Source organism: Sciurus carolinensis, chromosome 9 (assembly GCF_902686445.1).
Source record: "Sciurus carolinensis chromosome 9, mSciCar1.2, whole genome shotgun sequence".
In the NCBI taxonomy this organism is placed as follows: Eukaryota; Metazoa; Chordata; class Mammalia; order Rodentia; family Sciuridae; genus Sciurus; species Sciurus carolinensis.
This window is the reverse complement of record NC_062221.1, coordinates 66746413-66807360: the sequence shown is the minus strand read 5'-3', so window position 1 is coordinate 66807360 and position 60948 is coordinate 66746413. Positions and strand designations below refer to the sequence as shown.

The 60948-nt window shown below is 37.4% G+C and overlaps 2 protein-coding genes across 2 annotated transcripts; both read right to left on the bottom strand.

The window, feature by feature from the left end:
• Positions 1 to 18003: 18003 nt before the first annotated feature.
• Positions 18004 to 45274, bottom strand: Rnf168 (ring finger protein 168). Its single transcript, XM_047565145.1, is given in 8 exon segments — positions 18004 to 22150; positions 22153 to 22855; positions 25608 to 25689; positions 30618 to 30739; positions 35152 to 35331; positions 38384 to 38460; positions 44302 to 44638; positions 44969 to 45274. Coding segments are annotated over 7 exon segments (1710 nt in total). The 5' UTR covers positions 44603 to 44638; positions 44969 to 45274; the 3' UTR covers positions 18004 to 21905.
• Positions 45275 to 48587: 3313 nt separating this feature from the next.
• Positions 48588 to 53147, bottom strand: Smco1 (single-pass membrane protein with coiled-coil domains 1). Its single transcript, XM_047564849.1, has 3 exons — positions 52967 to 53147; positions 49978 to 50127; positions 48588 to 49540 (listed from the first exon to the last, which is right to left on the bottom strand). Exons 1-3 carry the CDS (start codon positions 53014 to 53016, stop codon positions 49096 to 49098), a joined length of 645 nt encoding a protein of 214 aa, XP_047420805.1. The 5' UTR covers positions 53017 to 53147; the 3' UTR covers positions 48588 to 49095.
• Positions 53148 to 60948: the final 7801 nt, after the last annotated feature.

Genomic DNA, 60948 nt, shown 5'->3' with positions numbered 1-60948 from the left:
TATCATTTACATTGGGTGCTGTGTTAATATTGGTCTTCCCCTTAAAGATGAGGTACTGGAAGCCTTCAGGGACACTAAAAGACGACAGAGTAGAATCTGTACTGCCTTAGCTCCATACTGCTAGATAAGAAGACACACAAACAACATGAAAAAACAAGGGAACAAAGTGCCTCAAGCAAACCAAGATGTTCCAACAATAGAATCCATAGACAACACAGGAGAAGAAATGTCAGAGATGGAGTTTAGAAAATACAAAGTTAGATTGATCTTTGAAATAAAGGATGGTATTGAAGAAAAAATACAGGAAGTGAAAGATCACTTCAATAAAGAGAAAAATTATGAAAAGGAATCAAGCAGAAATCCTAAAAATGAAGGAAACAATAAACCAAATTGAAAATTCATTGGAAAGTATCACCAACAGACTACACCTCTGGGAAGAAAGAATCTCAGAAAATGAGATAAAATATATACTCTTGAAAATAAAGTTGACATCACAGAGAAGATGGTAAGAAACCATGAACACAACTTCCAAGAAATATGGGACAACATGAAAATACCAAATTTAAGATTTATCAGAATGGATGAAGGCTTGGAGATACAAACTGAAGGAATGCACAACCTTTTCAATTGCATAATATCAGAAAACTTCCCAGATCTTAAGAATGAAATGAAACATCAAGTACAAGAGACTTACAAGACCCCAACTGTACAGAATCACAGCAGATCCACAACAAGGCTAACATACAGAATAAGGATAGAGTTTTAAAGATCGTGAGAGAAAAAAATCAAATTACATATAGGGGAAAACAAATTCGGATCTCAGCTGATTTCTTAGCCCAGATCCTCAATGCCAAGAGGTTCTGGAAGAACATATATCAAGCCCTGAAAGAAAATGAATGCCAACTGAGAATTTTATATCCAGCAAAATTAAACTTCAGATTTGAAGATGAAATAAAAACCTTCCATGATAAGCGAAAGTTAAAAGAATTCACAACTAGAAAACCTGCACAATAGAACATTCTCAGCAAAATATTCCATGAGAAGGAAATGAGGAAAAAACAAAACAAAATCAGCAAAGGGAGGAACTACAGAAAAGGAAAGGTCAATCAAAGGAGAAACTAAGTCAAGTTAAAAAACAAACAAAATAAAACAAAACAAAAACAAACAACAACAACAAAAATACTAAATCAAAACAGCCAGGAACACAAATCATATCTCAATAATTACCCCAGATGTTAATGGCCTAAACTCATCAATCAAAAGACATAGACTAGCAGATTTGATTTTTTAAAAAGTCCCAACAATATGCTGTCTTCAAGAGACTCATCTCCTAGGAAAAGACACCCACAGACTGAAGGGGAGAGGTTGGGAAAAATCATGTCACTCACATGGACTGTGTAAACAAGCAGGGGTTTCCATCCTCATATTAGACAAAGTGAACTTCAAACCAAAATTATTCAGAGGGGATAAAGAAGGACATTTCATACTGCTTAAGGGAATCATACACCAACAAGACTTAACAATTGTAAATATAGATATGCCCCAAACAATGGAGCATTTAATACATCAAACAAATTCTTCTCAATTTCAAGAATCAAATTGACCACAACATATTAATACTGGGTGACTTTAACACACTTCTCTCATCACTGAATAGATCTTCTAAACAAAAACTAAACAAAGAAACTATAGAATTAAATGATACAATCAATGATTTAGACTTAACACACATATATAGAGTATTTCATCCATCATTGAGTGAATACACTTTCTTCTCAGCACACATGGATCTTTCTGTAAAATAGACCATATGTTATGCCACAAAGCAACTCTCAGAAAATACAAAAAAATTGAAATACTAACCCTGCATTATATCAGATCAAAATGGAATGAAACTAGAAATCAATGATAAAATAAAAAATTGAAGAAACTCCAACACCTGGAGACTAAATAGCATGCTATTGAATGATGAATGAATAAAAGAAGAAATCAAGCAGGAAATAAAAAAATACTTAGAGTTCAATGAGAACACTGATACAACATATTAAAATCTCTGGGATGCTATGAAGGGACTGCTAAGAGGAAAGTTCATTGCATTGAACTCATACATTAAAAGAATAGTGTCAACAAATAAATGACCTAACATTACATCTCAGAGCCCCAGAAAAAGAAGAACAAATCAACACCAAACGCAGCAGAAGACAGAAAATAATTAAAATCAGAGCTGAAATCAATGAAATTGAAACAAAAGAAACAATTGAAAAATTGACAAAACAAAAAGTTGGTTCTTTGAAAAAATAAATAAAATTGATAAACTCTTAGCCACACTAACAAAGAGAGAGAAAAATTACTAAAATTTGTGATGAAAAAGGAAATATCACAACAGATACTACTGAAATAGAGAAGATAATTAGAAACTGTTTTGGAAATTTATTCTCAAATAAAATAGAAAATATTGAAGACTGACAAATTTCTAGAGACATATGATCTACCCGAACTGATGCAGGAGGACATACACAACTTAAACAGATCGATTTCAAGCAAAGAAATAGAAGATACCATCAAAAGCCTACCAACCAAGAAAAACCCAGAACCAGACAGATTCTCAGTCGAGTTCTACTGTGACCTTCAAAGAATGATTAACGCCAATACTCCTCAAATTTTCCATGAAATAGAAAAGGAGGGAACTTTTCCAAACTCATTCTATGAGGCTAGTATCACCCTTATGCCAAAACTAGACAAAGACACATCAAGGAAAGAAAATTTCAGACGAATATCCCTGATGAACATAGATGCAAAAATTCTCATTAAGATTCTGGCAAATCACATACAAATATATAATAAAAAGATGGTGCACCATGATCAAGTGGGGTTCATCCCGGAGATGCAAGGTTGGTTCAACATACAGAAATCAATAAACGTACTACATCACATCAACAGACTTAAAGACCAGAATCATTTGATTATTTCAATAGACACAGAGAAAGCATTTGTCAAAATACAGCACCTCTTCATGTTCAAAGCACTAGAAAAACTAGGGATACTAGGACCATACCTCAACATTGTAAAAGCTATCTATGCTAAGCCCATGGACAACATCTTTCCAAATGGAGAAAAACTGAAAGCATTCCCTTAAAAAATTGGAACAAGACAGGAATGCCCTCTTTCACCACTTCTATTCAGCATCGTCCTTGAAACCCTAATGAGAGCAATCATGCAGACAAATTAAAGGGCTACAAATAGGAAAAGAAGAACTCAAACTATCACTATTTGCCAACAACATAAATCTATATTTAGAAGATCCAAAAAATTCCATCAGAAAACTCTAGAACTCATAAATGAATTCAGCAAAGTAGCAGGATATAAAATCAATACCCATAAATCAAATGCATTTTTTTTTTTTATGGTGCTGGGGATTGAACCCAGGGCTTTGTGCTTGCAAGGCAAGCACTCTACCAACTGAGCTATCTCCCCAGCCCTCAAATGCATTTCTATACATAAGCAATGAATCCACTGCAAGAGAAATTAGGAAAACTAACTCATTTACCATAGCCTCAATAAAAATAAAATACTTAGGAGTCAATCTAACAAAAGAAGTGAAAGACTTCTACAAAGAAAACTAAAGAACATTAAAGAAAGATATTAAAGAAGACCTTAGAAGATAGAAACATTTCACATACTCTTGGATAGGCAGAATTAATATTGTCAAAATGACCTAAAAATGTTATACAAATTCAATGAAATTCCTATTTAAATCCCAATGACATTCTTCATAGAAATTGAAAAAGTAATTATGAAATTCATTTAGAAAAACAAGAGACCCAGAATAGCCAAGACAATCCTTAGCAAGAAGAATGAAGCAGGAGGCATCATACTACCAGACCTTCAACTATACTACAGAGCAATAGTAACAAAAACAGCATGGTATTGGCACCAAAATAGACATGTAGAACAATGGTACAAAATAGAAGACAGAAAGACAAACCCACATAAATACAGTTATCTTATACTAGACAAGGGTGCCAAAAATATACATTCAAAAAAAGATAACCTATACAACAAATGGTTCTGGGAAAACTGGAAATCCATATTAACAAAATGAAATTAAACCTCTACCTCTCACCCTGCACAAAAATCAACTCAAAGTGGATCAAAGATTTAGACACTAGAACAGAGAAGAATAGAAGAAAAAGGAGGCCCAAATCTTCTCATGTTGGCTTAGGACCTGATTTCCTTAACAAGACTCCTAAAGCACAAGGAGTAAAATTATGAACCAATAAATGGGATGGATTAAAACTAAAAAAGCTTCTTCTCAGCAAAGGAAACAATCAACAATTTGAAGAGAAAACCTACAGAATGGTAAAATATCACCTCAAATACAGCACCTCAAATACAGCACTAATGTCCAAGACATATAAAGAACTCAAAAAACTTAACACAAAAAAACAAATAACCCACTCAATAAGGAACTGAACAGACACTTCACAGAAGAAGAAATACAATCAATCAACAAACATATGAAAAAATGTTCATCATCTCTTGCAATTAGAGAAATGCAAATCAAAACTGCTCATCTCACTCCAGTCAGAATGGCAATTATCAAGAATACAAGCAATAATAAGTGTTGGTCAGGATATGGGGGAAAAGGTACACTCATACAGGTGGGACTGCAGATTGGTGCAACCACTTTGGAAAGCAGTATGGAGATTCCTAAGAAAACTTGGAATGGAACCACCATTTGACCCAGTTATCCCATTCCTCAGTTTATACCCAAAGGACTTAAAATCATAGAATTCCAGTGATGCAGCCGCATCAATGTTTCTAGCAGCTCAATTCACAATAGTGAAACTATGGAACCAACTTAGATGCCCTTCAGCAGATGAATGGATAAAGAAAATGTGGTACATATACACAATGGAATAATACTCAACCTTAAAGGAGAATGAAATTATGGCGTTTGCAGGAAATGGGTGGAACTGGAGACTATCACGGTAAGTGAAATAAGCCTATCCTAAAAAACAAAAGTCAAATGCTTTCTCTGATGAGTGGATGCTGAACCATACTTGGAGGGTGGGTAGGGAAGAATGAAGGAACTTTGGATTGTACAGAGGGGAGGGAGAGGAGGGGTGGGGCAGGTGGGGATGGGAAGGGTGGTAGATTGAGACAGATATTATTATCTTATATACATGTATGAAAAGAATTTTTTAAAAAAATTTATCACTGTCAAAAATGTTAATAAAAATAAATAAAAGTTTAAAAGATTATGGCTGGCCTGGAAGAATTTAAAAAAAAAAGTTTAAAAGAAAAGAAGCAGCAAAATTAAAAGGAAATCTCAAGGCTGTAAGCCTGGGAGGAGAAAATGGTGATTTCTAGTAAAAGATCAAGAAGAAAGTAAGTTTTCTGGTGCTGGAAGTGTAGCTCAGTGTCAGAGTGATCACCTATCACATATGAGGTACTGGGTTTGATCCCTAGCATCACAAAATAAAAAAGAAAAGTGAACTTCCAGAGAATGCCTGTGAGTATTGTTTAGGATAATAGTAAGACATCAAAGGGCAAGAAAGGAATGACATTTTCAGTCAGTGAGAGTTTCTGTATAATGTAAGTATAAATTTTACCTCACAAACTGAAGTGTGGAGATATCATTCATGAGGATCCAAGATGGCAGACTAGAGGGAGGCTGCGTTTCTTGTCACTCTGTGACTTGGGTTTCAAGCAGAAAATATGTTTCTCGGTGAGGTAGTCTTTGCTGCTTATTGATCCCCTGCTGTTTACCCCATTTGTCTACTGCAATCACCTGCACTCTGCCAGCATATGGACTACTTTTTGAGTGCAGATTGCTCATTGTCTGGTGCCTATCATCCGCCATTTGCCTGCCTCTTGCCTGCCCATCACCTGCCTTTCACCTATCCATCACCCACCGCCTGAAGTCCACCTGCTGATTGTCCACCGGTAGCCACCAGACCAATCACAGGACTGCCAGTGGATTGCCAGCTGCCTGCTGTTGCCTGGAAGTTCACTGTCACAGTACCTGCAGGTTTGGTTACATGTGGTTGCCGCCATCTTGAGACAATGACCAGGACCTATAGGATCCCCAGCCAGACTGACAGAGCCCTGTCTCCAAGAACCCTCACCCTGACCAACAACATCCTGTCTCCAGGATCCTCGTACAGACTGACCGTGCCCCACCTCCAGGATTCCTACCCAACCAACTGCACCCCGCCTCTAGGACCCCCAGCCGACCATGCCCAACTCCAAGCTACAGCTCCCCATTTGCCAACACATTTGGAAGCCAGAGTGGCCATCTTGGATTATCCTGGAAGCTGAAGCTCCCATCTTTAGGTGGGGCAAATCCCATCCTGAGGCGCCTGCTGGAGACTGGAAGCTCATTGTCAGGTACCTCTTATGTATCAGGCTACTGAAGACTGGGAGGTTTGAATACTATAAGACTGTTATAGTGTAGTTTTTTTTCTTTTTCTCCTTTTTGAAAAATTTTAATTTTTTCTTTACTTTTCATACTCTTTGTACTTTACTTTTGTTTGCCTGTTTCCTCAGAGTCTCTCCCTTTTCTCATGCTAACAACCAACTTCTTTTCATTAAACTTTCACTCTTTCCACAATCTAGAACTTTTATATACTTTTTTTCTTATCCCATTAAGATTTACATTCTACACCCCTCCCCATTCTCTTTGTCCTCCATTAGAAACCTTATTGCAAATCTATTTGTTATACTGTAGATCATAATTGAACTCATTCTGTTTATTATGACAATATAGTTAATATCCTCATAGGGGCTATTTGGTTTAGGGCTGCATATTGTCTGTACTGGGTGCTACTAATATTGATCTCCCCCTTAAAGAAGAGGTTTTTGGAACCTATAGGGTCACTATAAACCTATAGGGGGGAAACTGCCATACCTCAGATCTGCACGGCTAGAGGGAAAGGTATGTGAACAACATGAAAAAACAAGGGAAGAAAATGATCCAAACAAACCTAGATTCTATATTAATAGAATTCAGTGACAGTATGGTAGAAGACATGTCAGAAAAGGACTTCAGATTATACATAATTAAGATCATTTGTGAAGCAAAGGATGATATAAGAGAGCAAATGCAGGCATTGAATGATCATATAAATTTAGAATTGAATTAGTGACAGCATTTCAAGTTTATAGAAATAAAAGCAAGAATCAATAAATGGGATAGATTCAAACTAAAAAGCTTTTTCTCAGCAAAAGAAACAATCAATAATGTGAAAAGAGAGCCTACAGAGTGGGAGAAAATCTTTTGCACACACATTTCAGACAGAGCACTAATCTCCAAAGTTTATAAAGAACTTAAAAAACTTTACACCCAAAATACAAAGAACCCAATCAAATGGGCTAAGGAACTGGGCAGACACTTCACAGAAGAACATATACAGATGATCAACAAATATATGAAAAAGTGCTCATCATCCCTAGTAATTAGAGAAATGCAAATTAAAACCACCCTAAGATTTCATCTAACTCCAATTAGAATGGCTGTTATCAAGAACACAAGCAATAATAAGTGTTGGCGTGGATGTGGGGGAAAAGGCACACTCTTACTTTGCTGGTGGAGTTGCAAATTGGTGCAGCCACTCTGGAAAGCAGTATGGAGATTCCTCAGAAAACTTGCGATGGACCCACCATTTGACCCAGCTATCCCATTCCTTGGTTTATACCCAAAGGACTTAAAATCAGCATACTACAGTGATATAGCCATAGCAGCTAGATTGTGGAACCAACCGAGATGCCCTTCAGCTGATGAATGGATAAAGAAACTGTGGTATATATACACAATGGAATATTACTCAGCAATAAAGAAGAATAAAATTATGGCATTTGCTAGTAAGTGGATGAAGTTGGAAAATATCACAGTAAATGAAATAGGCCAACCCCAAAAAACCAAAGACCTAATGTTTTCTCTGATAAGTGGATAGTGATATATAACGAGGGGGAGGTGAGGGGTGAAGAGAAAAATGAAGAAACTTTGAATGATGTAGAGGAAATGATGTAGAAGGGGTTGGGGGTTGGGGAAGGAAAGATAGTAGAATGAGACAGTATTACCCTATGTATATTTATGATTACCTGAATGGTGTGAATCTACATTGTGTACAACCATAGACATGTAAAGTTGTACCCCATTTGTGTACAATGACTCAAAAATGTAGTCTGTAAAAATAAAAAAAGTAATTAAAAAAAAAGTGTAATTTTATTTTTCCATAACTCAGTTTAATTTTTATTATCCAGACTGTATTATTTTTGTGAAACCTAGGCATGGGATAGCCTAAATACTATTCATCAATTATTACTTTTATTACAACCATTTGTAAGAAGGAGTTCCTGTCCTCTAGAATCTCATCTGGGACAAATCCCAGGTCCCATCATCACAAAGGGACCTAATCTGTTGTCCATATCCCAAGTTTTTGTTTTTGTTTTTCCACCCTGAAGCCTTGGATTTTGAAATTACAAATCTAAGAATGGACCCTTTTTCTTGTCCCCTGCTTTCTACTATGTTGATGGAAATAGGCATAATTTTGGCTGTAAATAATAGAAAACTTGGCTACCTGTGGCTAGTAATAGAGGGTCACTTCTATTATGTATCAAGATGTCCAGAGATAGGTAGGCTAGTAGTTTTTCAGTGAAGTCTGGGCTGATAACTCTCATCCTTTTGCTCATGTTTGCAAGATAATTTTTGTAACTCCAACTGCAAAAATTTATCTCATGTTTTAAGTGTTTAAGGCAGAAAGAAGAGGAAAGCAGCCAAGCAAAATCTTTCCCAGAAACTCACAGCAGAGTTCCATATTTTTCTCATTGGTTATGACTGTGTTATAGGGCGTAATTTTATAGAATGATTATTTATAATCATTCTATTTCTAATTCTTATCCAAAAGTCTTACCCTTTGTAATTAGGGGACCTGGGCTTTTGTCCCAGGTTAGATTCCACAACACAGGGACTCCTCTTATAACGCAGTTCAGGCCTGTGTTAGTGATACTACCAAGAGTTGTTTTAAAATATCATCTACAATTTTTTTTACCTCCCTTCCTTCAAAAAAGGGTACCTATTCCTCTCCTCTTTAGAGGGGGCCAGATTTAGTGACTTGCTTCTAATAAAAATAATATGTCAGAAGAGGGAGACTTCCAAGATTATGTCATAAAAGGAATTGCAGCTTCCACTTTGTTCCTTCTTGCTTTAATTATTCAGGGGAAAACTGCCATATTATGAGGCTACTCAAGAAGTTCTGTGGAGAAACCTATGTGTCAAGGAGCCAGGCTTTCTGCCAACAGGCAGCACTGACTGACTTTCCGTCACCAGTCATTCATTCAGAAACCACAGCCAATTGACATCTTAACCTGATGGGATATCCTGATGGGAACCTCATTCGGAACCTCTTAGCTAAGCCATTCCAGAATTCCTGGCCCACAGAAACTTCGTATGATAATAAGTGTTCATTATCATTTTATGTCTTCAAGTTTTGGAATGATTTGTTTGTTACACAGCAGTAAATAACTGGGCTCCTCAGATTCCCAGGTAAGCATGGATCCAGGGCAGTGTGTTCAAACAGCAGTAAATAACTGGGCTCCTCAGATTCCCAGGTAAGCATGGATCCAGGGCAGTGTGTTCACCTGCTTCCGCATTGATGAGTAATTTTGTTTTTCCCTATAAAGTCTATACATCTGCTGTAATACAGGACCCATTGCCTCCACTCCTCCGGGATTAGGACTTTTACAGTACTTGGTGAATCTTCTCATGGGCCTTATACACCTGGAAGGGCAGAGCCACTGATTCAGCTTAAAAATAATAGGAGCCTGCGGCTGGGGGTAGCTCAGTGGTAGTACACTTGCCTAGCACATGTGAGGCACTGAGTTTGAGACTCAGCACCACCTAAAAATAAATAAATAAAATAAAGGTATTGTGTCCATATATAAGTAAAAAAATATTTTAAAAAATAATAACAGGAGCTTAATGTCCTGCCATGTCATCTGCCATCTTCCTTCTCAGATAATAGGGTTTTTTTTTTGTTTTTGTTTTTTTTGCAGTGCTGGGTATCGAACCCTAGGATCTGTGCTTGCAAGGCGAGCACTTTAGTGACTGAGCTATCTCCCCAGCCCCCTTCTCAGATAATATAGACCAGTATCAGGACCAAAGAGATAAAATTGGTGCCAGCCAAAATGAGCTCTTGTAGACTCTCAGACTCGTTTCTGACTCAGAGATGGTATCCTTCCCAAAGCCATAACTTGATGTGTATGTTAATATTCATGGGTTCTTGCCCAGCATGGTAACATGCGTTGGTAGTCTCAGCTACTTAGGAGACTGAAGCAGGAAGATCACTTGAACCCAGAAGTTCAAGAGACCAGCCAGGGCAACATAGCTAGACCTTGTGTCAAAAAAACAAAAACTAAGGGCTGGGGATATAGCTCAGGTGGTAGAGTGTTTGTCTCACAAGCACAAGGCCCTGGGTTCAAATTCCCAGCACCACACACACACACAAAAAAAAAACAACTAAAAGGTTGTGAGTTCTCTTTGTGGATTGGTCCATTTTCACTACAAAGTACGACAGTCTCACCTTACCTGCAGTTTCATTTTTCCATAGTTTCAGTTTCCTGCAGTCAACTGCAGTCTGACACCCAAAGACTGATATCATCATGGCTCAATGATCTAGGATCAGCTGAAGCAGATGAGACTCCTAACATCTTATCTGAAGATCAACAGTATTCTGATGCTATTCTGTTCACTTAATCTCATCACCTCAGCATTATATTCTCACTTTAGCACAAGAGTGAGTATAGTAAAATAAGATATTTTAAAAGAAAAAGAGACCACATTCACATGACTTTTATTACAGGATATTATTTATAATCATTCTATTTCATTAGTTATTAAACTATGTGCCTAATTTATAAATTAAACTTTATCATAGGTAAGAGGTATAGGAAAAAACACAGCATGTACTGTGTTCAGTACTATCTGAAGTTTCAGACATCCACAGGGGGTCTTGGAAAGTATTCCCTGTGCATAAAGGAGGACTACTATAAAAGAGAGATGTTTATCCTTTCCTAAACTTTTTTTTTTCTTTGCAGTGTTGGGATTTTTTTTCTTTTTCTTCTAGGTAAATCCATTTCTGAAGGAACCTGCCCAGTATCCCAACTAGATAATACAGGAAGGAAAAGTAATGCAAGAACAGAATAAAATATTGGTTAAATATTTCAAAAACCTATTCTATCATACTTATGATTTAACCATTTAAGAAACATTCAGATAGGCTGGGGCTATATAACTAGAAGCAGAATTTAAATGTTTAACTGAATCTAGAACCCTGTTCTTATCATCTTATCATATACTACCTCTAAGTCTTTGAACGTATAACCTGAATATTCCAGACCTTATGCAAATGAGATCACAATATTTCTTTTCCAAAATTTTGCTGGCAGGTCACCCTTACCTGCTCACACAGGACCTCAGTTTCCTTCAAAATGTCTCCCAAGAAGACCAACAGAGTAAAGGAAGGGGATCAAGAGAGAAGGAGGAGAGGAGGGGATGCAAAGTACTAGGGAATGAAACCTACAAAATTATGTTATGTTCATTTATGAATATGGCATAACAAATCCCAACTATTACATATAGTTATAATGCACACACACACACAAAAGAATGGCACTGGGCCCAGTGGTGCATGCCTGTAAATCCAGTGGCTCAGGAGGCTGAGGCAGGAGGATCACAAGTTCAAACCAGCCTCAGCAACTTAGGGAGGCACTAAGCAACTCTGTGAGATCCTGTCCCTAAATAAAATATAAAAATGGGCTGGAAATGTGGCTCAGTGCTTAAGCTCCCCCACCCTGGGTTCTGTCTCTGGTAACAAAAAAAAAAAAAAAAAAAAGGTAACTCTCATTTCTTGCTCATGGGAATGCAAAATGGTATAACCACTGGGAACACAGTTCAGCAATTTCTTGAAAAATTAAGCACATTCTTAGTATATAATTCAGAAGTTGTGCTATTTACCCAAAGTAGTTGAAAATTATTTTTTAAGTTTCCCAAGAAGCTTTTCATAGATGTTCAAGAACAAAGTCACAAACTTACCACAAAAAACCCAGATAACCCAGTCAATTAAATGGGCGAGTGAATTAACAGACACTTCTCAAAGGAAGAAATACAAATGACCAACATATATTTAAAAAATGTTCAACATCTTTAGCAATAAGGGCAATGCAAACCAAAACTACACTGAGAATTCATCTTGCTTCAGTGAATGGCAGTCATCAAAATACAATTAATAATAAATGCTGAAGAGGATGTGGGACCGTAAAAGATCACACTTCCCTCCCTATACCAGATTAAATAACAAATGACTTAAACATTGAAATATGGGAAAAAAACTGCACATATTGGTGGGAGAGGGTGAAAATTGTATATGTAGTGAAAAATGCTTTAAATAAAAATTCAAATTTCATTTTTAAAAAGATTGAAAAAATATCAAAATTAGAAACTTCAACATGGCAAACATAAGAAACAAAAAGTCTCATAATCTAGGTAAAATGACAAACGTGTAAAATTGAGACCACCGCTCATCTTACCCCCAAATATGAGTTTATTACTTAAGTCACAGGCATAGTCACATTGCACAAAGCAAACTGTCAATCTCATTGATGTCATAGGATTTTTAGAAGTATAATGATTTGGGTTGTTTTGGCTATAGAGGCAGGAGTGGGTTGGAATCAGCTTTAGAGGTGTGTTTCCTGGATTTGAGACCACCAATGATGAGCTGACTTTCAAAACACAAGACTGTCACTGATTGGTTTCCAGAAGTGTGTTCAATGAACCAAATTGTCATTGATTAGACAAGTGTATAACCTATTCCGATGGCTGCTTGTTACTATGAATACAGAACAATCTTTTCCCAGGAATGTGGAGACTCTTAGGAGGGAATTTTTTTGGTAACTCAATACATAGAAAGGGTCAGTTTCTTTAATTTGTTTCTTTTTGTTTTTTTTTTTTTTTTTTTTTTTTAGGTTGGGGGGGTGCTGGGTATTGAACCCAAAGGCACTTAACCACTGAGCCACATCCCAGTCCCTTTTATTTTTTATTCTGAGACAGGGTCTTGCTAAGTTGCTTAGGGCCTCCCTAAATTGCTGAGGCTGGTCTACAACTTGTGATCCTCCTGCTTAGCCTCCAGAGTCCCTGGAATCACAGGTGTGCACCACCATGCCCAGTGGATCACTTTCTAATACATAAAGAGCCCCTAGAAATTAAAAAGAAAAGACAAATAGCCCAATAGAAAAATAAAGGAAAAAACCCAAATAGAAAAATAAATATTGAGAACCTTGTGAGAGAGAAAAAAATTGGACAGGGATTGTGGCTCAGTGGTAGCGTGCTCACCTAGCATGCGTGAGACCCTGGGTTTGATCCTCAGCACCACATAAAAATCAAATAAAGATATTGTGTCCACCTATAACTAAAAAAATAATAATAATTTTTTTTTTTTTTTTAAATCTTGGGTTGGTGTATAGATCAGTGGTAGAGAGAATGCTTAGCATGTTTGAGGTCCTGGCTTTAATCCCTAGCGCCAAAACAAACAAGCAAACAAAAATATCTCAACCTCGTTCATAATAAATGTTTTCTCTAGTAACTGCTCTCAAGCTCCTGTAGCAAAAACGCAAACCACATTCTGTAAAATTAAGGTAGAATATCAAAAGACATTTAATGCAAAAGTCACCAAATTTAAAGTAAACATTTTTAGAATATTACATGATACATAAATGACTTTTTTAAGCCAAAGAAAAGAGGAGCGATCAATTGGGGACATCTGGGGTTGCCTTAGAAATGAGGGCTTTTGCTACTATACATTAAAATTAGCCACTTCTCCCCATTAAATACCTAAGTCTTAATTGTCTTTCATCTACTTTTTAGCAGGTGGCTTATTCTTCTTATCAGCACCAAAGAAAATTTTGTTTTTGAGTTTAAGACTCTGCTTTAAAAATTACTATTGGTTTAAAAAGTTAAATTCTTCTAAAAATAAATCAGCTAAATTCATATACTCTTTGTGTTTATTGATTTCTTTCTTTTTGCTTCTCTCTTTTTTTTTTTCCCCTAGACTGATGACTCACTATGTTGTGCAGGTAGACCTTGAACCTCCTCCATGATTCCTGACTCTAAATTCATATATTTTTTAGCGTTATATAAAAAAAGATTTAAATTAAGTTTTCCACATGCTTGCTGATAGAAGGAATCAAGTTTTCTTTGTTTACTTATTCATGTATTTATTTTGGTACTAGGGATTGGGTGGAGCAGGAGGGCTCTACCAGCTCTCTCTCTCTCTCTCTCTCTCTCTCTCTCTCTCTCTCTTTATCTTGAGACCGGGTCTCACTAAGTTACCCACGCTGGCCTTGAACTTGAGATCCTCTTGCCTTAGTCTCCTGATTTGCTGAGATTACAAGGCATGCACCACGGTGCCTGGATTTTTTTCCTTGTTTATAATGTGCTTTTCCAGTCATTCTTGAAATCCTGAGATTTTTAACACTGTTTCAATTCAATAAACTTAGAATTGAATTAGTGACAGCATTTCAAGTTTGTAGAAGTAGAATCTCTTGCACATTAAAACCAAGTTGATTTAGTGCCAGTGTCTCTTGGTAGAATTGTTACATGTCCTCTATCCTGATCTTTTGTAATCTAGGTTTACTCTGGAGAATTACTTCATTATGTTCTAGTTCCAATTACTTAAATGCCCTCCTTTTAATAGAGAAATTGAATTGTATCCTGGTGTTCTATTATTTCTGGGGTGTATCCTACTAGGAGCTCTGGGAATTCAGTGATGATGTCTAGAGACTTGACTTTTTTTTTTTTTTTTTTTTTTTTTTTTTTTTTACAGATTACTATCATAATGAATATATGTGAATGTCTGTTTTATTTCCCTCTGGATACTAATGAGAAATTTCGTCTATATTATTCAGTTTTATATATGAGCTGAAATGCTTTGCTTAATTTTTTTTTTATATTTTAGTTGTCAGTGGATCTTTATTTTATTTCCTTATGTGTGGTGCTGAGAATCAAACCCAGTGCCTAACACATGCTAGGCAAGTGCTCTATCACTGAGCCACAATCCCAGTCCTAGAGGCTTGATTTTATATGGAGAAAATAGGAAAAAGATGTTCTAGGCATCTCTGTAGGTGAGGAATTGCAGGAATTTGTAGGGTTTGTAGGGACTCAGAAAATAGGACAATGATAATGGTAGCTTCAAGTTACTGCCAGTTGTGTAGGGGTGAGGTGCACACAACCTTGTTCTGGTCATAATCAGGGCAAGAGAAACTAAACACTTGGGTTTTCTTCAGGTCCTTGAAGGTTCCCCAGTTTTCTTCCATTGATCCTTAATGAGGTTTGACCACTCCTGGGAATTCATGGATAAGCATCTTTTTTTAAAATTAGAGCTTTGCAGTTATACATTGTAATTGGGTTCATCCTGACAAACGTAAATGTGCATGGAAATCAATTTCAGTTCGTGATCCCCTGCTTGGATAAGCATCATTTCCTCACATGTAATACTACTCCATCTTGTCAAGATAGAAGCTTACAGGCTTTTGCCTTAGAAACTTCCAGACATCTTAGTCTCAAATTTGTTAAAGGAAAACATCTTTGGTGTGTTTTCCTACCCACTTGTCTCATTTCCAAACATGCCATTCTAAATTCTATGTTAAAAAAAAAATTCCCAGAGTCCTTTACCAGCTGACTGCCTACTAAATTTTATTAATGAGTTGGGGTTTTTTTCCCCTCTCTATTCCTGCCAGTGTAGTTCAGTGGTAGTTGACTTCAATCTCCAAATTTCTTCCTTTTCTAGATTAGAGTTAATTGGGCCATTTCAAAAGTAACAACAGCAACTGGGAGTATTTCCTTCTCAGATTTCTACATACCTAGTCTTCAGGGTCCAACCTACCCCATACTCTAAGCTCCTACATTCTTTAAAAAAAAAAAATGTTTTGTAGTTACAGATGGACAAAATACCTTTGTTTATTTTTAATGTGGTGCTAAGGATTGACTCCAGTGCCTCACACGTGCTGGGCAAGCACACTGCCACTGAGCTACAGGCCCAGCCCCACTAAGCTCCTACATTCTAATAACCAAAAATAAAAATGACCTTTTCTCAGCTTTGAGGGTCCACTTTCTGCAGTTGTCATCTTTATTTCAGTGTTCTCTTTTGTTCTATCATCTATATAAATAATTCCCTATGTTGAATGCCTACTGTTGAAATACTGTGGGTTTTAATTTCTTAACTGGATCAATACATCCAGTATAACCTATCTTTGTCTAGTGTATAACTGAATAGGAGCAGACCTCCCTTCATGACCCTGGATCTCAGAAAAATTCATAGTTTAACCTTAAACAAAAGAGACAACCAAGACTTTTTTTTTTTTTTTTTTTTTTGGTACTGGGGATTGAACCCAGCGGTGCTGTACCACTGAGTTACATCCCCAGCCCTTTTTATTTTTTTCTTTTTAGACAGGGTCTCACTAAGTTGCTTAGGGCCTCAATAATTTGCTGAGGCTGGTCTTGAACTTTATCCTCCTGCCTTAGCCTCCTAAATTGCTGGGATTACAGGCGTGTGCCACCATGCCTGACCCTTTTATGGTTCTTAATAGAAATGATACAAATAATGGATAGACAGATTCAATTTATCATCCCTGAGAGTGAGCCTTCTTAGTTGAAATCTCAGGGATGAATCCGAATTGTAGTAGCCTGGGATCACAAAAGTCAAGTTGAAGAGAAATGTGAAAGGAGAAGAATCTGGATTCTTTAATTCCCACCTGTTGAACTCAGGGTCTATGTTTCTCCAAGTCCTTTTAAGACAAGGGAAAATATTCTGGGGAAAAAAAATCATACTCAAGTTTTATTTTTGCAGTGTTGGGGGTTGAACCCACATCTTGTTTCTGCTAGTCAAGAGTGCTATCACTGAGCTATACCCCCAGCCACAGCCTTAAAATTTTAAATTGTGATTATGATCTTTACACAGGAAGAAATAGGTAAACATGTAGTAGTGGCTTGACTCCCCAATCCTCTTCCATTTTTTTGTTTTGCTTTGCTTGTTCTCAAAGCTAGGACGTCATGCACTAAATTACGCTCCCAGCTGAGGATGGTTTTGAACTTGTGATCCTCCTATCTTATCCCCTGAAGCTGCTGGGAATATAGACATGTGCCACTGTGCCTGGCCCCAATCTTTTTTTTTTTTCTTTTTTTTGTGATGCTGGGGATTGAACCCAGGGTCTTGTGCTTGCAAGGCAAGTACTCTACCAACTGAGCTATCTCCCCAGCTCCCAATCTTTTTAATACAAAAATTTTTAGTGTATATTTTGCACAGCATTATCTATACCACATATTTGGAACCAATATAAAAACTTGAGCAAGTCACATATTTGTGAGAGTTGGTTTCTTTTGGAGCCATGTCTGCAATTTACTGGATGCTGTATCTGGGGACTTATGGGAGCATGAAATACTGATGACTCCAAGAAGTGACTTTCAAAAGTGGACTGATGGACTACTGAGAGAGGAGGATAGTCAGGAGGAAGGCACTTGTTATGGATCATTTTTGTCGCTATCTGAGCCACGTACTCCAAGCATATCAATTCCCTTAATTCCTCATAGCAACTCTGTTGGTGATTTTATGATTTCCATTTTACAAATTGAGGTAATAAAAGTTAAGTAGTTGCTGTAAGGAATCCCACGAAATCACACCGGACTCGGGAAATCACATAAGGGAGTTTATTAAGCAAACAGAGTGTTTCCCTGTAGGGTAAGAGAGAAAATGAGAGGAAAAGAAAGGAAAAGAAAGGGAAAGAGAAAGGGCACACACTAGAGAGAGGGGAAAGCAAGGAGGAGAAAGTGAGTCAGGGGGAGAGAAAAGCAAGAGAAAAGATGGCGGGGAAGCTATCTTTAAGAATTCTGTGGGGCTAACAGGGGACCAATAACGGAGAAGGATACTTGCAAGCTGACTGATGAACCAATAGCTAGCTAGGATGTTCACCGACTGACAGTAGTTGGGAGGCGGGGAAAATGGCTGCAACGGAAAGGGCAGGGAGAGCAGCTTTGTATTACAGCTGCCCCAAGGTCATACAGGTAGAAACCAAGTTGATAAGGGAATTTTGTTTTCTTCCCTCTTGCTTTACATGCTCTTGTTTTCATAGTCTACAAACTCACATAGGAATTACCAGTTCTGTCTTCAATTCCTTATAGACTAAATGTTTGTAGACCAATGAAGTACACAATTTAAAATCTATTTATAGCCATTCTTGGTTCATAGCCTTATAAATAGCATGTCAGATTTGGCCATTGGGATGGTCTGCAGACTGTTACAGGGCTTTCAATTGAGAAACTCTTGTATTCAGTAGGGTTCCTTCCATGGCAATCTCATCTTTTGTCTTATCAGCACCATGAACCTGGTTTTCAGTCTAGCTTTTAGCTTCTGCCCAGCAGTTTTCTGTGGTTTTCTTGATGGGAAAACCAGTCACATAGTCAACGACCCTCAAATCTCCAAGTTACTCCAGTCTCAGGGGCTGGCCAAGAGCTATCAGTCTCTGTTCTTTAGCAGCAGGCCTGATTCTTGTCTTATACTTAGAATAGGATCTTGCTAGGAGGGAAAAGGTGGTTGCAAATTATCAATTTATCTCTTAAGCTCCCCTTTCTCTAGTTTTAGCCCCTTTGTCTTCATTTTCAGTAGCTCACTAATGCTTTTAAAATAGACAATTTTACACTTTTATTTGGTTTCTTTCATTCACATCAGAATTGTGGGTCTGCTAAAATCCTACCTGGAAAGCATTAACTCTGCTTTTGAATAATTTAAAAACTCCACATTAAAGCATAAAAATGAAATCAGCTTCAATGCTATTTTCTTTTCACACTGAATAAAACTTTCCTGATTTATAATAATTCTTAAAACAGGCAAAAGGGTCACCTAAGTAGTTCAGGCTGATTTATAAGCTTCCTTTATTTTGCAATATTTTGGAGGTGGGGTACAGAGGTTTGAACTCAGGGGCACTTAACCACAACCCCAGCCCTATTTTATTTAGAGATAGGGTCTCACTGGGTTGCTTAGCACCTCACTTTTGCTGAGACTGGCTTTGAACTCGATCCTCCTGCCTCAGCCTCTTGAGCCACTGAGATTATAGGTGTGTACTACTGAACCCGGCTTATCTTGCAATATTTTAAGAACATTTATTAGTTTTTTGACTAGATGAAATAGTCAATGATTCAATAACCACTAAGGCACATCCCAGCCCTTATTTATTTGAGACAGGGCGTCGCTAAGTTGCTGAGGATGGCTTTGAACTTGGGATCTCCCAGCTTCAGTCTCTGGAGCTGCTGGATTACAGGTATAAACCAAATACATACAAAATAGTTTCCCTTCTTTAGACAAAGGATTGCATACGTCTTTTATTTTTTAACTCTTATTCTTTTCATATATAAGGTTTTTTAAACTGCTATACAGTATTCCATTGTACCATCATTTATTGAGTATCTATTATGGACACTAAAGTTGTTTCTAAGCTTATTATTACAAGCAATGGAATTAAAAAAAATTTGTGCGTGTCATTCAGTATACATATGAGAACAGCCTTAAGAAAACCTGAGATGTAGAACTGCTAAGTTTACCTCCATAGGGATTTTCAATGATCTATTCATACCAAGCAATGCATAAAAATGCTCATTTCCCCCATTCTTGCCAAAATTAAAAACACCACATACATACACAAAAATGAGAAAACAACAAATACTTCGTCTTTACTAACTGAAGAGTGCAAAGACATAAGTGATGTTATGTACCCTTTCACATGCTGGGCAAGTGCTCGCTCTACCACTGAGCTACACCTTAATGAATTGATATACTATATATATATACGTGAAATTAGCTCTGTGATGAATTGTAACCATTTCTTCCCCCAGTTTGCCATGTCTTTTACGGTAGATTTCTTTCTTTCTTTCTTTCTTTATGGTACCAGAGATTGAATCCAGGGGCACTTAAGGAAGACTGAGCTACATCCCCAGCCCTTTTTATTTCTTCTTTTGAGACTAGGTCTCACTAAGTTACTGAGGTTGACCTCAAACTTCTTATCCTCCTGCCTCAGCCTCCAAAGTTGCTGGGATTACAGTCATGTTCACCACATCTGGCTTTATGATAGTTTCATTATGCAGAACTTATACTTTTTATAGCCAATTTCTATTTGAGTAGTGAAATATGTAACTATCCATTTTAATTTTTAATAATTCTTTTAATTTTCGGATTCATGACATCTGTACAGCTTTAGTACTAAGAAATTAAACGTACTCATATCCCACAAAAATGAGGAAAAAACAGCATTACATTCTAATGACTGGCACAAAATATTTACTAACTTCTAATAAAAATGCATACATGGTAGGAAGAGCAGAAAGACTAATAGAGAAATTAAAATTTATCTTAAAGCCAACTCTAGTCAGGAAGACTTCTTCACAGATGAATAAGTGGTTAAATAAATAAATCCTAGATATATCACACCACGGGCTATTTATTATTTCTTTCCCTTTTGGTCATAGAACATTTCAGGAAGCTTTGGCTAACTTTTAATTCAAGGAGTGCCAACAATGTCTATGCTAAAATACTAAGTGAATTGCTCTTAGAAAAATACTGGTTTGATGTTAAGGCAGATTTTAGTTTGTTTTGGACAAATTTGGTTAGTTTCTGACTATACCTCATCTCACCACGATCATTACTTTGAGAAAGAAAAAACTAGAATTTTAAATTAGCAGCAGAATTAAAAGTAGTAATCTCTAAAGTTTCACGAATGAAATCACTGCTTCTGATTTAACTTTCAGGGGTAAGAGCAAAACCTACATACATTCTCACTGTCCACAAGTACAAAGAAAAGTATCAGCACAAATGATAGCATAAGGAAATAAAACTCATGGTTGTTTCAGATTCCAAAACAAGATACTGTGATGTGACTCTTCTATAGCAAATTTCCATTTTTTCAGGAAATAGCAGATTAAGAGAAGTACGAATTTCTAAAAATTCAGAAAACTAATTTGGATTATGACAGTGAAAACTATGGTGTGAAAAGGTATAAACCCCAAATTTTTTGTGTGTCATTTATAGCAAAGAAAGACAAGGGAGAACGTTATGCCAAATAACATCAACTATTAGAAACCGGGTCCAGAATGCTCCTAAATTGCCAATTCATCCCACTTTTTTTTTGCGGTGCTGGGGATCAAACCCAGGGCCCTGTGCTTGCAAGGCAAGCACTCTATCATCTGAGCTATCTCCCCAGCCCCTAACTCTTTCTTTATGCATAAAAAATCTGGCTTTCCTTTCTGTCAACTGAATTTTAATTTACTAGAAAACTCTGATTTAACATTGTCCTAATCTATTTTAAGTCAAAGAAAATGCTATGATGTTTAAAATTTAATTAGTGATGGAAATTAACTACTCAAGTGTTATGGTAGATACATTTCAAGTGCTGTGTAAACATAAGGAAAAGTAAGAAAGAAAATCTAGTCTCTAAATCCTACGAGGACTCCTTAACTATTTGATATCATCTTTGTTTTGATTATTCATGACAGTAAATGAGCAAAGGCCATAAAACTTATTATTTTTTTAGAGTGGCACTTTAAGACTTCTTGGGCTTCCCGAATGCATTTGTACATACAAAAGGATTGTTAAACTTAGTGCGCATTAGTTATTAACAATGGATAGGGACCCTTGCTTAACGCTGAGTTTTACAGAAACATATTTGTATATTCTTCCTTTGTAATCAGTCTTTAAAGATAATAAGTATACTCAGAAAGCAGAGATTCATGTGAAATTTATAAAGATTCTATGACAGAAGAGAGCTTCATAATCCAGTTTTACTAGAAGATACTCCCTCTGCCCACATTATTTGGTGTATCTCTGAAACATTTGAAAAATACTTTTCTGTGAATTACTAGGCTGTAGAGAATGAGTACTTTTAGATATATTAAAACTTTCTCTAGTAGAGTTTGACATCTTTTTTCTATTAACTGAACGGTTCAACTGGATTTTAAAAGAAGGTTGCCAATTTTCATCTCTTGAGCCTCTCCGAGGTTTAGGATGTTCTACATCAGTCTGCCTTTTGAAGTTCCTATCTTTGTAATTCTTCTGCCACTGAATAAGTTATCTGGAGGTGAGGATGTAGCACGTAACTGGTACTCATCTGGGGATCCTTTTTGCCGGTTTGGCTTCATTAGTTCTTTATCCACCTCTTTCTGTAGTTGTAATGCTAATAACCGGTCCTGTTCTTCTTGTTTATGTCTCTCAAAAAGTAAATGCTCCAAATCTATCAGTTTTTGGGTAAAATTCATTTCTGTTTCCTCTTGATCTGAAGAAGATAATGAGAACATTTTCTTCCGTTTTAAAGAGAAGCATGGATCCCTGACTGTTTCAAGTGAAGATTCTTGGCTTTTTCTTTTTGAAATACCTTTACTGATCAGTTGGCTAGACTCTTCATTTTCTGTCTCAACTGGGTTGTCTCCAATTACTTGTGTTTTATCTGAGGAAGTACACCCATTCTCTGCCTTGCCACAAGACTTAATTATAGCTTCTTTAGAGTGGGGAACTTTGGTTTTAGGTCCTTCATAGTTTATGACACATAACTCTTGATCATGATTGTTGGATCGTGTTTTGGCTTTTCCTTCAAGGCACTGTTCTGCATCATAGACACATAACCATGGCATAGGTGACTCTACTGAAGACTTTGCACCTTGTTCTTGAATTTCAAGGCATATTTGAGGAGAAAGTGTTGGCATGTTTTTTTCAATTTCTGTATCTTGCTGTTTAGGGCTCTTCATATCACTACTGTCAATTTCCTGCAGAAAACAAAAATACTGTAAAAAAAAAAGTTAATGAAAATAAATAGATAAAAGTTAAAAAAAAAAAATACTGAACATACAAGGGGAAAACACCAAATAATGGTATATATCTAATACCATAGCTGAACTGTCACTATATATTGTTAAGTATTACTAATAAGGTATTTGAAGGGAAGCCTCCCTTTTTTTGTGATGCTAGAAATTGAACCCAAGATCTCTGGATGCTAGGAAGTACTCTACCTCTGAGTTACATCTCTAGGCCTACTTCTTTCTTAGTATATTTATTGTTAATCCTATGTGCCAGTTTAGAAGAGGACATTAATTCATTTTCAATTCCAAGAAAATCTACAGATTAAAACTCGCAAACTAGATTCTTCGTATGGCCAAAAGCTGGCATCAAGACCATTTCACCTCTTTCACCTTACAAACAACTTCTAGTCTGGGGCTTTAAAGCCACTTTCTGCACTGTGGATCCTCCTTTTGACATTCTGTTGAAACTTCTAGACAGACATCATCTGAGAATAATATTTTCAAATACAAAAGTTAATATTAATGGCCTTACAAAGGGAAGGAATTTACATTGCAACACAATTATTATGTTAATAAACCAAATGTTCATCTATAGACACATTAAGACATAGTAGCAAGTCCAAAAACTTGTACTATCAAATAGAGGTGATTATAAATGATATTCAAGAGATCTGTAACAAATATAATGTGATATAAAAATAGCTGCACCTTGTATTGATAACAAAGTCACAGATACTATTAATGTTGCTGTCTGCATCCAAAATTAAAAACTAAAATTAGAGATTAGCAAAATACTTTTTCTTCCATCTAGACCTTAGGTTAACTACTCTTACTTTAGTATAATTCTTCTTCTCCTCACTTCTAGGTCTTAGGTAATTCAAGAGCTAGGAATAGTTTTGACAATGGGAAAGCCTTAAAAAAGGCTTTGATGATAATGTGCCTCAGAACAAAGAATATCCTATGTGTTGGAGACTTTATATCTATATCTATTCTTTTGCCTATTTTGCTTTCCATTTATCATTCCTGATAGCACTTTTTTTTTTGGTACCGGGGATTGAACTCAGGGGCACCCAACCACTGAGCCATGTCCCCAGCCCTATTTTGTATTTTATTTAGAGATAGGTTCTCACTGAGTTGCTTAGTGCCTCAATTTTGCTGAGGTTGGCTTCAAACTCGTGATTCTTCTGCCTCAGTCTCCTGAGCTGCTGGGATTGCAGGTCTGTGCCACCACACCTGTTTTTCCTAAATGTAAAATAAGCACAAGAAGGGGCTGAGGTTGTGGCTCAGTGGTAGAGTGCCCGCCTTATATCCCTAAGACAATGGGTTTGATCCTCAATACTAAATAAAAATAAATGAAGTCAGTGTGCCCATCTATAACTAAAATGTGTGTGTGTGTATGTGTGTGTGTATTTATTTATTTATTTTTAATGAGCACAAGAAGATGACCTGAGAGAATTTGTAGCTATGATAAAGATTAAAGATTATGGGGGCTGGGGAGATAGCTCAGGTGGTAGAGCGCTTGCACAAGGCCCTGGATTCAATCCCCAGCACCGGGGGAAAAAAAAAAAATTAAAGATTACTCATACATGATTTGGCACACAGTACATGTTCATTACATGTTTGGTGGTATAAAACCGTCTAGTTTTAATTGAAACAAATGTTAGGAACCTGAGAGAAAATAGTTAACAAAATTTCTCTGTAGGAAATTGACTTTGGCATGAATCCCTCTTCCCTAGTTCTATTTACCTGGAAATCTGATAAAGGTGAAATGTCACATGTATTACTAGGCCAAACAGCTTAGTAAAAAGGACCCCTGATTGGTGAACTACATCTGTGCTAGGATTAAAAGTGTTCTAAGCTCAAGGCTTCTTCTGTAAGTGACTTATAGTTCTTTAGACTAGGTATGTTCCTTATTAGGACCCCTGGAAGCTATACCCACAGGCTTTTACCAGAAATAAATTGATTTTTATAGGCCCTGGAGCTTTGGCAGTTACCACATTCACTTGCATGGTCTTGTTTCTAGGCCACTGCTTACAAGTTCAGCTGTGAGGATGCCTTCTAAATAGATACACTTGATGCTGCCCTATTAGCACATTTTGTTTCTCATCTTATAATCTTCTAAGTGAAGCTGGTACCAGGTATACCTCAGTTTTATGAATTTCAGTATCTACATCAAGGATCAGGAAAGTATGGCCTATGGATCTAGCCTGCTACCTATTTTTGTAAACAAAAGTTTTACTGTAACAGATAAGCTCACTTGTTTACATTTGGCAATGGATGCTTTCAACTACAATAGCATGGCTGGATAGATATGACAAGAGACTTTTGATCACAAAGATTAAAATAGTTCTACCTGGTCCCTGAGAGAAAAGGTTTGCTTATTCCTGGTTTAGGTAAGCCTAAAATGACTACAAAAGGGTATTCCAGTTAGCCAGGCACAGTGACACATGCCTGTAATCCCAGAGGCTCAGGAGGTTAAGGCAGGAGAATCACGAGTTCAAAGCCAGACTCAGCAAAAGTAAGATGCTAAGCAACTCAGTGAGACCTTGTCTCTGAATCAATACAAAATAGGGCTAGGGATGTGGTTAAGTACCCCTGAGTTCAATTCCTGGTACCCCCCCAACCATACTGCCTTAAAAAAAGTTAGGAAACACAAGTATAAGTAATCTATACTATTAGTAAATGTGCCCAACTAAGAACATCTTCAGTATCAACATACCTCAGATATGGAGTTTCTCCTGACTTCTTGTACAATTTCAGACTGTGATGCTGATCCAAATAGAGATTTAGGTGACAAATACCTTTAAAAAAATTATCCAAGTATAAATGTTTTGAAAGACAAGTGCCATATACCCAATAAGCTACCGCCAGATTAACTATTTATGCCCAAGGTTGTCCAGTTTACTCACTAGCTGATTTGTCTAGAGTGTGTTTCATCTCCTGATCTTAGGTATTTTGGCCTAACTCCAGGTCAAAACTTAAAACTGAGAGTATTTCAGGGCTGGGTGTATAGATCAGCAGCAGAGCATCTGCCTGGCATGGTTTAAGTCTTGTGTTTGATCCCCAGCACAGTTAAAACAAAACAAGATGACACTGATATTTTAGTGAAAGGAAAAAAAAAAAAAGAAAATAGTAAAAAAGGAAGTAAAAGTCAAAAGTATTTTTTAATTCTTGAAAAAATTGTAAAAGGCAGATAGCTTTAAATTATGCAAGTCCTCCCAAAATTAACAGAAATGACATTTTAAGTCAGGAAAAAATATATGTTAGTGTCTTTTCATATCAGAAACTGTGACTATTCACTCCATTTTTTTTTTCTTTTTGCAGTGCTGGGCATTGAACCCCAGGTCTTACACATGCTAATTAAGCAAGTTCTCTATCTCTAAACCACATATCATTAGCCTGTTTACTACATTTTTAATCTCTGTTGAAAAAGAATTCATGATTAGATTCTTACCATTATATACTTTTTATATCAACTACCTGTTTACAGACATAAAGATACGTTAACATATATCAACATAATAGCTATTTCCTAATAGGCTATTTTATAATAGGCTGTTTGCCACTAAAAATATGAGGTTTAAGGGCTGGGGAGATAGCTCAGTCGGTAGAGTGTTTGCCTTGTAAGCACGAGGCCCTGGGTTCAATCCCCAGTACCGCAAAAAAAAAAAAAAAAAAAAAAAAGAAAAAGAAAAAGAAAAAAATGAAGTTTAAAATAAAATAGAAGATGCTATAACAGAATAAAGAATAATAAAGGAAGATTACAAGTTGGTAGGTTTATTTTTTAAATGGTAAGCTATGTAATCACATACATAACTATAATAAACACTAACAGAAATCTCCCAAAATGTTGTTTCCAAGTAGTAGTAACTTTGGGTAATTTTTAAAAAACAGCTAGATATTATTTTTATAATTAAAGAAAAAAAGGCAAAAATCCATTAGTTAAAGTATATATTAGTACCAAGGTATTAGGTTTTATATAAGTTATTTCAAAATTCCTAAGCAGAGAACAAAATGTGATCAAATGCATGACAGAATCAGTGAAGATTCATTAAACTCTTCCAGTTATTCTTTATTTATAAAATAGCAAGTAATGTATCAATACATGTTCATTGCAATAAACAGAAGTAAAGGAAATACACATATTGGCCCTTTCTATTCTCATTTGCTTCCTCATATATAACTTTGTTTTTTCCCTTTTGGTGTTAGGAATTAAGCCCAGCACCTTCTGTGAGTCAAAGATATGCTTATAACTAATTTTTTAAAAACTATGATTTCCTTTTTTTTCTTTTCATAATAAGGACTACTTTACTGAGGGCAGTTAGTACATGTCAAATTTGCACAATTATTGATTCCCTAAAAAGAGCTCAGTTATTTTTCAGATTACTGGTCCACAGAGAGTGAAAATAAACCAAGTGATTGTGGGAATGACTGAAGTCAATCTGCTTGTTGGGAAATGAATCCATAGTCAGCTCGTATGGTACATGCTATTCCCAACTCAAAGAACCATGGTGGTTCTATATAGGAATCAGCTACCCTGCCCTTCAGATGAACTGGAATTCCAATATTCTCCCTGAAACAGTTTTTGTTTCTCTAGAACTTTCAAAATGCCTACATGAAGCAACCTAGGCAATCTAATAAAGAACTGGCAGATTCTGCAGTATCTTGGCTCAGTTACTCCTCACCCCACCAAATAATTGTCGTTGTTTTGCTTGTTTTTGCAGTGTTGGGGATTGAACAGAGGGTTTCACACATGCCCTGAACAAGCTTCCGACCAGAGTAGCACCCTAGCCCCACTTTATCTTTTTTAAAGCAAACACACTCATGTAGAGTGCATGCCTATAATCTGAGAGACTCAGAAGGCTGAGGTAGGAGGATAGTAGTAAGTTTGAGACCAGACTGGAACTGTCCAGGCTGTCTCAAATTTAAAAAACAAAGGTGGGGGTTGGGTGGGCTGAGGTACCTATAGTTCATTGGTAGAGTGTCCCCAGGTTCAATCCCCAGTAACCCCAACCTCCCCCTCAAAAAACACAGAAGAAGATATAATCTTCTGTGATTTTTTTCCCCCACATATATCTTAAGATGATTACAAGGAAGAATATCAAGAAAATGAATCGTTTACTTCATAAAATGAAGTTTTACAAGAGAATAGTTAGAAAAATGTAATCACAATACATCATAGTTATGGGGAGGGGATACTGACTAGAAATGAAAAGGGCACCGTTTTTTGTTTTTTGTTTTTTTAATGTGGTGCTGGGGATTGAACCCAGGGCCTTGTGCTTGCAAAGCAAGCACTCTACCAACTGAGCTATATCCCTAGCCGAAAAAGGGTACCTTTTTTTAAAATATTTTTTTAGTTGTTGATGGACCTTTACTTTATTCATTTATTTATATGCAGTGCTGAGAAACAAACCCAGTGCCTCACACAAGCTAGGCAAATGCTCAACCACTGAGTCTCCACCCCAGCCAGCCAAAGGGTTACTTTTTGTAAATATTTTGTACCTTAACTCAGGGACTGGTGGTTTATATACATGCAAAAATTCACTAAGTGGGGCTAGGGTTGTGCCTAGTATGTGTGAGGCACTGGGTTCGCTTCTTAGCATCATAAATAAATAAATAAATAAATGAATAAAATAAAATAAATAGTTCATCAACAACTAAAAAATATTTTTAAAATATTCACTAAGGGGGCTAGAGTTGTGACTCAGGAGTAGAGCACTTGCCTAGCATATGAACTGGTTCGATTCTCAGCACCACATATAAATAAATGAATAAAATAAACATCCATCATGCCTAAAAAAAAAAAATTAAAAAAAAAAATTCACTAAGTACATTTAAGATTAGTGTACTTTAAAATATGCATACCATACTTCCAAAAGTTTTAAAAATTTACATTACCATGGAATCTCAAATAATTACCACATAGTTTAAAGGGAAAAAGGGCTGGGGATGTAGCTCAGTGATACAGCACCCCTGGGTTTAAACCCAGTACAAAAAACAACAAAAATAACCACCCCCAAAAAACCAGCAAAGTATCCTGGGAATGTCTTTTATTAATTTTTTAAAGACTTTTTTTAATCTTTGTTTTATTTATTTATTTTATGTGGTACTGAGGAGCAAATCAAGTGCCTCACATGTGCTAGGCAAATGCTCCACTACTGAGCCACAATCCCAGCCCTGGGAATGTCTTTTTAAATATATTTTCAGTCTTTCTTCTTTTTTCTTTTCTTTTCTGCACTTCTTAATTACCAATGATGTTGGGTATCATTTCATGTGCCTACAGGTCACTTACGCTTCATTGGAAATACCTCTAAGTCCTTTGCCCTTTTATAAACTGTGTTGTCTCTAGTTGTTGAGTTATAAGTATTTAACATATTCTAGAGACTAGAACCTGTAAGTTTTTATTTTTCATTTTTTTTGGTAAGAAAAGAGTCATGCTTCGTTGCCCAGGCTGGCCCTGAACTCCTGGGATCAAGTGAATTTCTTGCCTCACTCCTGTGAGTATCTAGGACTATAAGTGAGGTACTGTACCTGGCTCCATTTTCATAATTTTTTTTTTTTTGTGGTGCTAGGAATTAAACCAAGGGCCATGTTAACCATTCATTCCATCACTGAGCCACGCTCCAAGGACCTCAACTGTTTTTAACTTTGTTTTAGCTTTATCAGTTTTTCGGTGTCTGTTTCTTCTAGTAATTTTTAAATCTCTATTGCAAAATATATTTTAAATATTCAAAGATTCATAAGTCATATACTTAAGCAATATAATATTATGTCAACATGAAATACCTATCTATGCTTTTCTTTGTTTTTTCCCCAGTTAATGGGTATTGAACCCAGGACATTGTACACACTATGCAAGCACTTGCCACTAAGTTATATCCCCAGCCCTGCTTTTCCTGTTTTAAAAGGTTTTCTTTTGATTTCTACTTTGCATATCAATCACCAGTATTAACAATATTGACAGAGCCACACATTTTTTTCATTTAACAGCAACTACCGTTTTTTAACTCTCTTTCCAAAAGTCCTCCCACTCTAAATCCAAAATTTCAACAAATTTTGGAAGGAAGCTGAATTACCTGCACATTAATTATGTACTAAGCTGAATCAGAAGTCATTCGTGATTTTTAAGTCTAGATTGTGATTTTTAAACTTTTTCAACTATGAGTTACAATGGGAAGACTTATGGCATCACAAAACCATCAATTCTACCTCTCTACCTACTAAGAGATTCTAGAGGGGTAAGGTAGGGAAACTAGCTCACACCATCAGTGACTACTTGATTCATGTTTTGTTTTATTTTGATTTACAATAGAAAAGAAATATGATGTATAAACTGGGAAAAAAGGGAGAGGAGGAAACTTTCAATGAAGATGAGCCTATCGTGGACTAGGTTTTTCCAGTTGAATTTAAGAAGCAGAGAAATGTAACTGGTTCATTTTGTGAAAATCCAACTTGTAAATCTTGCAAACGAGATAAAAAGTGCAAATCTGCCAAAATCAAAATAAGTGACTGGGTAAAAAGCATGACAGGTTTCACCATCTCTCCTGTGCTAGCCAGGAATGACATGAGAGTAACTCATTTCTTTTCACTTTACATCAATTCTCAGATTGTCTTTATGGTTTTCATAAGAGCTCATGGAGAAAACTTTTAATTATCAGTGGTCTAATTTGAACAAAAAACACTAATACAGTAGATGGTCAACAGATAATCGATAATCATATTCACTTACTTCTGAATATCTCCCATGTTTCTTTGTTTGTTCTTATTTTTCTTTTGTGACTTGCTTGTGAGTGGATCAGATTTTCTGGAAGTCAAAGGCGAAGCCAAGGTACTTCCCTCAAACAAATTATTCTTCAACAAGAAAAGCACGAAAAGACATAATTAATGAAAACTTTATGATAAAATAAGCTATTAATTGTACTAATTAATTCAGAATCCACAAAATGTTTCAGGGACCATATTTAATCTCTATACATTCTTTGAAGAATAGTGACCATGCAAAAATCAGTACAGTCAGCTCTCTATACCTATGGGCTGTGTACCCAGGGATTCACCTGATCACGAACTGAAAATATTTGGGGGATGCTGGGTGTGGTAGCATACGCCTATAATTCCAGCAGCTTGGGAGGCGGAGGCAGGAGGATGGCAAGTTCAAAGTCAGCCTCCACAAGTTAGCAAAGCCCTAAGCAACTCAGTAAGACCTTGTCTCTAAATTTAAAAAATATATAAAAAAGGGCTGCGGATGTGGCTCGGTAGTTAAGTGTGCCCCTAGGTTCAATCCCCAGTACCAGAAAAAAAAAAAAAAAGAAAAAATATTTGGGGGAGATATACAAATGACAATAAGCAAAGTAAAAATGTTTAACATCATTTACATTAGGGAAATGCAAATCAAAACCACAAGAAGATACTAATTTATACCTCCTATAATAAATATTGGTGAAGATGTGGAAAAATTGGAGTATTCCTCCATTACTTCATGCCTGGTGGGAATGTAAAGTGGTATGGCCACTAGGCAGAATGGTTTGATGATACCTCATAAAGCTAACCATAGAGTTAATCTAGCACCCAGCATTTCTAGGTGTATACACAAGAATTGAAAAAAACTAGTTCTCAAGCAGGTTAATTGTGTAGAAACCAATGTCCAATGAAGTATTAGTCACAAAGTGAATAGATGGTAACAACCCAAATGTACATCATTAGGTGAATTGACAAACACAATGTGGTATATACATGCAATGGAATATTAGTCATAAAGAAACGAAGTTCTGTACATAGTACAACATGAACTGTGAAGACATGAGCAAACTGAAATAATACAGAAAAAATAGTGTATGATTTAAACTGTATGAAACATCTACGATTGACAAAATCATACAGAAGAAAACTATACCAGATTTCCAGGAACTAGGCAAAGGGAAATTTAGAGTTATGGATTAATTCATGATTGCAAAGTCTGTTTGGCATATTATCATTTTTTGGAAATAGTGTTAGTGATGGTTTAAATTTGTGAATGTAAGAAATGTCACTGAAATGTTAAATTTAAGTAGGTTAAAATCAGGGGTAGGGTTGTAGGGTTGTGGCTCAGTGGAAGAGGGCTTGCCTAGCGTATGTGAGGCACTAGGTTCAATCCTTAGCACTACATAAAAAAATAAACAGATAAATAAAGAAGTTATTATTTTAAAAAACACAAAAATCACCAAATTTTTAATTAAAAAAATTTCACAAAATTATTTAATAAAGAAAATTATGAAAATTTTAAAAGATAATATTGGGGGAAAATATTACCTCTGAACTGAACATGTGGACCTTTTTATAAATCAGTTCCTAAACAATATAATGTAACAATTATATAGCATTTACATTGTTTTAGATATCATAAATAATCTAGAAATGATATAAAGCACACAAGAGAAAGTTTGTAGGTTATGTGCACAATGCCTATATAAGAGACTTGAGTAGCCTTGAATTTTTGTAGTCACAGGAGGTCCTGAAACTAATCCCTTGCAGATATTGAGGGAACACTATATAAACAAAACCAAGTTTACCAAAGTTGGTCTAAATTAATTAATTCTTACTGTACATTATAAAGCACAAAAAGGCATAATACTAATCTCAATAATTTCTGAGGATTTTTCTAATAAAGTGTTGTGTATAATTACAACTATTTTAATCTATAGGGGAAATTTAAAGAGCTTTGAATATACCTGGAGTAAAAGAGAGAAAAATAACTGAGTTTTAAGGGCATATCAATAAATATCACAGATATTTACTTACTATAATAAGTCTCCTAAGTTTCTTATCACATTATTGGAAAAGTTCATATGATTGTTCACCATGAACATACATATTAAACCAAAAATTATTCTAAAATTTTAATAAATCTGCTCTCATAATGCTATGTGAAAACCAGGACTACAACTAGACATTTGAAAGATGGTACACAGATAACTCCAAATTCTTCTCTTTAACATATTTTCTTCCCCATTCCATTTATTATTCAATTCATCAATGTCTTTAACTTATTTTCCTGATCGGGTATCTTTTAAAATGTATCCCACTCAAATTTAGAAAATAAAGGATATGTAAAAAAGGGAAAAGCAGGGTGTGGTGACACAAACCTGAAATCCCAGCAACTCAGGAGGCTGAGGAAGTAGTGAAGCCAGAATTGGAGACAAGCAGTTAGTATAGAAATAGGAGATAGGGTCAAATCAAGGAAATGGAAGCCATGGAAGCCATGGAAGCCATGAAAGTCATCAGATTCTTGGAAGTTGGAGACCGCCCCCGACTGGAATGTCAGTGCCTTTAGAGCCCTTCTGGTCACCAAGGTTACCTAACAGCCCCTCCCAAAAAGTGGAAGGCAGGGAGTTGCTAATTAATGCCCCTTAGGCCCCTACCTGCCTGAATTTTCCCTGTGGCCCTTCCCCCTGCCATCTGCTTCTTACCTTCTTTGCTATGTCATCTCCTGGGCCTAGTCATGTAGGCAGGAAGGAGAGAGATAAGTGGGGAGAGAACTGGAGAAAAGAGACCCTAACCTATAAAAGATGTAGGGTGTGCTCACTTCTTGGGACTCTAGAACATCAGCCATGGCCCCCTTTCTCTCTCCCATGAGAACTCTATATTATTACTATTTTTAAATAAAATCTGCTTAATATGTGCTTGCCTTGGTGTGCTTCTCTGATGTTATACTTCAACACCTGAGGAAGCAGAACTTGTCAACAGTAAACAGCGGTGGTATCAGTAGGATTACAAGTTCAAGGCCTGCCTCAGGAGCTTACCAAGGTCTGAAACAATTTAGTGAGACTCTATCTCAAAATAAAATATTAAAAAAAAGGCTTGGGATAATGCTCCTGGGATTCAATCTTTGGTACAATAAAAAAAAAAAAAAAAAAATCCCAGTTTAATATATTATTTAAGAACCAGGCTGGGGATGTAGATCAGTGGTAGAGTGCTTGCCTAGCATACATGAGATCCTATACTCCATCTCCAGCACCACAGGAAGAAAAGAGGAAAAAAAAAGAAAAATTAGGTGCTTCAATTTCAAAAAGGGATCTACATCTACGTATGAATAGACTATATCTAGTAATATGGAAAATTTCTAAGATATATCAAGTTAAGACATGCAGGGAACAAAACAGTATGACTACTACAATCATTTCGGTGAATAAATGGGAAAGTTTAAGAAACCGTTAATAAAAATTACCTTTGGCAAAAGAGACTGATGGAACAGGAATAGGAGAAGAGAGGTGGAAAAAGGAGAAAGGAAGCTTTTATTTTTCACTGAATAGAATTCCTATATAATTTAATTTTACTAACAACATATTTTAAAGGTTTTGTTTGAGCCAGGCGTGGTGGCAAACAACTGTAATGTTGTTTGCTGATGCAGGAACATTGAGTTCAAAATCAGCTGCTACAACTTAGTGAGACCCTTTCTCTATGTAAAATATAAAAAAGAGCTGGGGGCTCAGTGGTTTAGTGCCCCTGGATTAAATCCCTGGTTTTTTAAAAAAGTTTTATTTGGTTTGCAGTGCTGGGAATCAAACCCAGGGCTTTACCCATGCTAAGTAAGTATTCAACCACTGAGCTACAACTCCAGCCCAAAAAAGGTTTTATTTTGGGGGAGTGTGTATGTGTGTGGTACTGGGAATAGAACCCAGAGGTACTCTTCCACTGAGCTACATCCCCAGTCCTTTTTATATATTTATATTTCAGAAACAGGATCTTGCTAAGTTGCTCAAACTTGTGATCCTCTTGCCTTAGCTTCCTGAATCACTGGGATTACAGGTGGGTGCCACTACACCCAGCCCAAAAAAGTTTTGTTTTTAAGATTTTAAAAAAGTAACCAGGGTTGGGGATGTAGTTCAGTTAATAGAGCACTTGCCTATCAAGGGCAAAGCCCTAGATTCAATCCCCAGCATAGTGGGGGATTGGATAACTTTACAATGTATCTTGAGGGTATGTGTGGTTACCATTATGTAACAATACACAAAAATATGCTTCATATAGCAGTCTGTTTTTAAATAAGTTTTGTTTTAAGTAGAGCAAAGATATCCACAACAGCTTCTAATTATGTTGACTGCTTCGTCTTCAACTTAATGAAAAACACAAGTCAAGGGGCTGGGGAGATAGCTCAGTTGGTAGAGTGCTTGCTGTGCAAGCACAAGGCCCTGGGTTTGATCCCCAGCACCCAAAAAAAAAAAAGAAAAGAAAAACACAGTCAAGGTAACTGGAATGTTAATACTTCAAAATCCTCTCCTAAAACTTACAATATTAATGCTTAGTTTTCTTGCCAGTTCTTCATCATTTTTTAATTGTTCTTCCACTTCACTTCGCCTTTTTTCTGCCTGCTTTTTTTCCTCTTCTTCCTCCTCTGCCAATAATCTCTGTATATATTCTTCACTGGCTTTGTTTTCTTCTTCCTCACTGGCTCGTCGCTCTGCTTCCACCTACAAAATAATAAAGGATAATTCTCTGAAGTTAATATACTTGTAGTGTTTTCTAATAAGAACAGTAAAAGAAAAAAAGAAAAATTGGCAAGATCTAAATATCTCAAATGAAGTACAAATTGGGGGAGGTAAAAAAACAACAGAATAGTTCAAGAGGGTTCCCTCAGGAAGCCTTCCTCAGCCCAATGAAACCTTGATTAAGTACCCATACCTCCTCTTCAGTTCTTTTAAAAAAAAATTGTTTTTGGTTGTAGATGAATGCAATACCATTATTTAATTAATTTATTTATTTTTACATGGAGCTGAGGATCAAACCCAGTGCCTCATACGTGCTAAGCAAGGGCTCTACCACTAAGCCACAACCCCAGACCCTTCCTTTTCAGTTCTTATCACAGTTTCTATTACACTGATAGACATTTGTGGAAGTTCTTTTTGGAAATACTTTTCTTAGTTAACAGAATGCCATGTACTGACTTGGACAGACCTAACTTTCTGAACCAAAACCTAGGAAAGGAGATGGAATGATAAAAACTGACTTAGACTAATCAGGGCCTATCCTTGAAATTAGGATTAATCCCCAAACAGTGAACAGGAAAGAAACAGACACTTCTGGAAGTAACCATTACAGGACATATAGGGGAGGAAAAACAGAAAAAACAATTACTTTCTTCAATTAGTAAGTGCAAGAGTTGGATTCCAATTCCATTTCTAGGACCTATGGCCGCACTTATACTTATTTAAACTATACTGCCTGAATGAGAACTACATTGGCAGTCCAAAATATTTGATTCAGAAGTTCTTCACCTAATTAAAACAAATGAGACATGATGGAAAGTTTGTTAAAGGACTTCTGTGTTAAGTTTTCTTGCTCTTAAAGAAATACCATAAGAAGACACTGCTTTTCCTCCACATGTTGTTCTATATGAATCTAAGGTTCAAAACTGTATAACCATCTTGCTATTGGCATGAGATTAGAGCCAGCTCACAAAATTTAACAAAGAAATGGAGTTGAAGCTCCAGAAGAAAACAAACTTAAAGCCTCTGAAATTCTATTTAATTATAATTTTCTTATTGCTCTAGGTAGTTTAAATTTTCTTTTCAGTTTTTGCTGTACTCAGGGGAGAATCAGGGTCTTGCACATGCTAGGCAACTTCTCTACCACTGAGCTTTATCGCCATCCCAAGTCTTCTTTTATTTGTAGTCAAAAGCAACCTATAGAGGCTGTTATTACTGCAATGTTTTAAGTGTTGAATTATTCCTTTAAAATGCTTATTAAGGATAGCCAGGCGCAATGGTACACACCTATAATCCCAGAGGCTTGGTGGCTGAGGCAGGAGAATCCCAAGTTCAAAGTGCAAGGCCCTAAGCAATTTAGTAAGACCCTGTCTCAAAAAAAAAAAAAAAAAGCAGGGAGCAGGGGCTGGTGAGATGGCTCAGTGGTTTAGCATCTCTGGGTTCAATTCCTGGTACCAAAAGCAAACAAACAAAAAACCCTTACTTACGACACTAGGCAATACACTAACAATTATGTTTAATAGTTTATTAGGTCTTGTAGAGCTGCACAGTCTAATACAGCTATGTAAAGTGGCCAAATTAAAATGTACTTTAAGTACAAAATATATAATAGATGTTGAAGTCTGAGTAAGGTAAGATAAAAAAGATAAGACCTCTCATAAATTTTTATGTATCATTATGTTATTAAAACAACTATAATTTTATATAATTCTTACATGGTAAAATATTTTAGATATACTGGATTAAATAAAATATAATATTAATTTTATCTTTTAAAAAATAATGGCACCTAAGATTTCATCTAACTCCAATTAGAATGGCTTTTATCAAGAACACAAGCAATAATATGTGTTGGCGTGATGTGGGGAAAGAGGTGCACTTATACATTGCTGGTGGAGTTGCAAATTGGTGCAGCCACTCTGGAAAGCAGTTTGGAGATCCCTCAGAAAACTTGGAATGGACCAACCATTCAATCCACTATCCCACTCCGGATTTATATCCAAAGGACTTAAAATCAGCATATTACAGTGATGCAGCCTCATCAATGTTCACAGCAGCTCAATTCACAATAGCTAGATTGTGGAACCAACCTAGATGCCCTACGATTGATGAATGGATAAAGAAACTGTGGTATATATACACAATAGAATATTAGCCATAAAGAAGAATAAAAATTATGGCATTTGCTAGTAAATGGATGAAGTCAGAAAATATCATGCTAAGTGAAATAGGCCAAGCCCAAAAAACCAAAGGCCTAATGTTTTCTCTGATAAGTGCATGACAATATATAAGGAGGAGTGTTGGCAGCGGGGAAGAGAAGAATGAAGGAACTTTGAATGGTGTAGAGGAAAACAGGGTGGGAGGGGGTGGGGATGGAAAGATAGTAGAATGAAACAGACAATATTACCTTAGGTATATTATGATTACATGAATGGTGTGAATCTACATTGTGTACAACCAAAGAAATGAAAATTTGTACCTCATTTGTGTACAATGAATCAAAATGTAAAAATTAAAAAATTTTAATTAAAAAAAGAAAAATAATATTTTAAATGTGGCTACTAGAAAAATTTAATTACATACACACTCATATTTCTACTGGACAGTACCACCCATACAGAAGAGTATACTAGGGTTCTACTACTGTACTAGTGAAGTCAAAGAATTCACTGTAAGCATTACTCCCTCTTTTCCAATTTTCTTTACAAGTAACCCATATGTTTTCCTCATGTAAACCTATAATCTACTACCCTCTTTCCATTCTTTTAGCTCAAAACAAAAAGAAAGTGAAAGAAATTTCCTATATCCTTAAATGCTTAGGTATAATAATACCAATAAACGATACCAATTATGTATAAGGAAATTAAAGCTAGTATGTAACTATTTTGAATATGGGCTAAAAAAATGGAGCCTTTATAAAGTAATACTTACATTTCAATATATACTAATTATTCAAGAAAATAAAATTACATGTAAAATCTGAGACTGAAAAGAGCAGAGAAAATTTTCAAAAAAAGATGAACTATTTAGCACCTACCTTGCTTATCTCTTCTTCATATTCTCTTCTTAATTCTCCAGGTTTACTTAACAGATGAATGGGCTGATAATCATCAACTATTTCACATCAAAAAGAAAATAATATTACAGGCAAATAGAATTTTATGGCTAATTTTGGCCTTCCATTAAAACTGTATTACTATAAATATATAAAATTAAAATAAAATGTATCAATAGTTACAGTAATAATATCTTCTTTTGGGATCTCATTTTAAAATGCCAGAAATTTTCTGGTTCCAAGTGGCACATGAATACATAATCCTTAATTCTTCCTCTCAATGCCATTAAAATAATAGTAAAAACAGTTTTTAAAAAAAAATAGGTAACCCCACAACATTAAAGAGATAGGGGGGCGGTCAAGTCAGTAAACAAATTTTAACCAACTTCTAGAAAATGGGAAGCCAATGGAAGAAAGATGACAGATGGAATCAATGGAACAAAAAGGCTATAGAGGAGGTCGAAGAGAATCTGCCCCATATCTGCCCAGAGAGTGGCTCAGATCCAGAAATATAAGGCACAAAGGAGTCCAGAGTGACTGAGTGTGAGACTGAGGACACAAGAATTCAAAGTTTACAAACTCAGAAATCAGAATACTTGACTGATAGGCATTCTTCCTGGATATGTATACAGGTACACATAAGCGTATTTCTTTAAAGAAACGGAACTGTCTAGAGAGACTCACAGTACCTAATGAAAGAAGTGGTAACCCAGAACAAAGCCTTCTGTGACCTGGCAGCTACAGCTGGCAAAGCACAATGGCCAGTTTCCGTCTGCATGACTTCAATGTCTTCCAGTCACCAATCCCATCTATGTACATGGAGCTTTTTTCCAGGATCTCATTTTTAAATATGAAACCTAAACCACCAGACATTTGAAATATATCTGTATGATTAAAGAAAAATACCAAGCTATACATACAAAAAGAGGGGAGGGCCATCTTGAAGTGAAAAACAATTCAGGAACAGAAAACATAAGCTGAATTGTGTGTGTGTATTTGTGTGTGTGTGTATGTGTGTGTCCCCTCAGCAGAGCTGATGAGAATTTTATTCCATAAAAGGAGAATATGGTACTACAAAAAGCAAACATCCATAAAAATGGGATTCTTTATAGGGACATCTTACTCACAGAGACAACTCAACTCCAGCTTACTACTGCCAACAGAAAACTCAGGCACACTGTTGTATTTTTTTGGCTTTCTCAAGAAAATCCAGAAATCCCATTTTCATATGAAATATTTCAATTTAAATATTGATGCCAGATGGGTCACAAAAAAACATGTCTGCAGGCTTCATATGACCAACAGGCCAGTACTTTGCAAATTAGTAGACAAAAGTAGTGCTATAAATCCATAATAAATTGGGATTAAGAATGTTAAATTCTCATTTATTTTAGCCATTGAGGACAATCCATTTGAGACAACATAGGAATACACAGGAAACACAAGTATAATGCTTCTTAAAAAAACAGGAGGGGCTGGAAACTAAGCCTAGGTAGATAAGAAGGAAACTCCTATTATAGCATTTCTAATAAAGGAGAATGGGATATATGCCAAAAGGTAGTGCTTTATCAGATGTTATAACTTACGGGTTGGCAGATTTTTTCTGTAAAGGACAGTACAATAAATACTTTGTCTTATGGGCCTTATGGTCTGTCAAGTCACTCAATTCTGCCATTACAGTTCAAAAGTCCCTATAGTCATAAATGAATGTAGCGCATGCATTTGAATAATACTTCATTAGTGAAAAAGGTGAGCTGGGCATGGTGGCACTTGCCCGTAGTTTCAGTGAATTGGGAAGGTAAGGCAGGAGAAATCACAAATTCAAAGTCAGCCTCAGCAACTTAACAAGATCCTGTCTCGAAAATAAAAAATAAAAGTGCTGGAGATATAGCTCAGTAGGCCCCTGGGTTCAATCCACTGTTCAAAAAGAAAAAAAGAAAAAGAAAAGAAAGTCAAAGTCAAGTATGGTCTGTGGACCACAGCTGGAATAGTACTGGCTGAGACCATTCCTAACTATTAAAGTTCTCATGTAAAATTCTACTCTGGGGCTAGGGAGGGATTTTAAATGATTGTAGATACTTGGAAAAGGAAGATTTCAAGTTCTATTCTTAAAAAAATTCACTTAAAGCCAAATGTGCTATCCACATTTGTAATCCCTGCAACTGAAGGCTAAAGCAGAAGGATCACAAGTTAGAGTCCCTAAGCAATTTAGCTGAGACTGTCTCAAAAAAAGGCTGAGGATGTGACTGGTTAAGTACCCCTGGGTTAAATCCCTGGTGCCCTCTGCTCCCCCTCCCCTTTAAATTATATGAAAATACAAAGGACCTAGAATACCTAATGAAAATGAACAAAGTTGGAGAACTATCATAGCATACTATACTGCAAAGTATCAAAATATACTTACTTGATTACTGTAAAGCTATAGTAATCAAGACAGTGTAATATTAATTCAGAATCAACCAACAAACAAATGGAATAAAAAAAACCTACTTTTTCCTTTTTTTTAGAAAAAACTTCTCAAAAAATGGTGCAGGGAATGACAAACATCTACATGGAAAAAAGTTGTCTCAACCCTGATCTCACAGAATACTCAAAAATTAACTTAAAATGGATCACAGACCTAAGCATAAAAGCTAAAATTACAAAGTTTTTAGAAAAAACATAGGAATATCTTTGTCTCAGGTAAAGATGACACAAAAAGCAATGATTGTAAAAAGAAAAGTTATGAATTAGACTTCATAAAAATTATACATTTCAACTTATCAAAAGACATAAGAAAATGAATAAGCCAGGCATAGGTATACATACCTATAATCCCAGCTACCAGGGAGGATAAGGCAGGAAGATCTCAATTTTAAGGTCAGCCTGGGGAACTTAGGAGACCCTGTTTCAATATAAGTTTTAAAAGGACTGGGGGTGTAGTTCAGTGTTAGAATGCTTGCCTAGCATATGTGAGGCCTTGAGCAGAATCCCCAATACAGCGGAAAGAAAAAAAATCAAGTAAAAAAGCAGAATAAAGAAACAAGAGCCAAAAGGAAAAAGAGAGAAAATGAATAAAATTGCCAATAAGCACATGAAAAAAGAACTCTACATCGTGGGGAATGATGGAAATACAAATTAAAAACTATAATGATATGCTACTAAGAACCTACTAGGGTGGTTATAATTTAAAAAAGAGACATACCAAAGATCAGTGAAGATGTGCAAAAGCCAGAACATATAGATGTTTGTTGGGATTACAAAATGACAAAGATCTTACCAGTTTCTTAAAAGAACACATAAGTACCTAATCTATGACTGAGCAATTCTACTCCTAAGTAAGTATTTATGCAAGAAAATGAGGATATATAAGGACAAAAAAACTTGTGGGCTGGGGATATAGCTCAGTTCACAGAGTGGTTGCCTGTTAAGCACAAGGCCCTAGGTTCAATCCCCAGCACTGAAACTTGTATAAAAATTTTCTCAACAACTTTATCACTAATAGTCAAGTCAGGTATGGTGGCACAGACCTTGTCTCAAAATAAAAATAAAAAAGGGTTGGGGATGTGGTTCAGAGGTCAAGTGTCCCTGTGTTCAATCCACATTACCAAAAAACAAAAACAAACAGACCTTGGAAAGCTTGTACATTGCCAATGGCAATATTAAGTGGTATAGCCACTGCTGAAAACAGTTTGGCAGATTCAGCAATTCCACACTTAGGTATATAGTCTGCACTGTGTAGCCACAGGTTCTGCATTTGTGGATTCAACCAATATCAGATTTAAAATATTCAGAAAAAAACCTGTGTCTGTACTAAACATGTATGAACTTTTTTTCTCATCATTCCCGTAAACAATACAGTATAACATCTACAAAGAATTTACAATAGTATTGGGTATAATAAGTAATCCAGAGTTGACTTAAAGTATATGGGAGGGGGCTGAGGTTGTAGCTCAGTGGTATCACCCTTGCCTAGCAAGTGTGAGGAGCGGGGTTTGATCCTCACCACCACATAAAAATAAATAAATTAATTAAAAGTATTGTGTCCCTCTACAATTAAAAAAATTTTTTTTAAAAAGTAGCTGGAAGGATGTGCATGATTATAGGCAAAATACTACACCATTTTATATAAAAAACTTGAGCATCAATTTTGGGATCTGAGGAGGAATAGAACCAATCTCCTCATACCAACAGATGACTATATGCAAAAAAGAATATAACAAGTATTGAAACAATTACTTGTATATGCATATTCATATCAGCATTACTCAAATAATCAAAAGATGGAAAAACCCCAAATGTTCATGAGTGTAATACAATATATCCATGAATGTCCCTCAAATGAAGTACCAATACATGCCACAATGTGCACGAACCTCAAACACATTATACTGGGTGAAACAAGCCAGATATAAAAGATATCCTATGATTTTACTTATATAAAATATATAGAACAGGGAAATTCATAGAGATGATAGTAGAACACAGGTTATGTGTCTGAGGGCAGGGTGAATTGGGGGTAGTCATTGCTTAATGGTTATTTTTTCTGGGGTAATGAAAAGTTTTGGGGCTGGGGTTGTAGCTCAGAGGTGGAGTGCTTGCCTAGCACATGTGAGGCACTGGGGCTGATCCCAAGCATCACATAAAAAAATAAATAACGGTATTGTGTCCATCTACAACCGCTTTAGCTGGACACAGTGATGCAGGTCTATAATCCCAGCTACTGGAGAGGCTGAGACAGGAAGATCACAAATTCAAGGCCAGCCTCAGCAACTTAGCAAGGCCTTAAGCAACTGAAGACCGTGTCTCAAAAAATAAAAAGGGGGGCTGGGGAGATAGCTCAATTGGTAGAGGGCTTGCCTTGGAAGCACAAGGCCCTGGGTTTGATCCCCAGCACCGCAAAAAAAAAAAATAAATAAATAAATAAATAAATAAATAAATAAATAAAACAAAAAGGACTGGGGATATGGTTCAGTGGTTAAGGGCTGCTGGGTTCAAATTCAATCTCCAATACCAAAAAAAAAAAAAAGTATATATATATATATATATATATATATATATATATATAAACACTTTACATGGATGAATTGTATGGCATTTCAATAAAGTAATTTTTTAAAAAGACAACTATTGCTTAAAAAAATGTTTAAAAATTTTGTTACATAGTTCGTTAACCATAAAGAAATGGCAGGTACACCACAGCACAGGCACCACATTCAAAGCCTAGAAAGGAAACACTGAATGAATGGCATACTGCTCACATTAGAAGATGATGCTGGAGTCAAGTGTTTGGTTTGGGGCTCTTAAGCCCACATTGTGGAGGGTTTTGATTTAAAAGGACTGAACTAGATGGAACTAGTAATAGAAAGCTAACAGAACAGAGACACAATGAAGGGAAATGTACAGACAGATAACAAAGATAGAGTACAAGAAATATTAACACAGGAATCAGTAGTTTCCTTCTGTGGTTGCAGTACACTACAATTGCTCATCTGTGTGTGTGTACACACACACACACACACACACACACACACACATATGTCTACACACACCCACCCATATATGTATACGATTTTAATTTTTAACTCAAACAGCAATCGAACACAGAGTTTTGGCATTATAAAAATGGACAAAATCAGGCTGGGGAGATAGCTCAGTCAGTAGAGTGCTTGCCTTGCATGCACAGGGCCCTGAGTTCCATCACCAGCACCGCAAAAAAAAAAAAAAAAAAAAAAAAGACAAAATCCTGCTCTTGACTTTAATCAATATTTCTGGGGCCCACAAAACCAAAACCTTCAAGAACAACTTAGGCAAATTCTAGTCAGATTTTTTTTTTCCTCTTCTCTTTTGAAAGGGAAAAATGGTGACTCACTTTTTAAAGGATTTTGGGTTAGCCAATAAAAAGGCGCGGTTTTACTCACCGATTTCTTCCGATCCTTGCCCTGAGACTCTAAGCTTGCATTCCTTTGGATAGTGTTTCTGAATTATTTCCCATAGTTCCATATTGATAAGAGAATTTATTCTGGTATGGTACCGAGTCCACGAAGAGACCCGGCGGCGACAGAAGGGACAGCACAAACTTGCCTTTTCGACAGTCGACTGGAAGCACGGATTACAGAGCGTGTGGTTACAAGGAAGGGTAACGGGCTCGATTAGGATTTCCACACAGATCTGGCACCGGCATTCCGACAGGGAAGGGATGGCGTCTTTGGGTAGAGCCATTTTAATATGCTAATGAGGCCTATTCAACATCAACACCTGAAAGAAAAAGAATCGTCTTTTCAGTCAAATACAGAGAAAGCAAATGAACAGTTTTGTTTTCAAACACTACGTCCAGCAGCGTATCACCATTCCGACAATAGGAGCTTGGAACCGGCCTTGAAGCAAAAGGACGCTGTGAGGGTCAGGTAACCACCAAAGCCCTGCAAGGCGGCGACTCCTTTTTAAGACAAATGTCCAACAAGAAAATAAATGAAGGTTTAGTCGGAAGAGCAAGGCTCCGAGGGAGGAGCACCACCGCTGCGGCAGGGCAGACAGTGGCTCCGGCGCAGCGGAGAGTACGCGCCAAGTTCCCCTCCTCCAGCTTACCAAGTCGGGATGCTCCGGGCGGCTCCGGGGCTGGCTCCCGGCCACTGCTGAGAGAATGCCGCTTCCGCCAGGACACCGGGCTCAGACTGCAGGACTTCCGTTTTACCGTTGCTGTGGGGGCAGGTCACGAGCCCCCGCGTTCCAGCTTTAGGGGGCCCGGCGCAGTGTCTAGGGCTCCGTGACTGACCGGCCCCTCACAGCTCTTCGGTCAAACACAAACCCTATTCGCTACAGAGTTGCCGAAACACCAAACAAGAGGTAATGACGTCACAACTGCCCGCCAAAACGCCCCTTTTCATCCCGAGAATCCGCCAAGGGCAGAGCGTCTAATGTTCGACTGGGCGGGACTTCCGGGACCTAGGCGCGCCGCCCTTGCGGTCCAGTCCGCCGCCGGAAGTTTTTCGACGGTGCCACCTCTTCCGGTCAGGTTGGGTGTTCCCTGGTCTTTCCTGGAGGCATGCTCTCAGAGGCTGCAGAAACTCTTAATTTTATTTGGTACCAGAGTTTGAACCCAGGAATGCTTAACCACTGATCCACATCCCCAGCCCTTTTTTATGTTTTACTTAAAGACAGGGTCTCACCGAGTTGATTAGGACCTCGCTAAGTTGCTGAGACTGGCCTTGAACTCGGCGATCCTCCTACCCCAGCTTCCCAAGTCGCTGGGATTACAGGTAGAAAAGGTAAACCTCTAAAAAAGACCAGAATAGTAATTTTTGTAATTTTTTGTAATCTTCAAATTACCTTTTCCTATTAAAGTTCTTAGTGTCAAATGACAAAATCGCGACAAATTCACCTTGGAGATCTTAGTTGAATTTTATTTTCAATTTTATTTTTGGGCTCTGAAGAGCTGGGCAAAGATTGGCTTTATAGGCAGAAAAGGGGTGAAGAAAGAAACAACAAAAAGCAGATTGGTGGTTGGTTTCAAAATTTCTTTCCTTGTAAGGTGTGGAGAGGATTTCCTTATTGGCTAAAACTGAGCTGTTGGGGGCTGGGGAGATAGCTCAGTCAGTAGAGTGCTTGCCTTGCAAGCACAAGGCCCTGGGTTCGATCCCCAGCACCACCAAAAAAAAAAAAAAAAAAACTGAGCTGTTGGAGATTTGGCTATTATTTTTCTCCTATCTTTGTTGTTTTTCAGTGTTGGTGATGAACCCACGGCCTTATACGTGCTAGTCTAATACTCTACCACTGAGCTACATTCACAATCTCTTCTGATTTTGGGGTGAAGGTTAGTTTTGGTTCTGTGGCTTGGCAATTCAGCATGAGTAAGTCCCTTTTGGTTTGGTCTGTTAGGCATAGCATAAGAACTCAGTCCAGTGGCCTTCTATATATTTTATTTAACAGTAGAAAAGCATTTCTAAGAAGGTTGTCCCCAGAGGTTCCCTTCTCCGAGAAGTTTATTGTCAGTAACTGCAACTTGAGACAACTTGACAGGCACTTATACTTCCTCCTATAGTCCAGGCCCCTAAAGTCTGCAGCCTAGAGATAGATTGTTTTAGGATTTCCTTCCTTTTTAAAGCCTTGAGGACTGTAAACTTGGGCAACAAACTTCAAGGTCATCTCAGTTCTGGGCTTAGCCTTTTTTTTTTTTTTTTTTTTGCGGTGCTGGGGATTGAACTCAGGGCCTCAGTGCTTGTGAGGTGAGCACTCTACCAACTGAGCTATCTCCCCAGCCCTGGGCTTAGCCTTTTATGTCACAAGCCTCTTTTAAGTAGTAGCGTACACCAAGCCAGGCACCCTTGTACACGCCTTAATCCCAGCCACTCAGGAGGCTAAGGCAGGAGAAACACAAGTTCAAGCATAGCTTGAGCAATTTAGCAAGATCATGTCTCAAAGTTTAAAAAAACAATAACCAGATGCATTGGCACACTCCTGTAATCCCACAGACTTGGGACGCTGAAGCAGGAGGATTGCAAGTTTAAGGCCAACCTTAGCAATTCAGTGAGGCCCTAAGCAAAGTAGCAAGACCTTATCTCAATATAAAAAATAAAAAGGGCTGAGTATATAGCTTAGTGGTAAAACACTCCCAGGATCAATCCTTAGTACCAAAAAAAAAAAAAAAAAAAACAAAAAAAAACTGTACACCATTTTAATATTAAGTTTCAATATAGAGCAAAGCTCTAGAAAGGAGGTTAATTAATAAGAATATAATTTCACATTTTATGCATTTTGGCATTAACTGTGTGTGTGTGTGTGTGTGTGTTGATGGTGGTAGTGGTGTTAGGGATTGAACTCAGGGTTTTGCACGTGCTAAGCGTGCACTCTGCTACTGAGCTGCATACCCAGGTCCATTAGCTTTTTGAACCACAACTGATTCTACAGAATTAATTTCTATGAAAAAAAGGCAGGGGGCTGGGGAGATAGCTCAGTCAGTAGAGTGCTTGCCTTGTAAGCACAAGGCCCTGGGTTCGATCCCCAGCGCCCAAAAAGAAAAAAAGGCAGAATTTGGCTAGGGAAATAGATAAAGAATATGATCCCTAGTACTTAAAAGTCAGACCTGAGGTTTGGTTTTGTTTAGTTTTGGTACCAGGGATTGAACCCAGAGGTGCTTAACCACTGAGCCACATCCCCAGTCCCCTCTTTAAAAAATAATCTATATATATATATATATATAAAGTTGTAGGTGGGCACAATACCTTTATTTTTTTATATTGTACTGAGGATTGAACCTAGGGTCTCACGTATGCTAGATGGGCACTCTACCATTAAGCCACAACCCCAGCCCTCCCAGCCTTTTTAAATATTTTACTTAGAGACAGGGTCTCGCCGAGTTGCTTAGGGCCTCGCGGAGTTGCTGAGACTGGCTTTGAACTCTCAGTCCTCCTGCTTCAGCTTCCAAGCTGCTGGGATTACAGACATTGCCCACTGCACCCAGCAGAGGTTTGGTTTTGTTTAGATAATAATAAGCAGGGGTATAGGAGGAGAAAAGAAAATCACTGTGCATGAAACCCTCATTTGGGTTTGCTGAGGGTATTCAGACTGGATAAAGGAATGGTTTCCAGGTGGAACCTAAACAAGGAGTTGTGGGTTCTTGGTAGAGAGCTTTGGGAATTTGTGGTCCAATAATAGCATAGGATTTAGTGATTTTTATATGTAAGAAGCTTATGTGTTAACTACTAGTAATAATGTTATTGCTGTTATAAAGAGAATTGTATATGGAGAATTCCTGAAGCACACCATCGTACTGTTTTGAAAAGAGAGATGGGAAACAGACTTGGGCATATATTCCAAGGCAGTATGTTCATACCATGTACCAACTGACCAGTTGGCAGTGGATGCCAGGGAATATGTGTCAAGTACAATTCCAAGGCATATCTGGCTCAGCAGGACAGCACACTCTATAATGGATTAGTGATGTCTGTTGTGGGTGGTGAAGCGGGTCATCAGCATGCATTTCTTTCAGCATACTACCTCACTCTGACCACCTGAATTTTTACCTTCCAAAGAAAGTATCAGTACTTAGTCCTCACCTTGTGAACAGTGTCCACATTTTTTAATGTTTCTGTTACAACACCTAGCACATGGCATTTGGTCTTCAATAAATATTATAAATAAGTGATCAGTTTCCCTTTTCAGCATAAATAACTACAATACTATACTAGAGAACAAATATATGCCAGCATCTCATGATATAGATTTTAGGTGTTTTATTATTTATTCGCCTTTTAATAAAAGCAGTACATTCAAATTAGTTCAAAATTCAAAATGTCCAAAATGGGTTAACAATGAAAAGACTTCCTCTTAACTTTGACCTCTAAGGTATTAGTTTTCTTTCCTAAAACAACTAAAATAATTTCTTATATATCTCTGCAGAAGTTTATGGATAGCTAAACCAATATTACATGTCATATAATATTGATTTTTTTCCTTTTTCCACTTAACAATACATACATATAGGAAATATTTAAAAACAACACATTATGATGATAACTCCATATCGTTTAACAAAGAGCTTTTTCATTCATTTATAGACATTAATAAAAATATTCATTGTACAAATTTCACAAATTCTTTAATACTACCTTCACTTTTTGCTATAAAAATAAATCTGCAATAAATAAATTGTGCATACTTTTTGCTTTTTTCAAGGTAAATTGCTACAAGTGACATCAGGGTTATGGGGCAGCAGGTTAGTTTTTGATTGATGGTATCAACTCTTTTAGGGATGACTTTTGCTCTTCAGGGGTCCTCACTGCTTTCCCTTTCTCAATGACCTGAACAGCCCTCAGCAAACCATCCTGCAGAGCCTGGTACTTTACCATGTTAGTGATCATGAATGTGAGATCCCTGATGTACATCTGTCGTGCTTTAGCAGCATAATGATCTGCCTTGTGACCATGTGCAATAAAGAAGGTACAGAGTGCCATGATATCGCCTTCTTGTAGCCCACACTCCTCCAGAACAGACTCCCACACAACTCTAATGCGCTTGTTCTTAACTTTTCGTCTAAGGACAGAAGTTAAGGTGGGAAGACCTCTCACCAGGTCTGGCAGTTTCTCAAGCACACGAGTGTGCAAGCTGATAAGTACTTCAATGACATAGCTGTATAAAATATTCAGTTCCATCGTAGTGAACCTATGAAAAAACATGAGGAACTTCTTATGCAAGGGAACACCATTAATAGACATAAAAATGCATTTGATCATTACAAACGCATTAGAAGAACCGTTGTTGTGTTTTAGAAAATACTTACTTTAGAATTAGACCCCGCACTAACCTGGATCGCTGTGTTCTCAAGCTACCCTACCAGAAGTAATTTAATGACAAGGGAGTTTTAGTGTCTATCTCTGTGCTAGTGAGACGTTGACAAGTAAGAGACTCTGTGATGACATGTACCACAGTGCCTGGCATATAATACAGGTGTTCAAATTGATCTTTTTTGAATGAATAAACCCAAGAAATGTAATTTCTTCACAATCTATTGGTGGAACCATATTAAATTCAGTTTTGGAATAACAACTGCAAGCTCTTAAATGCCATAAGATTCCACTGATTTCTCTATCAATACTCACTTCAGTGCCAAAACTGCTGTCCACATCTCATCTTGAGCTGCTTGGCTTGCTAAAGTCTTGCTATGATGTTCAAATTTCTGTGTCAGAGTATCTTTGGTGTTGTCCAGTTCTTTGAACTGTGCTTCTAAAGCTTGGAGTTTATGGTCTACTCTATAGGATAAAAGAATCAAGGGTTAGTTTAGGTCAGGGGAAAAAAACTAAGGTTTTACTTTAATCTAAGGTATACATTATGTACAACCACTATGAAATTCGGTGTGTGTGTGTGTGTGTGTTGCTATGTATCAAACCCAGAGCCTCGCATGAGCTAGGCAAGCACCCTACCACTGAGCTATACCTCCAACCCCTGGGTAAATGTTTAAATTTAAAATTATGAACAGATGGTACAGGGAAATGAAATTGACCAAATTATTTTATGTGCATGTATGAATGCATAAAAGGGAGCCTACTGCTATGTATAATTACAATGTATCGATAAAAAAATTATTAAATAAATAAATAAAATCATGAGCAGATATTCCCACTTGCCATTCCCTCTAGCATTCATACTTGTTCTTTCCTTCATTCAGACTTTTTAATTCTCTAGTTACTTGAATTAAGTCTTGTCTTGTCTTTATATTTTATACTTTGAATATTTTATACATGCATGACTTCGATTCTGACAACCATAAGAAGTGAAACAGTCATTTTTACTATTTTATAGATAAAGAAATTGAGTCTTAAAATACTGAGATTTAATGTCATGTAGCTAGGTAATACTAGGACCACTGTATAATTATATGGCTTTCTCTACCCTACTATGACTGTCCAAATCCTTCCTTTCCTTCAAGGATCAGGTCAAATTTCACCTTCTTTATTTTCTCTCTGCCTGAAAATCTTCTTGCCCTCCCGATTCTCTTTTATAGGGTCTACCTGTATTACCTATCACTCCTCACCCTCTACTTCATTTTTCGAGTTAGCTTTTCATAAAATAAGTTCTGGGAGGAAGAAAATCAGAGACCACTTCTTAGATATCTTTATGCCTGTCCCCTAATACCTAGAAGAGGACTTACCTAGAATTAATAAAATATTTCTATGTTATATGATTGACATCAGTGATGTGAATGAGATGCTGAGTCATGTAACCCAACATGGGGATCTAAGTAACTTTGAATAGCCCTGATCACCAGAGGGCACTATGGCAGCAGAATTATGTGTAATTGAACCACAAAAAAACTGGAGAAACACATCTCATTTTTCCTGAAGAAAGAAATGATGCATAAGAACACGTTACCGGACTGGACTATAGTTTGGCGATAGAGTGCTTGCCTAGCACATGTGAGGTACCTGGTTCAATCCTCAGCACCACATAAAAATAAATAAATAAAGGCATGCTGTTCTTCTACAACTACAAAAAAAAAAATTTTTTTTAAAGTTACTTCCCCAGGGATCTGAATACCTTTGTGGTTGCTATATCCTTGATGATCTTCTTTTGATCCTCAGTTTCCCCAAAGGCTAATTCAGCTTCAGGTACCACCTTGCTCCTAAGCTCTAGACCTGTATTTTCATCTGTTTTGCACATTTCTACCTGGATGGAGATGCCAAATTCAGCTGTCCTGAGCTGAATCTACTAACATGCCTCCCATCTTAAGAGATTAATATGTAAGGATTTTTTCACTGCTTAGATTCTATTAGCACACAGATAATACTGAATATGAAATGTGCATTTCATAAGTGTATAAACCTGCATAATCTAATATGAAAGCAGTCTCTGTCTACAAGTCAACGTTTAGATTTTTAGATTTTTAAGATTACAATGCTATAGCTCATCTCTAGTTTAGACTCTAGGGATAAATTATAGCTTGTCAATCGATATATATTTATAATTGCAACTTTTTTTTTTTTTGCAGTGCTGGGGATTTGAACCCAGGGCCTTGTACTTGCAAGGCAAGCACTCTACCAACTGAGCTATATCCCCAACCCCTAATTGCAACATTTTTTTTGGAATCCTCCCACCAAAAGGCATGCTCAGACCATTGTAAATAAATATTAAACGACATGCAAATCTGAGTGCAAGTCTGCTTTTACTATAGTTCCCTAGCTCAGTTAATGACCTCACCATTTATCCAGTTAGTTGAACTGAAAATCTCAGAATAATTCTGGACTCTGTTTTCCCTCACCCTCCAATTAATGTCTCTTTAATCTATTCTCTCCTCTTCATGCCAGGATCTAAGCCAGCTCAATATCTGTAACCTAGAAACTGCTTTCATCTCCAATCCATCCTCCAGACATAGTTTCTAAAATACAGTTTGATTATGTAACCCAACAGATGATATACATTTTATGCCACCCAAGTTTGCCCAATAACTTTAGATCCCAAATGGGATCTACTCAGCAGGAAACATTAAGCCTTTTCCCCTTTCCTTCATCTTCTGCCTGTCCATACATCCCAGTCACTAATATGTAATTCCAAGCTTACATATGGCTTTCATGTAATTTCCTCAATCTAGATTCTTTCCTATGTTTCATTTCCTCATAAGCTTCACGTGCACTGCTTAAATGTTTCTCTACAAAGAGTCCTTTTTTAAATGTCAAAGGCAAAATTGAATTTTCTGTTCCATTAACCCTTCAGAAACTGTGCTCTGCACTCCTTGAGGGCAGAAATCACATTTTACACTTTTTTTTTTTTTTTTCCCTTGGCAGAAGAAAAGAGCTTTTATTGAAGGCTGACCAACAAGGAAACAGGAGATATGTTCAAGTCTATCCCCAGTTTGGATTATTGTAAATCTAGCATTTAGTATATGTTTAAATTGAATGGTGTTACAGCACCTAGGAGAAGATTTTTCTTTTACAGTTCATTTACATATTTTTTGAACTTGAAAGATTTAAACATTTCAACAGAAAATTCTAGCATATCTGTAGTTCTTTGCTTATTTCTACTCTTCATTCTTGCTTCCCCATCTTCCCAGAATAGCAGACCCAAGCTTATTGCCTTCCTGAACCCCTTAACAACCTTTTCATTGCCTTCTTCAAGGATATCAAGGTTGTGGTTTCATTGTTCATCTTCTTAAGGCAAAGTGAAAAGAAACAGAATAAAGCAAAACAAAACCCGATAGATGTTTGAATCCAGGGTTTTCTGCTGTTTTCCACTCAGCAACAGGCAGCCGCAACGTGAGTATTCAATCCAAATTCTGCCTAAAGGTCACTAAGTACAAGAGCTTTTAATAGCTTGTTCATCCAAATATAGTTTCAAAGAACTGATCGTGTGAACACGTGTCCCAGAATGCAACTATAACATTTGACCTTGAAAACTGATTCACAGGGTATCAACACAAACTAACAACCTTATACAATTACAATACTGTGTATATAATTATAATTATATATTATGTATATTATTATAATTATATAATTATAATTCTGTAGAATATATATGTTCTAGTATTAAATTTGATGGAAATGTTACCCATATTTTAACAGCTTCATTATTCACTTACAAACTAAATTAAGTTTAAAGAGTGGCCTAGATCTTTTATGATGATTATGATTTTAAAACTAAAAATCTACCATTAGAAATTACTAAGTATTTATTGAGAGCTTCTAGGATTAGACTAGGAATTGGGTCCAAAAAATTAGGATTGGATACATAAAATAGGATTCCTGCTGGGCAGGTTGGTTTGAGCCTACAGTCCCAGCTACTCATAAGGCTGAGGCAGGAGAATCATTGGAGTTCTGGAGTTCAATGCCAGCCTGGGCAACACAGAAACAAAAAATAACAAACAAAAACGAAACTAGGATTCCCATTTTTATGGAATGTAAAATCCATTAGGAAGATAAAATACATACTTAACAAGAGAAAGTATATAAAATGTTATATGTTGGGAAGGTATAGACCATAACTTTAAAGATGAAACAGTAGGTCATTGAAATATTGGATAGTTAGGGAAATGTTCACACTGAAGGTGGGACTTGGCTTGGTCCTAAAGGAAAATGTAGTTCCTTGGATGGGAAGAGTATGAAAGGTATTTCAACCTGGAGAAATTGTATGAGAAAATTAACAGAGGTGGCAAAGTAAACAATATGTTCAGGAAACAATGAATGGGTACGTGTTGAAAAGGATTCTAGTAAGCTCAAGAAAATAACATTGAAATTGATAAGAGCCAAGTCATGTATTTGTTCATTCATTAAATAATGTATTCATTTATTCAATATCTACTGAACATCATAGATATTAATTGAATGATAAAACCCAGAATGAACAAATAGCACTATTTCAAGCACTAGGAATAAAATGATGAATAAAGCAAAATTCTCTTCTCCAGGGAGCATACTAATAAGAAGGCAGGAAATAAGGTTTACAAAAGAGTAGATAGGGATTTGTTTTAGGCAGCTTTTTCACTACTGTGACCAAAGACCTGACAAGAACAATTTTAGAAGGAAAAGTTTATTTATTTGGGAGTTCACAGTTTCAGATGTCTCAGTTCACAGATGGTTGACTCCTTTCCTTGGGGCCTGAGATGAGGCAGAACCTAGCTTCAGTTACCACTCAGTAATCCTATTAAGGGATTAATTCACCGATTGGGTTAAGGCTTTCATAACCCAATCACTTCACCTCTAAATCTTTTTTTTTTTTTTTTTTTTTTGGTATGGGGATTGAACCCAAGGGTGCTTTACCACTGAGCCACATCCCCAATTCTTTTAATTTTGAGATAGGGTCTCACCAAATGACTTAGGGCCTTGCTAAATTTCTGAAATTGCAATCCTCCTGCCTCAGATGCCTGAGCTGCTGGGATTACAGGAGTGCGCTACTGTGCCCAGATAAAACTTGTATTGTCTCACAGGTGAGGTTTTGGAAGACACTTCACATCTAAACTATAGTAGGATTACATGAAACTAAAAAGGTTGCTGGGCGTGGTGGCACACATCTGTAATCCCAGTGGCTGGAGAGGCTGAGGCAGGAGGATCAAGAGCTCAAAGGCAGCCTCAGCAACTTAGTGAGGCCTTAAGCAACTCAGTAAGACCCTGTCTCTAAATGAAATATAAAAAAGGACTAGGGTATGGTTCAGTGGTTAAGTACCTTGGGGTTCAATCATTGCCCAGTACCAAGCAAACAATCAAAAAACCCCAAAACTAAAAAGTTTATGCACAGCCAAGGCAACAACAGAGTGAAGAGATAATCTACAGAATGGAAGAATATTTTTGCAAACCATACATCTGACAAGGGTTTGATAGCCAGAATATATACAGAATTCAAAACAACCCGTAACAATTATAATAGTAATAATAATAACCCAATTGTTACAAAAAGTTCAGTCCTCGTCCCCAATGCCAATCCAATAATGAGAAAAAGGAAAAATAAATTTTATTGGTTTGCTAGCAAAGGAAAAAGCACAGGGGACTCCGTCCTAGAGGCTCTGATTCTACCCATCAGGGAATACAGGGTCTTTTAAAGAGGTGATGTAATGTACAAAGCTGCTCTCCCCACCCTTTCCGTTGCAGCCATTTCCCCTCCTCCCAACTCCTGTCAGTCTGTGAACATCCTAGCTAGCTATTGGTTCATCAGTCAGCTTGCAAGTATCCTTCTCCATTATTGGTCCCCTGTTAGCCTGGCGAAATTCAACTGCTTCAGGGTAGCTACCCCCCCATCTTTTCTCTCCTACTCTCTTGCTTTCTTTCTCCTCCTCACTTTCCACTGTCTAGCGTGCACCCTTTCTCTTTCCCTTTCTTTTCCTCTCATTTTCTCTCTTACCCTGCAGGGAGACACTTTGTTTGCTTAATAAACTCCCTTATGTGATTTCCTGTGTCCGGAGTGGTTTTCATGGAATTTCTTACAGGTGATTCAAAGGCTACATTCCTTCTGTCAGGAGTTGTAATTCACTTAATAATTTGGGAGATAATCATTTCTGAGATCTTCTGGTGCCATCCCCAAGTCTGAATTATTTAGTTCCTATGGTGGGTGTGTGCTCAAGGATAGATAACTCTGCCAAGGATAGGGAAGAAAGGTAATCCTGTTTCTCCTGAGATTAGGGGGTGGAGAGATTAGGGAGGAGCAGAAAGAGTGGAAGAGAAAGAAACGTGCCCCTTTAAAAAAAAAAAAGTTGCATTGGCAGAGTAGCAAGGGCTATATTCAAAGCATAAACTGAACAACTGCTACAGTAATACTCCAATTGAAGATGTTTGAGACTGTACAAAATTACCCTTATGAAGGTGTTTGGTGGCAGTAGCCTTTCCTCAGTGTGTAATTCTGAGGCATCAGGAGTAGTGGCAGGCGTACGCTAGTTGCTGAACAAGTTATTCTTGATTGCCAGAATGTGTCTCAATGTAGGAGATGAGATAGATAGTAAAATGGTCAAGCAGTCAGGGTAATGGGCCCCATTTAAGATTTTTTTCAAATGTAAAGGCAACTCCATGAAAATAATCAGAAACATTCCAAACATAACAATAAGACTTTGTCCCAGATGGTGGAGGGGGATGAAAGTATGTGTGTGTATGTGGGGGAGGGGGTGCCAAATGGAGATTACAGGAAAATTCAAACTCAAGGACTAAAAGGACAGACTAAATTAGAAGGTCATGGGCTGCACCATTTGACCCAGCTATCCCATTCCTCTGCCTATTCCCAAAGAACTTAAAATCAGCATACTTCAGAGATACAGCCACATCAATGTTCATAGCTGCTCAGTTCACAATAGCCAGATTGTGGAACCAAACTAGATGTCCTTCAATTGATGAATGGATAAAGAAACTGTGGTATATATATATATAAATGGAATATTACTCAGCTATAAAGAAAAATAAAATTATGGCATTTGCAGGTAAATGGATGAGATTGGAGAACATCATGCTAAGTGAGATAAGCCAATCTCAAAAATCCAAAGGACGAATGATCTCACTGATAAGCAGATGATGACACATAATGGGGGGTGGGAGGGGTGCAAGAATGGAGGAAGAAGGCACTGTATAGAGGGAAGAGAGGGGTGGGAGGGGTGGGGGGAAGGAAAAAATAACAATGATTAAAACATTATTACCCTATGTAAATGATGTAAATGTATGATTACGCAAATGGTATGCTGTTACTCCATGTACAAATAGAAACAACATGTATCCCATTTGTTTACAATAAAAATAAATTTAAAAAAAAGAATAGAAGGCTGCTCTAGGGAAAAAAAAAAAAAAAAGATCGTGGGCTGAACCAATAGCCTTGATACTTGTCTAATACCTGGTTAGCATAGATTTTGATCAGTAGCATTGGTACTTTTCTAAGACCTTATTAGCACAGATACTTGAAGGGTTATGGAAAATAACATTCCTAAAAGACAAGCTCCAGGGCTGGGGATATAGCTCAGTTGGTAGAGTGCTTGCCTTGCAAGCACAAGGCCCTGGGTTCAATCCCCAGCACCGCAAAAAAAAAAAAAAAAAAAAAAAGACAGCTCCCCAAGAAGACTGGAGGGACAGTGTGGCTCGGGAGGAGGGAGGGGAAATTGGCCAAACATTAAGCCTCTCCCAGCGCACACTTTCCTAATAACATGGGCCCTAAATTTAGACCTTCCCCCATTGCAAATTAGCCTTAAATGGAGCCACAGCAAATACTGAAACTCTGGGAAACAATGGATCCCAGTATAAGAACAATGAGTTTCAACCTTTTTACAACCACTCTCCTAAGTTAAAGTTTTAACCTGTACAATTAGCCCCTGATGTACGTGGCCTCTAATGATTACATCATTGTACCCCATAAAACCAAATACCCCCAGTAAATGAGGGCCATTTTCCCCATCCAGAAAATTAGTCCCAATGACGCCTGAGTCCGCAAAAGAAAAAAGGCCTCTCTGAATCCATTCAGGTCTGCCTCCCATCCTTTCACGTTTACAATATTGATCAATGCTTCTACTCAATAGTTAAATAATCCCTAAACTAGTACACTTGCCCTGTGGGATCTCTGTCTCTTTTCTTCCTACTTGAATAAATCCTTCTATGGAAACATCTCTTCTGTGACAAAGTCACAATTTAATGGCGGCTTAATATATTCACAAAATTGTGTAACCATCACCACAAGTTACTTTTAGAATTTTTTTTCATGTCCTCATTCCTCCAACACCCCCAGCCATAGGCATCCAGTCCCCTATGAAGCCAGAATTGGGGACAGGCAGTTAGTGGAGAAATAGGGGATCAAGGGTCAGATCGAGGAAATGGGGGCCATGAAAGCCATTTGCCTCTGGAAGTTGGAGACCACCCTGGGGAGAATGGAATGTCCAGGACCTGTAGAGTCCATTGATAACCAAATTACCTGCCCTTGTCAGGGACTATAGGCAAGGAGATGCTAATTAATGCCCCCTGGGCCCTTATCTGCCTGAATCACCTTGGCTCTCCCAGTGCCCATCCCTTCTTACTATATGCAAAACTAGGCCTAATCATGTAGGCAGGAAGGAAAGAGATAAGGGGGGAAGAACGGGAGAATAAAACCTATAAAAAGGACAAGATTTGCTCAACCCGAGGAATTCCACCTTTGGGTTCCCCTCTTTCACCTGGGAGAAGTCTGCTTTTACTTTTCTTTAATAAAGCTTCTTCTTTTTTTTATTTTATTTATTTATTTTTATGTGGTGTTGGGCATCGAACTCAGTGCCTCACACATGCAAGGCAAGCACTCTACCACTGAGCTACAACCACAGCCCCTTAATAAAGCTTCTTACATTCTACTCTGTGCTTGCCTCCGAGTGCTTCTCTGGCATTATACTTCAACACCTGAGGAAGCAAGACTCGTCACCGGTAAATGGCGGTATCACTACTACCTGTCCCTATAGATTTGCCTGTTCTTAAGTGGGGTGTGGTGGCATATGTGTATATTCCCAGCTATAAGCGCAAAAGGAGGGACGGCAGACCTGAACGGATTCAGAGAAGACTTTATTCCTTTGCAGACTTCAGGCACTGTTGGGGCCCATTTTTCAGACCTGGAAAAATGGCCGTCAGTTACAGAGGGTATTTGGGTTTTATGGGGTACAATGAGGATGATGTAATCATTAGAAACTGTGCAATGTGCAGTTTTGACCGGTAGGGGCTAGTTGTACCAGATCTGGAGGGAAGAGTAATCAAATCTTCCCCATTGTCATTTAGGACTAATTTGACATGGGGGAAGGTCAAGGTTTAGGGTCCAGCATTCCTTATGTGCCCCTTTCCCCCCAGGGCCCATTGTTATCAGGAAAGAATGCCCTGAGAGAGGTTTAATGTTTGATCAATTTCCCCTCCCTCCTCCCAAGCCACACAGTTCCTCCCATTTTTCTTGGGGAGCTGTCTTGTAGGAATATTATTTTTCATAGCCCTTCACCAGCTACTTGGGAGAATGAGGCAGAAGGATCACAAGTTCAAGGCCAACCTGAGCAACTTAGCAAGAGCATATCTCAACATAAAAAATAAGGAGGGCTGGGGATGTAGCTCAGTGATAGAGCATTCCTGGACTTAATCCCCAGTACTATAAAATAAAAACCCAAAACCCCGCCAAGCAAATAATTGACCTATCCTTGCCATTATCTAGTAATTTTTTTTTTTTTTTTTTGCAGTGCTGGGGATCGAACCCAGGGCCTTGTGCATGCAAGGCAAGTACTCTACCAACTGAGCTATCTCCCCAGCCCCTGTCTATTAATTTTCATTGGATGATAGTCATTATAAGGTTTTTTATTATATAGATTTTATTGTGTTCCTTTCAAGAATAATTGAGAGGGATAAAAGATGGCAGACTAGAGGGAGGCTGCATTCCTTGTCACTCCTTAACTCTGATTTCAAGCAGAGGATATCTATTTCTTGGTGAGGCAATTTTTGCTGCTTATCAATCTCCTGCTGTTTACCCCATTTGTCTACTGTGATCACCTGTAGTCTGCCAGCATATCGACACTTTTTGAGTGCAGATTGCTCACTGTCAGGTGCCTATCATCTGCCATTTGCCTGTTGCCTGCCCGTCCATTGCTGGCCTTACATCTATCCATCACCCACCACCTGAGATTCACCTCCCATCCAACAGCAGTCAGCAAACTGATCATTGTTAGTTAGATGTACAGGGCAGTTTTGGTTCGTCGATAACTCCCAGAAAAAACGCTCCACAGATACAGGTCCCACACCAGGAACTTTATTCTAAGCGGACAAAACGTATCCGCTTGGGGGAAAGGGGAAAGGGAAAGAAGGAAGATGGCGCAGGGTTTCTTGTCAGATATTGGAATTTCACGGGCTGGGAGGAACCAATTGCAGAGGAGAATTATTACAGACTGACTGATGGACCAATGACATATTGGAACGTAATGTGGGAGGCAGGAAGGTTACGGCGACATAAGCCGGAAATTCCTGTAACGGGAGAGGCAGGCTTAACGGCAGATTGACAGGTGGGTTGGGAGGCTGGGTTCCTGTAGCGGGAGAGAAAGGTGGCTTTATACCTAACAATCACTGACCCCCAGTGGAGCACCAGCTACCTGCTGTTGTCTGGAAGTTCTCTGTCACAGTACCTGCAGGGTTGATTACACGTGGCTGCCGCCATTTTGAGACAACAGCCAGGCCCCATAGGACCCTGGCTGGACTAACTGAGCCCCTTCTCTAGCATCCCTCAGCCCGACTGATCTCTCCCTACCTCCGGGGTACTCACATCGACTGACTGCTCCCTGCCGCTGAAGCCAGAATTAAGGACAGGTAGTGTAGAAATAGGGGATCGGGTCAAATCGAGGAAATGAAGCCATGAAGCCATCTGCCTTTGGAAGTTGGAGGTTGTCCCTGGACAAATGGAATGTCAAGGATCTCCGGAGCTCATTGATTACCAAATTTACCTGCCTTTATCAAGGAGTGCAAGCATGGAGCTGCTAATTAATGCCCCCTCCACCCTTATCTGCATGAATCACCTTGGCCCTCCCCCTGCACATGGCTTCTCACTTAATGCAAAACCAGGCCTAGTCACATAGGAAGGAGAGATAAGGTGGGAAAGAACTGGAGAACAAAAGAGACTTTAACCTATAAAAGATGTAGGGT

Coding starts and splice junctions, on each gene's coding strand:
- Smco1 (XM_047564849.1), bottom strand. CDS start 53,016: ATGAACAATGAAACCACAACCTTGATATCCTTGAAGAAGGCAATGAAA. Junction 50,128..52,966: donor TTGAAGAAGGCAATGAAAAG/GTTGTTAAGGGG, acceptor TTTATCCTATAG/AGTAGACCATAAACTCCAAG. Junction 49,541..49,977: donor ACAGCAGTTTTGGCACTGAA/GTGAGTATTGAT, acceptor GTTTTTTCATAG/GTTCACTACGATGGAACTGA.